Source organism: Budorcas taxicolor, chromosome 11 (assembly GCF_023091745.1).
Source record: "Budorcas taxicolor isolate Tak-1 chromosome 11, Takin1.1, whole genome shotgun sequence".
NCBI classification, from domain to species: Eukaryota; Metazoa; Chordata; class Mammalia; order Artiodactyla; family Bovidae; genus Budorcas; species Budorcas taxicolor.
Genome location: NC_068920.1, coordinates 84,192,268 through 84,263,194, shown reverse-complemented (window position 1 = coordinate 84,263,194; position 70,927 = coordinate 84,192,268). Strand labels below are relative to the sequence as shown.

Here is a 70,927-nt window from a genome sequence, read left to right as displayed (position 1 = left end):
GTACTTCTTTCCCTTCCCTGGCTGTCTCCATCTCCCACTTCTCCCACAGGGCATGTTAGCATGTCATCAATACACAATTATGGAGGATTTCGGTTTGCCAGAATTTGTGCTTGGCATGGGGATGCGGTGGTGAATAATGCTAGTGATTGAAATAAACGACTCCCCAGCCCCTACAAGGGCCTCAGGATCTCTCCATGGCCTCATAGAGTCTGAGACGCTGGAGTAGTCGGCTGGGAACAGGCGGAATTGTCCTTGCTAGTTATGATTTTGTGGCGCCACCTGCTGGCCATATATAAACACATGGACACGGTTATGTGTAAGAGTACACCCAAAGAAATTGACTACTGGTATTAAAACAGAGAGAGACACACAGAAGTACATACACACTGTGAAATATACACATGTTGGCAAACAGGCAGGCATACATGGAAACAGACACACAATCGTATATGGAAATTCAAGATCTTGCACAGTACTGTGTCCTTGGTAGGAGTCCAATAAGTATTTGCTGGTGTACAAAATAAAGGCCTGATTCTTTAGATCAGCTTTCTTTCAGGCTTATTTTTCACCACCTTTTCAAGCTTATTTGCTAAGAATGCTCCATTGTCACTTGTCCCCTGCCTACATTCCTTCCCTTCCTCCTATTCTTTCGTTTTTAAATTTTAAATTTTTATTGTAGTTGATTTACAATGTTTCAAGTGTACAGCAAAATGATTCAGTTATATACCGTCTATATTCTTATTCTTTTCCATTAGAGGTTATTATAAGACCCTGAAAATAGTTCCCTGTGCTATACAGTAGGTCCTTGTTTATAAAAAGAAATGATTTGTTTATTAATGTTTATGTACTTGGCCATGCTGGGCCTTAGTTGTGGCATGTGGAACATTTAATAGTGGCATGTGGGACTGAACCTGGGTCCCCTGCATTGGGAGTGCGAAGTTCTAGCCACTGGACCACCAGCGAAGTCTCCAGTAGGTCCTTTTTGTTTATCCATCTTACATATAATAGTATGTATCTGTTAACTCTGAATTCCAGGTTTATCCCTCTCCCCTTTCCACTTTGATAGCCATACATTTGTTTTCTGTGTCTGTGAGTCTATTTCTGTTTTGTAAATAGGTTTATTTGTCTCATTTTTAAAGTTCCACATATCAGTGATAGCATGTGCCATTTGTCTTTCTGTGTCCTACTTAGCTCACCCAGTGTGACAATCTCTAGGTCCATCCATGGTGCTGCAGACAGCATTATTTCATCCTTTTTAATGGCTGAGTAACATTCCGTTATACATGTGGGTATTTGTGGTATGCGTGTGCCACGTCTTTATCCATTCATCTGTCAATGGAGATTTAGGTAACTTCCACGCCTTGGATTGTGAACAGTGCTGCTATGAACACTGGGGTGTGTGTGTTGCTATGAACACTGGGGTGCGTGTGTCTTTTTGAGTTAGAGTTTTCTCTGGATATGTGCCCAGATTGTATGGTGATTCCATCATCCTGTCAATTCCTTAAAACCAAATTCAAATGCCATATTCTCCCTTATCTCTCCAGTGAAGGTAATGACTTCCTCTTCTGAATTTTCATAACTTTATGATATTTATCACTTTACTAATTTGCATTTTAGCTATTTGAGGAATGTGCTTGCTCTTTCCAGTCTGTGAGCTCCTCAAGGGTCAGATTTCTATTTGATTCGTGTTCATGTTCCCCCATAGTACCTGGCACATTGCTTTGCACAAAATAAGGGCTTAGCAAGTATTTGCTGAATGAATGAATAAATGATACAGTCACAGACACAGTGAAAAAGATAATACACAGAAATGCGCATCTACTTACAGACATTTCTCTCTCCTGGCAAAAATGACACACATCTACATGACAGCATAGAAACTCACATATCTGTGACTAAAGCTGTGAGTAGACACCTCCCCTAAGTTAAGCAGTTTATCTTTTCTGTTTTTATTCTAATTCAGACCTTCTTCTCACTGACTGACAGCAATAGCCTCTTAACTCATCTCTGTTCCTAGTTCTTCCCATTCTACCACTCCATTGCCCTCAGCCTGTACCTTAATTTACCATTTACCAAGGTCCTGTGGCAGAGCATTCATGGCCTGGCCAGACTTTACTCATCCAGCTTTTATTCCCAGTGTTCCCAATATTCTCTTCATGGCCACACCTTAGCCCAAGCCTCCATCATCTCTTGTCTGCTGCTGCTGCTGCTGCTGCTAAGTCACTTCAGTCGTGTCCGACTTTGTGCGACCCCAGAGACCGCAGCCTACTAGGCTCCCCCGTCCCTGGGATTCTCCAGGCAAGAGTACTGGAGTGGGTTGCCATTTCCTTCTCCAATGCATGAAAGTGAAAAGTGAAAGTGAAGTCACTCAGTCGTGTCCAACTCCTAGCGACCCCATGGACTGCAGCCTACCAGGCTCCTCCGTCCATGGGATTTGCCAGGCAAGAGTGCTGGAGTGGGTTTATCTCCTTGCTCCCCTTACTGACCTCCTCTAATTCAGTCTATTGTCCTCCTTGTCATTCTCTTGCAATTTCCTTGTTTCTTTCTTACTAATTTCTGCCATTTAAAATTTTTATGTATTTGTCTTTTAAAATCTTTGCCTCTCCCACTGGACTGTAGACTGCATTCACTTCCTATATTCAGAGCTGAGCACAGTGCCTAATACGTAACAGGTGTGTCAAGAAAAATGAAGGAGAGGGACTTCCCTGGTGGTCCAGTGGCTTGGCTAGGACTCCTCACTCCCAGTGCAGGGGGCCTGGGTTCCATCCCTGTTCAGGGAACTAGATCCCACATGCAGAAACAGAGTTTGCATACCACAACTAAAAGTCTTAATGAAGATCGAAGCTCCCATGTGCTGCAACCAAGACCTAGAGCGGGCAATTAAGTAAATAGACAAATGAAATGTGAAGGAGAACTTACCCTCCTTGCTAGTTAGCAAGTTAGCTTCGTGCTGTTTCACAGGTGCTGGCAGAAGACACAAGACTCCCAGGTCAGATACAAAGGATGTTATTACTTAAAGCAACAGCAGGAGCTAGCGTATCAGCATTTGCACTGGTTCCTCATCCCAGTTCCCATGGGGCAATGTGGAGAGGTCCCGCTGAAACTTGCACATGTCCTGGGTTGCATTACAGAAGAGGCACCCTGAGCTTAGGAAAACAGAATCATTTTCAATGAGGAGTAAGCCTCTTCACCTTTGCCTTGATAACGCTGTACAGGAACCTGCCCTTTGCTCTAAAGGGAGGCACTATCTCTGTCTTTCAAGGCTCTTCACTATGCCAGCATCCTTGAAAAGAAAGTAAGAAGCAAAGGGCATTAGTGTCTTATCTTGCAAGACCTGGAGAAACAGGAGAGACACAGGGAGAAGCCTTTCATCACCCAGGCTTTCTGCCTGGAGGCTCTTTACAGACAGGCCCAGAGAAAGGGCAACCCCAACAGAGCCTGAAGGTCTCATTTAGTTGAAATGGCAGAGGTTAGAGGTCAGGAAGACTCAGGCAACTGGAATTTGTGGCACAGAGTACTGGAGAGGAGGCAGCTACGCAGATAAGAGCCTCAGCAATTTGCATGCGTTCCCTTGAGTTTTGGCTAAATGCTAAGCTGTGTACATGTAGGCTAAGACTCCTAACAGGCTCTTCCTATAACTACCAGGAAGCTGTAAGCTGAACAATTTCCAGAGCTTACACTGGGCTACATGTTAGAACTCCAACTAGCCAAATTGGAGAAGAGAGAAGCATTCTTGAACATCTAGGCATTGAGCAGATATCCCAGTGGTAGGCTAACTGGCCCCACTGTCAAAGTACTCTAGAATGGGGTTTTCAACCTTGATACTAGTGACATTTGGGGAGAAGAATAATTCTTCTTTTGGGGGAGTTTTCCTGTGCATTGTAGGATACTGAACATCATTCCTGACCTCTAATCACTAGATGACCCTGGCACCCTCCTGGTTGTAGCAACTAAAAATGTTTTCAGACAATACTAATATCCTGGGGTTGGGAATTGGGGGAAAACTCTATCTGATATAGAACCACTGCTTTGTGGTTTAATCGCTAGGTTGTGTCCAACTCTTGCAACCCCATGAACTGTATGTATCTCACCAGGCTCCTCTGTTCATGGAATTCTCCAGGCAAGAATACTGGAGTGGGTTGCCATTTCCTTCTCTGGGGGATCTTCCCAACCCAGGGATTGAACTCAAGTCTCCTGCATTGCAGGCAGATTCTTTACCATCTGAGCTAGCAGGGAAGCTGACATAGAACCACTGCTTTAGACTCACCCTAAAAAAGGCACCAGAACAGGACTTGAAAACATTTACTGTATCTATAAGTAGCTCAACTACCTGACCTCCCCAGCTCCCATCTCAACGTTCTTCAAAGAAAGACGACAAAATTCAGACACTCAGCAATTTAACATTTACAATGTCCAGCAGGATCCAAATTATTAGGCATACTAAACAGTAGAGAAAGATGACCCATAACCAGGATAAAATCAATTCTGAAAACCAGAACCATAAATGACAGAGATTATTGAATTAACATACAAGGACTTCATAAGAGCTATTACAAAGATATTCAGGAAAGCAACTATACTCCAATAAAAAAAAAAAAAAAAGATGTTCAGGCATTTACAGGAAGCAAGAAAATAATGAGAAGAGAAATTTTTAAAAAAGAACCAAACTATTATTTTTTTCTAAAACTGAAAAATACAATATCTAGAGTGAGAAATGCACTGAATAGGCTCCACAGAACACTGATTAGGGATTGTAGAAGAAAATACCTATGAATGTGCGAACATTGCAACTGGAGCTCCTAGACTCAGTGACCTATGGGACAATATCATCTGTTCAATAAACATGTAATTAGAGTTCCAAAAAGAGAGAAAAGACTGAATATAGTAGAATTGGAAAAAAAAAAAGTGTCTGGAAGATTTCCAAATTGGATAAAGGTATACAGTCAAATACCAAAGACTCTCAACAAACCCCAAACTGGATAAATACAAAGAAAACTGCACCAAGTCTATCAAACTGTTAAACTTTAATAACGAAGACAAAAGTCGTAAAAGCATCAGAAGAAAACATACATACATTACATCAGAAGAAAACATAAATTACAAACAGAAAACAAAAGTGAGAATCAACACTGAATTTTCTCCTCAGAAACAACAAAACCCAGGAGATAGGAGAATGGTATTTTTAAAATTCTATAAGAAAAGTGTCAACCTAGGATTCTGTATCCTGCAGAAGATATCCTTCAAAATGAAAGTGAAATAAAGGTACTTAAAAACAAAGGATGAAGAAACTTAACAGTGGTAAAATGTACTATATGAAATGCTAAAGAAAATCCTTCAAAATGAAGGAAAATGATACCAGAGGGAAAAGTTAATTAACACAAAGCAGTGAATTACCAAAGCTGACACAAGAGGAAATTAAAAAACCTGAGCAGCTCTATAGCTATTACAGAAGTTGTATATATAATTAGAAACCATTCCCCAAAGGAAACTCCGCAACACCAGGCGTCTCTGTTGGACATTTAAAACACACACACACACACGCACACAATATGTCACGAAACTTTTGGAAAATAGAAGAGGAAACACTATCTCATTTATTAAAGGAGAGGTTTGCAAGTATTTTAGGCTGTTTTAGGTGGCTACTGCTGTTCTTCCTTTTCCTTCTCCTCCAACCCCATCTTCACAACCTTTCCAACTGGAAAAGCCATTCTTAGCTTGCAGGCCAGAAGACAACTGGCCGAAGGCCCCTGTTTGCCACCCACAGAGCTAACATTAGCCCTCCCAGGTGGCTCAGTGGTAGAGAATCTGCCGGGAATGCAGGAGATGAGGGTTTGATCGCTGGGTCGAGAAGGTCCCCTGGAGAAGGAAATGGCAACCTGTTCCAGTATTCTTGTCTGGGAAATCCCACGGACAGAGAAACCTGGCGGACTACAGTCCATGGGGTCGCAAAGTGTCACACATGACTGAGCACGTGCTCATGGGCTAACGAGTTAGCCAGCCACAAAGGTGAGAAGAGGGATGTATCGCATACCAAACAGCAACCACCTAGTCATACTCATATCAGACATCAAATTTTCAAATATTTGAGGGTTTTCCAGTTATCTTCTGTTGTTAATTTCCAATTTAATGCCATTTTGGTCAGAGAGCATCCAAATTGTTGAGCTTTGCTTCTGTGCTCCACAAATAGTCTGGCTTCTGTTTCATAAGTACCTGAAAAACATGTGGATTCTGCCCTTGCTGGGTGGGGTGTTCTATACGATAGGTCAAGTTCATTGATAGTGATGCTTAGGTCTTTTATATTGTTAATGATTTTCTACCTGCTTTTTAATAACTTTTTTATAGGCTCCAACTATAATTGTGAATTTACCTACTTCTTCCAGTTCTATCAGTTTTTTCGTCATGTATTTGTTAAGGGCTTAAAAATTTAGGATTATTATATTTTCTTGGTGAACTGATTCATTTATCATTAAATACATCTTTCTCTATATTGGTAATATTGATTGTATTGAAATTTACTTTGCCTGGTATTAATGTAACCACTCCCTATTTTGTTGATTAGTGTTTGCATGGTGTATCATTTACCATTCTTCTCCTTTTAACTGATGTACATCTTTTTATTTAAAATAAATTTCTTGTGGACAGCATATAATTAGATCTTGCTATGTTATCCAGTATGATCTGTCTTTTAATATTGTTTAGATCGTTAACATGGATCAAACTCTGACATTTAGCTAGATGTTTTCTATTTATGTTATTTGTTCAGTTTTTCCTCTTTTTCTGCTGGTTTTCGATTGAGAACTTCTTTTTTTTTCTTCTTGTATCCACTACGGCATCTTTATTTACATCTTAAAAATGGTTTAAATTGTACATATTTAATTAATCATAATTCTAGATTGCCCTAGCATTTAAAATATACATTGCAATTAATCACAAAATATCTCCATGTAATATTATCCTTCTTCATCTAGAATGAAAGAACCTTACACTGTTACCACGCCATTTTTTTCCCCTTCCAACTTTTAGGCTATTAGCAACTGTTTTATGTTATGCTAAAACCCCACAATGCTACTATTTTAGACTTAGTCAATTATCTTTTACAATGATTCACACACACACACAAAAACCTTTTATATTTACTTCAATTTTGACTTGTCCTGGAGATCTTAGTGTTCTGTGTGGATCCCAGTTTCAGTCTGGTGTCTCTTTCCTTGGAGAACTTACTTTCACATTTCTTATAAAAGAGACCTACTGATATTTGATTCTCTCAGCTTCTGTTTGTCTGAAAAGCTTTTATTTCTCCATTTTTGAACACTATTTCACTGTGTACAGATTTTGAGGAATGAGAGTTTGTTTTTGTTTTTGTTTTTTTCCTTTCAGCATTTGAAACAAACTTCCTGGCTCGCCTGGTCTCTGATGAGACTGCTGCTGTGGTTCTCACTTTCTTTTCTGTTTGTAAAGCTGCCTCTCCTCAGTGGCCTCTCCCGGCAGTGTCAGCCTCCTCTCGACTGCCCCGAGTGATCGCACACATCCCGCCACTTAACCCAGGGCCTGCCTCCTTGGAGCACAGCTGCACAGTTGGATCCCCATCCTTTGTTACTTGAGCATATGTTGTTGCCCTTGGTGGTCTGACTCCTGCTACCCCCATTCAGGCAGCTTCTAGAGTGTTCCATTCTGTCACACATGCACAGAATAATGTGCCCTTGGCCTCAGGTGGACCCCGTGATGGGATCTGAGGGGTGTTTGCCCACCGCACTCCAGCCAGGGTTGCTTGATGGGTTTCTTACCTTCTCTTTTAGTCCTTCATGTGTGTTCTCGCTCCATCCTAACTTTGTCACCTTCAAATAAACAGGACATTAACTTTGATGTTTTCCGTGTTGTTGTTGTTTTTTTTTTTTTTACCGGAGAAACGGCTGTATATGTTTCAACCTGGCAGAGCTGTTTTCTTTTACTCTGATTTATTTTATCTTTATTAATTTAAGATCCTTCCCATGTATCTAGCCTATCTATTTGGGCTTCCCTGTGGCTCAGAGGATAAAGCGTCTGCCTGCAACACAGGAGACCTGGGTTCAATCCCTGGATCAGGAAGATCCCCTGGAGAAGGAAATGGCACCCCACTCCAGTATTCTTGCCTGGAGAATCCCATGGACAGAGGAGCCTGGTGGGCTACAGTCCATGGGGTCACAAAGAGTCGGACACGACTGAGCGATTTCACACACACACACACACACACACACACACACACACACACACACACACACAGCCTATCTATTTACAGTGAGTATCTTCTGGAGAGGCTCCTGTGGTAAGAATTGTAGGTCATAAGGATGGAATATTATGGGCCTCCTTCGAGGAAGAGTGAAGGAAAATTGGGGACCAATGGTTAGGACCAAAACAGATGAAGAAGATGGAGGACGATGCTGAGGGCTTGGGGCTGACTGCTCTTGCGGTGGAGTGGGGACTCACCCTGAGGTAGGAAAGGCCTGAGGTGCAGGGTACTGTTTTGGGGTTGTGCCCCAAGGATGCTGTAAGGTAGCATCAGTGGGTAGTATTCTGTGTCCTTCAGCTTTGCCCTGGGGGACCATTTAAAAAGTTATGGAAGAGAGGAGACTGCAATGAAATGGAAAGAATCAGGCTACCTTTTGGAAAAGTGATGAAAAGCGCCATTCATACCGGGGAGACTTTTTCCCACCTCGGTGAGGACTGCAGCATTGGAAGCAAGGCTGACTTGGGTACCTGGGTCCCAGCAGAAAGTGGTACTGTGAGAACAGAAGGAAATCTTCCATTACTTGTGAGCTGCCTGGGATGCTGCCTGTTCACCGGAAAGCCGCATTTTGACGGAGGACATTCAGAGATGTTCCTGTATCCTTAGGGGGACTCTGCTGGCCAGGACAACTTCAGAATCCCCATACAGAAGGGATTAGGGGCCTGAGTGGAGAGTGGCAACTGGTGTGCTTTGTGAATGCACTGTGTGTGTTGAGCTGGTGTGTGTGTTTATATGGCATGTTTCTGGGGGCACTGCCGCTGTCCCTCATCCAATTGCAATAATGAAAATAAAACATGTTACGTGGAAATAAAAGAAAACAAGTACAAAACTCATACAGGTATCACTGGTAATTCAATGTACAGGGCAGCTGTGTTCCAGTGAACCAATTATTTCAGGGTTCAGTTCTCTCATTACTATTCCATAGGCCACTTTATAGCTGAGGACGAGGAGGTCGACAGTGAAAGCTGTATAATTAAAGATGCTCCACCTGTTCTCCCTAGGAGGGGGCTTTTTGCTTAGTGTTTTGTTCAGGACTTTGACCATCAATCCCTGGATTGGGAAGATCCCCTGGAGACGAGAATGGCAACCCACTCCAGTATTCTCGCCTGGAGAATCCCATGGACAGAGGAGCCTGGGAGGTCCCCCAATCCACGGAGTTGCAAAGAGTCAGACATGACTGAGAGACTTTCACTTACTTGGCCATACCGTGTACAGAAATGGGATGGAAGGGGTCGATTTTAATCAGAACTCACTCACCATTATGTAGAGCACAGCTACCACGTGCACGTGTCTGTGTGTGTGAAACTGGGTTGACCCACTCTGGACAGTGAAGCCTCAAATGATGAGAAATTTTCATATGGAAGTCCCTGAATCTAAGCTTTGTTTGTACCACACCCTCTCCCCTGGACTGGCTGGTTCCTAGGATGAGGGCTGAATTCAAAGTCAAGGAGAAGGAGGCTGAGCCCAGCCAGAGGCAGGAGGGGCTGGTGGCCCTAATGCAGATGGAGAAAAGGGCGGTTCAGCGCAAGGCTCACATGGTCTCCGTTTTCTTACGTCTTCTTGCTCCACTCCTGAAACAGCAAGGAAAGCTGGGGGCTGATTTCTTTGAGGCTGGGGGCTGGGCTGAAAGCTAGGGGTGGGGGCTGAGGGGGTGGAAGGTGGGTAGCTGCTGGCCTCCCAAGGGAGTGGAGGCTTTACAGCCTGCAGGCTAAGTGCTTCTTCTCAATGCATTTCTTCCCTTTCAGCACCAGATGGCACCATGTCCCTTCAAACAGAACCAGAGCCCCCCCTCATCGTGACAGAAAATTACTTATTTTGAAGACATCCAGCTGCTGGCATTATTTAGGGGAGGGTCTTGGCGCCCTGGCTACCAGGGAGCTATCTGTTCAATCAGACTTCACTGAGCGCTTTCTATGTGCCCAGCCCTGTTGAGTGGGGTGGAAAGAGCGGGTGCAGCAGTGAGCAGGACCCTGCAAGACCCACTAAGGCTGCTCTTCGCACAGCTCTTACAGCCTAATACGGGAGACAGAAATTAGACAAAGCATTATAAAATAATGAACTCATTTCAGTTGTCCAATGAACTAATTTCAAAAATATTAGCAGTGATAGATATCAAATGTTATTGAGACCCTATTAAAAGGAAGAATTGATTTCCTCTGGGCTGTCAGGAAAGGCAGCTCCATTAATGAACCATCATGGGTCCCAACAGTTCTTACCCCTTCACATACCCTGTTACACCCCATTATATTCCCATTTTATAGCTAATGAATTTCACCCTGCCCCCACAAAATCCATCCCATCCTCTGGACCATTCACCACAGACTCCACTGCAGACCTTAATAACGGACCCTATCACAGCCCCCTATACCTTCCTCACATAACCATTAACGAATCCCTTTGCAATTCTTTTCCCATCTCCTCCCACATCCTCGTGTAACTCCCATCGCTCGCCCCTTTGGGATAGCCCATCACGAACTCTTAAAGAACCCTGGTCTTATTCATCGTCACTTTCCCAAAGCCTCCCACAGTACCAGACAGGCAATATGTTCTTGAAAATACTTGGCAAATCAATGACGAGATGGCTCAATGCCCCACGCCACATACTCTATCACAGGCTTGGCATGGCCCCCATCACAGAGACGGGGAGACAGCCCCCAGACTGGAAAGACTCAGGCCCCTGCTGCCTTCTTCCTTCAGAAAAGGACTGAGAAGAGTTGCTTATCTCTGGTTGCTGCCCAGCCCCAGCCAAACCTCCTCAGCCCAGATGAGCTTCCTTCCTCCCTTCCTTCACAAGCTTCGACCTGCCTGGGCCCAGGGCCGTCTTGCAGTCTGACTTGCTTTACGTCACCCCCAGCCTTCAGTGGCTACCCTTTTCCCTCCTCCTTGGAGCGCATCCGACTCCCGGTTCTGTGTCTGCCGACCACACCCTTAGTCCTCGGCTGTCTCTTCTCTCCTCTGAAGGGTCAGAGAGCCCTGGAGGGCGTGCCCCAGGGTTGAAAGGGACCTCAGGGAATTATCAGCACCCTTCTCTCTCCTGCTCCTCTCGTCCTGTTTATCTAGTCTTTCTCTGGGGAATGTAAACATTTGGCAGCCTTTCTTGGCAGGCAAGAGATGGAGGAAAATGTAAAGACCAAGTCTAAGTCCCTCACATAACAAGTGAGGAAACCGAGGCCCAGAGAGCAGAGCTCACTTGCCCTCACCACGTAAGCTCCGCGCACGTGTCCTTCCAGAGACCACCCTCTTTGTGCACATTAGCCCAGAAATGCTACTTCCATTAGGAAGGCACGTCCAGTGCAAACCACTCTAGAGATTGCATTTCAAAGATTGATAGACACGGCTTTTGCATTATCTGCTGTTTCAGATTAGCTATGCTCTGGCTTCATACTTTAGTGCTGATATTGGGGGGTGGGAGGGATGAGGAGTCGGGGGTCGGGAGCCAATTTTGAGACCCTCCTCACAGGCCTCAGGCTCCAGCCTGCACGACTAGGCCCAAGAAGGACAGAGTGATCCATCCTATATTTTCAGTCCGTCACCAGATTTCACTGTTTAAACAAACATTTCAGCGAAGCCATCCAGCTGGGCAGTGATTTATGGCTCTGGCTGCAGTTTTTCCCCAACAAAGATAAACAATCCTACAACTCTTGGGACTGGGGCTGGGACTCCTGGTTCTAATAACTTGGAGCCGGCTGGACCACGCCAACCATTGCCTGGTCTGGGGTTTGGTTAGGATCTGTTCGCACTGGTCCTGCGGCTCAGCCACAAACCTTGGGGGACTGTGTTGTGTTTGGAAGCTAGAACCGTTGCCTCCAGGGCCAGGGAGAGTGGTAGGCAGGAGAGAAACAGCACTGACCCACCCCTGTCTTCTAGGAGGGCAGCCGTGTTCCCGTATTCTGTGTGGTCACTATTTGGTTGGTTTGGTCAGCAGCATCTATTCTTCCTTCTTTTGGTCACAGTATGTCAGTTTCCTTCTGGGGAAGTATTTTAAGCTGTATGCTGCGTCCTGATACTCATAGAATCCACCTAATCCGTATCTGAGGGTAGATATGTGCTCAGTTCAGTTCAGTTCAGTTGCTCAGTCGTGTCCGACTCTTTGCGACCCCGTGAATCGCAGCATGCCAGGCCTCCCTGTTCATCACCATCTCCCGGAGTTCACTCAGACTCACGTCCATGGAGTCAGTGATGCCATCCAGCCATCTCATCCTCTGTCGTCCCCTTCTCCTCCTGCCCCCATCCCTCCCAGCATCAGAGTCTTTTCCAGTGAGTCAATTCTTCGCATGAGGTGGCCAAAGTACTGGAGCTTCAGCTTTAGCATCATTCCTTCCAAAGAAATCCCAGGGTTGATCTCCTTTAGAATGGACTGGTTGGATCTTCTTGCAGTCCAAGGGACTCTCAAGAGTCTTCTCCAACACCACAGTTCAAAAGCATCAATTCTTCGGTGCTCAGCCTTCTTCACAGTTCAACTCTCCTGTCCATACATGACCACAGGAAAAACCATAGCCTTGTCTAGATGGACCTTAGTCGGCAAAGTAATGTCTCTGCTTTTGAATATGCTATCTAGGTTGGTCATAACTTTTCTTCCAAGGAGTAAGCGTCTTTTTAATTTCATGGCTGCAGTCACCATCTGCAGTGATTTTGGAGCCCAAAAAATATAAAGTCTGAGTCCTATTAAAGCAAGGCTTTCCTGTGGTTACAGTGAGAGCTCAAAGGTGGACATCTAACCCATTCAGAGACAGAGAAAGGTAGTGGGAGCTTTGCTGGGGCTGCTAGAAGGGAGGCAGGTGCCCTTTTCCTCTGGACTTGAATTTGAGATGATTTGGGAGTACAGCTGACCACTAAGTTGTTGCTGCCATCTTGCCTCCATGGGGGTCACATGAACCCTGTCTGACAATGGAGCCAGGAGGCAGGCAGTGAGGCTGAAGGCTGCCTCTCCACCCAACAGGTTCATTCTTTTTTGTTTAAGGGTTGCTATTCTTCCATTTACAACTGAAAGAAGGTTAACTAGCACCCACCCTCTCACACAGCAGGGGAGGCTGACTGGCGAAGGCAGCTCCTGTAGCCTCCAGCCCAGCTGTTTCGATGCGTTGGTTTCCCCGGGAGAGAACAGTAACTCCCTCATAATCTGCCCTCCTGCCCCCATCAATCTGATTACTTGTGTCTACAATTTATTTCAACTAAAGGTTAAGGAACTGTGGCAGATGCAGAGATGAATGAGAATAGTTCACATTTTTCCTAGGACTCTTGGTTTGTTTAAGGCAGCTTGAGAGGCACATCTCAGGCAAAGAACAAACAAGGTGCTTTGAGTGTGCAAGGGAAGAAGAGTTCACATCTGACTGTTGGGGACCAGCTGAGACTGTGGAGAAGAGGTGCTTGGGATGGGTCTTGAAAGATGAGGTGAATTTGCGTAGGCAGGGATTGGCAGAAGAATTTACAAGTAGATGCAGCATAGAAATCAGGGAGGAGGAATAGATTATTTAGGGCAACACTGAAAAGTCAAGAGTCCTCCTTTAGGGAGGACAAGAGACGTTTAGGGGTTTCACTAGCTGGCTAAGTAAGCTGATGTCATTGAGACAGATGCCTCTAGTGAGAAGCTTATCCTTGCTTCAGTTGGTGATGGGTAGTTACTGAACACTCTAGAGCAGGGAAGTGCCCCGATGGGAGCTACTCTTCAAGGACCTCAGATGGGAGCAGGGAGAATCTGAATGTGGAAAACCCACTAAAGCTATACCAGGCAATAACCGTGACTCATTCATAGGAGAGGAAGCCAGTCAGGGGAGGAAGGGCAGGGAGGGACGAGCAGAAAGTAGTTCTCGTTTCGGTTCATTCATATTGAATACTTTAAGAGTGTGAGGTTTCTGGAGCAGAGCTTAAAGCCCAACAGTCATAAAAGGAAAGGTTGATATATTTAACTACATAAAAATTTAAAATTCTCGACCTGGCAAAAATGCCATCAATAAAGTCAACAAACAAGGACAAACTGGGGAAATGTTTGCTACGCAAGTGACAGAGGGTCTATTTCCTAAAAATATATAAAGAGCTTTTACATTTTAGAAAGAGAAAGACAACAAGCAATGGAAAAATGGGCCAAGGACATGAATAGACAGTTCACGGGAAAAAATTACAATGGTCATTAAACACAGGAAAACGTAATTGTGACAATTAACACTTATATGAGTTTTGCTTTTATTTATGCTTCTGATTTTCACAATAACGCTGTGAAGAATGCATGATCATGATGATATTTATTTTACTGATGAGGAACCAAAAACAGAGAGAGGTTGAATAAATTACCCAAGGCACTCAAGCAACCAAAGATCAGAGTTTTTCCTCTCAAGCACTCTGCTACACTGCTTGCTCTGTGTCACCTGTTCTGGAAGAAATCCATATTAAACCCACACCGAAACATCATTCTTTATATGATAACATTGACAAAGAGTAAAAGTTTGGTGGATGGTTGGAGGAGACCAATACTGTAACATATTGTTGGTAAAAACAGAAATAGAAACAACTATTTTGGAAGTTTGACAATATCTATCACAATGTTAAATACACATTCGCTTTAACCTAAAAACGACATTCCTAGCTTTTAAAACAGACATACGAAAGGAAACACAGAGAGATATTTACTGCAGCATGTTTACAACAGCAAAAGTCCATCCATAGGGGATTTGGCGGATGGGTTACATATATCCATAAAGCTGATCAGAGGAATAAAGCCTAGCTGTGTGTATGTTACGGAACAATTTCTAAAGTATATTATTGAAAAAGGCACAGAGAAGAACAGGGCTTAGGCTGTATACTGCCTGTTCATCTCCACATACGCTGGCCGGGGAAGACTGTGTCTGCCTCTGGGGAAAGGAGCTGGGTGCCTGGCTTAGGGATGAGAGGAAGCAAGTTATTTCACTGTAAATATTTTAGCATTGTTGAAAAATATTTTTAACTTGTTCAGGAATTACTTTTTCAAAAATAAAGGTTTGCAGTAAAATATGGTACTACTTGGAACAATCACAGAGAAAGGTGTGATTTCCATTATGCATCCCAGGTCAAGGTTGTTGATACACTCATTCCAAAGGCAAAGAGAAGGGGGCTGTGTGGTGGGGATTGCACACAGAACTGAAGGACAGGAAGCCAGGGTTTCGGAGTTCAGAGAGCTTTACTAAGGAAGAGATATCCTGCCAGGTGGTTATTATTTTAAGATAGGAAACATACAAACTCATTTTTAAAATGCTTAATATATCAGAATTTACCTCCCTTCCCTTTAAAAAAAAGAACTAAAGTCCCTTTTGAAAAATTCTAATCTATTTCAGATGGACTCGGGAGAAAAGGATTTTGCTCAGGCCTATGCTGAGTGGCGTAGCCAGGGTGAGAGTCAGAGAGACTCAGAGGCCAGGAGTTAAAAGCCGACAACAAGCTGCTCTTTGCTCTGGAGGGTCTTTCATGTGCCCTGTTTTGCATGCCCTTCACAAAGATGCTCTTTCTTCAAGGTGGCCAGTTTGATAGTCTCTAGGTGGTTCATGAAGGGTCTGAGCTAGACTGAAGAAATTAGTGGATGTGAGACATGGAGGAAATTTTAGGGTGGGCTTTTGAGATAATAGACCAAGGGAGAAGAAAGAGAAATCCAAAGAAGAGTAGCTGAATCCCAGATAGCAAGTTGGAAGATGGTGCACAAACAACTTCAGGAGGGTGCATTTACTTTTTTATAAACAGCACTGCAAAGAACATCTTTATGGATTTCTTGGTGCACGTATCTAATTCTTTCTTTAGAATAAAATTTTGGAAGTTCAACAACTAGGTCAAAGCTTATGCACATTTAACATTTCTCACCAAACAGCACTCCAATACAATTTTGTCAGTCTTCTCCAGGCAACGTATGGGTTCCCACTACCCCCACATCTTTTGCCAGTCATTTCAGAAAGGGTGATGAGATTTTTGAGGGAGTCCATATCAGACATTCTTCTTCTCAGTAAGATAAGAGGTGATGATCCTGGCCTGAGTTCAGAATAAGGGGCTCAGGGGTAGGACTGGGGCCTGAGAAGAATGGTGAAGGTGAGAAGAATCAAGGTGGAAAGTCCCAGAACAACCGCTCTAGCAAGAAATAAGCAGCAGTTAGGAACAGGTGAAATCTGATGATTTAAATATTGTGTTTTCCTTAATTGCTTGCTCTTTAGGACTGTCTACTCTGGAGCTGTTTTAATAACAAATCCTGTTTTTGACTTTAAAAAGGGAATTGGGTGGGCAATTCAAGTTAACTATATAAACATTTGTTTGACACCGATGATATGTCAATTACAGGGCATGGAAAAATGAGTAAGACTTGGGCCCTGGTCCCAACACATTCCAGTCGAATAACAGAGATAGACCTGGTTGTAAATAGTTACATTGCAATGCAAGAGTGGAATCATGGAGAGAAGAAAAAGTTACAGATGTATAACTAACTGTGCCATGCAGATGAACAGTGCCCTGAGGGAAAGCTTGGAGGGAGGCTAGATCTGAGTCTTGGTTTTAAGGGCAGGTGGAGAAAGTTCTGTCACTAAGATTAGACATGAACAACCTTGGTTAGATGCCTGCCACCCAGCTAGCTCTCGACATGCTCAGTCTGTGTTGCAGCCAGTGTAGGTTTAATCCTCATGGGAGGTGAGGGAGGTTTTGAGCTGCTTCCCTATAGGTGTGTGTGGGTAGTGAAGGCAGGTGATGGTAGGGGCAGTTGAGGGTCCCACTTTCTTTTCTTGAGATTCCAGGTGTTCTGGGACACTGTGGGACTAGGGGGCAGTAGCTTGGATGGGGAGAGAGCTGAGTATGGCTCCCGTGCTGGCTGATGTGGAAAGATGAGCCACTGGAGGTGGGGACATTGGGAAATGCAGCCTAGAGTTCCTGGGTGCTGGTCCCTGGGTGCAGAGTTCTGGACGTAGCAGTATCCCTCACAGAGGCCCTTTACTGACATGTTCTCCATCCTGTCTGTCTGGGCCTCACAGGTCAGGGACCCCCCAGCCTCTCTGTTCCCGTCACCTTCCCGCCTCTCCATCTCCCTTCACTATTGCAGAGGAATCTTTACTGTTTATCTTTGGGGAGTGTAGAGGAAGGGTGGAGAGAAACCCTGTTCTCACTCAAGATGTTTCTCCTAAATATTTTAATCTTGCCCAGACATCAAAGCTTGTATTTTCCCTTTTCCTCCCTATCACATCCTCCCCTTGAGGCAGACAGTATAGAGGAGACTGGCTGCTTGGATATGAGCGGGGGTGGGATGGTCGTGGAGGAGCTCCTGGGAGCACAGAAATTGGTCATTATCTCTGAAATGTCTTCTGCCGCATTCGAGTTTTTGGTCTTGAGACCAGCAGCCACCTGTAGCCGAGTGTACTCCTTGCAAGTAATGCAGTAAGTGAAAATTGCTAGAGGCCCTAGTTGGCAACTGAGTTGGTGATTTCCGTTCACAGAACAAAAATGAGAATCAGAGTCCAGATGCAGACGAAGGATTGCCTGGGTTCCTCTGCGTTTTCCCGAGGGATGGGAGTCAGTGGGAGCCTGGGGCTTGGGAACCACTCTGTGGTTTTGCATCCCAGCCTCAGCGCCTTGAGTCTCTGGTTTCTTGGTTTTGCCTGCACTGTCTGCCCATTTCAGGAAAGGGTGAAATTTGGAAGAGTTAGTGTTATAAAAAGCAGGGAGAGGGGACTTCCCTGGTGGCTCAGTGGTAAAAAAAAGTCCGTCTGCCAATGGAGGAGACATGGGTTTGACCCGTGGTCTGGGAAGGTCCATAAGATCCGTAGGGAAGGTCCAAAGAGTTGGACACGATTGAAGTGACTTAGCACACACACCCACACTGGGAAGATCTCATACGCCATGGGGCAGCTAAGCTGGTGCGCCACAACTGCTGAGCCTGTGCTCTTGAGTCCTGGGGCTGCAACTACTGCAGCCCGTGTGTTGCAGCTACTGAAGGCAATGCACCCTAGAACCTGTGCTCTGCACTGCAATGAGAAGCCCGTGCACCGCAACCAGAGTTCCACTCGTTGCAACTAGAGAAAATCCAAGCAGCAACAAAAACCCAGCAGAACCATAAATAAATAAAATTATTATTTTTTTTTAAAAAAAGCAGAGACATGTATGATCATGAGCATTACAGGGAGGGAGTGTCACATTAGCCTGGATCTGAGATAACTCTGTGTTCAGTTGATGTAGAGGGAATCCCACCCCCAGCCAGACAACACCTTCTGTTGGCCTCAGGCTGCGTGCTTACTTGATATCGTCCTCTACCTGCTGCCAGTGTCGGGGGCTTCAGGGGAGAGGACAGTGTGATCAGCAACTGGGAGAGGAATTCACAGGCAAAGAGGACTTGTGGGAGGCCGGGGGTGAGGAGGAAGAGAGTAAATGTTGTAAAAAGCCGCTGAGCAGAGAGGAGGGCTGATGAAAGTTACAAAGTCTGATAATCTTCCATCTTCAGAACTTTTCATCTGAAGCATGAAATTTAATCAGATGTTTAAAGATCCGGAGAAACAAATGAACAAACACAAGAGCAGAAAAAGGAATCCAGGGGGCAGGTGAGGCATCTGCATTATTATTGCAGTGAAGACAGATATTGGAACTGGCTGTGAGACTGCTTTTGGAAACCCTGTTACGTTGCTAGGGGTAAACAGACTCTGGGGGGGAAAATTGCTTTTCATTTCCTGAGATAGGAAGGGTCGAGACAGGCTGGGGGGAAGTGGTCGTGAGTCTCTGGAGACAGCAGTATGTTCATCCCCATCAGCCAGTGAGAAACCAGATGGCAAACAGTTCATCACAAAGGACAGCCACCAGGGGGAGGGCTTGACTTGAGTCAGGGGTGGGGGGCACATGTCTGGTGCCAAGACACTGCTCTGGTCAGTGAATGGTGGTTGGCCTTTCTTGGGCCCCTACTGTGTGCTGGCTAGCACTGATGTGACAAGCAACCCAGGCCGCTCACATTGCTTTCCAAGGGAACGCCCACCACTCCTTGGAGCACATCTCAGTTATCTATTCTAGCACCACAGCTTAGCAGGTTTTTATTTTTTTTGGCTGCACTCTGCAGCTTGTGAAATCTTAGTTCCCCTACCAGGGATTGAACCCAAGCACCAGCAGCAAATGCGCTTGAGTCCTAACCACTAGACTATCAGAGAATCCCCCAAACTGAGCAGTTCAAAGCAACAATTTATGACTGTTTTTCACAGTTCTGTGGATTGACCAGGCTCAGTTGGATGGTTCTTGCTGCAAGTTTCCCTTGTGCTTTCCGTCTGCTGTCTCAGTGACTGTGGTCATATGGAGGCTGGTTCACTCACATGACTGGGGTTGACCCTGGCTGACTGCTTGGGGTGCAGCTGGGGGCTGTTGACTCACACATGGTTTCTCCATGTGACTTGGATTTCTCACAGCATGACGGCTAGGTTCTGAGTACCTAAAGAGCAAGTGTCCAAGAGGGTCAGGAAGAGCTCAAAGGGTTCTTATGACCTAGTCGTGGAGGTACAAGGATGCCATTTCCATTGCATTCTGTTGGTCAAGTACATTCAAGGGAAAGGACTTTGTCCCATGAAGTGGGGGTGGGGTGCAGGCAGAGGGAGGTGAGGAATTGAAAGCAGCATCTCTGGAGGCAAGCTACCACTCACACCACGTGGGCCAGAGCAGGCTCCATGGGTGTGTGACCAGGGCTGTGGTACCGGGCCCCACGTTTAGGAGGGCTCTGTACCTGGCTCAGTGCTCTGCTGCCCTCATCTTGACAATTTTAATAATTTTTTAAAAATTATTCAAGTTTTTAACAAGGAGTGCCATATTTTCATTTTGCACCGAAGCTTTTCCAATCAGGTATCTGGTCCCCAGTGGGACCCGTTGTGAATGATATGAGCAGCATGGTGAGGGGTGGGACCTTGGCCAGACTCTGTGCTCTGAAGTTGGACCTTCTGCCTATGGAGAACTTGCAGACCATCTGAGGACCCGAGAGACACAGATGCACTGGAACTAGCCGGTGGCAATGTCTGAGCAGAAGTTAGGCTCTGCCTATTATACCGAGTGAACTGAGTCAGAAAGAGAAAGATAAATATCATATACTAAGGCATATATACAGAATCTAGAAAGATGGTACCGAGAATTTCTCCATTGCAGGGCAGCAATGGAGAAACAGACATGGAGAACAGACTTATGGACACGGGGAGAGGGGAGGAGAGGGTGAGATGTATGGAGAGAGTAACATGGAAACTTACATTACCATGTGAAAAATAGATAGCCAACGGGAATTTGCTATATGCCTCTGGAAACTCAAACAGGAGCTCTGTATCAACCTAGAGGGGTGGGATGGGAGGGAGATGGGAGGGAGGATCAAGAGGGAGGGGATATATGTATACCTATGGCTGATTCATGTTGAGGTTTGACAGAAAACAACAAAATTCTCTAAAGCAATTATCCTTCAATTAAAAAATAAAGTAAAAGAAAAAAGAAGTTAGGCTCTGGTCGCCAGAGGAGTTCCAGGTGGGGTGGGGAAGAGCCTCACATTTTGCATGTTGCCTTGGACTCATATTCAGACTCAAAACCTATGCTGGGCAAAATCTTCCTTCTCTCGGACCAGAAAAGCGTCTGAGAATCTGAGAAATGTTCTCCTCCTCTCCCCACTCTACCGCTTCCCTCAGCCTTATTCCCAGGACCCCGGGGTGGGGTTGAAGACTTTGTTGAAGGATTCTAGGGAGGGGCCTCTGTATCCTGCTCTGGGGAGGGGGTGGGACCCAGAGCAGGATGTAGACGGGAATGTAAAGGCATTCAATGCCCAGCTCAGGCGGAAGATCTTAGTGATTGACCAGAAGAGGCCTGAAGGAAGCTGGGCCAAAGTGGTCTGGGGTGTTTTGAAGGAGGGGATGAGGGACGGGAGGAGGGAGCTCTCAGTCTCCTCTAAGGAGTGCTGAGTGCCCAGGTACCCTGGGCAGTGCCTCCTTCCTAGCCCCCAGTTGGATCCCTCACCATGCCCCAAGACACAGGCCATGCGCTTTTCCATGTAGGAAATGACCCAAAGGACCCTGGACCCAGCCCAGCCCCTAACTAGGGCACAAAGCCAGATAGACTTTGAGAGGGCCACCCTTTTTTGGGGGTGGGCTTCTCAGGTGGTGCTAGTGGTAAAGAACCTGCCTGCCAGTGCAGGCGACATAAGAGATGTTGGTATGATTCCTGGGTCAGGAAGATCCTGTGGAGGAGGACATGGCAACCCACTCCAGGATCCTTGCCTGGGAAATTCCATGGACAGAGGAATCTGGCTGGCTACAGTCCATGGGCTTGCAGAGAGTCAGATGTGACTGAAGCAGTAGTGTTCAAGAAGCTTCCCTGGTGGCTCAGTGGTAAAGAATCCACCTGCCAGTGCAGGGGACACTGGTTCAATCCCTGGTCCCAGAAGATCCCACATGCCATGGGACAGCTAAGCCTGTGTGCCACAACTCCTGAAGCTGTGTGCCTAGAACCCATGCTTGTCAATAAGAGAAACCACTGTGGTGAGAAGCCCACACACCAGCTAGAGAGCAGCCCCCGCTCCCCTCAACTAGGGAAAGCGCACATAGCGAAGAAGACCCAGCACAGCCACAAGCAAACGAATCAATCTTTTTTAAAAATTGGAAAAATAAACAAACGTGTTCAGTTTTCTTCAGGGGTCTCTCCTGCTATGATGAATGTGCAGAATTACCTTCTAACTGTTGCACACTGACAGGGCATCTAGGCAGTTAATCCATTTCCATCTTTGGGAAGCAAGAGGACTGAGAAGGATGCTGCTTCCTCTAGAATTTCTCTAAAACTCTCACCACTGGCCCATCCAAGGCCTGGTGGGTTATCATTCCTGTCCTGGTCCATAGCCTGTTTGCTCTCAGTCTGGTCCCTTGACCTTGGGGGCGGCTTTGTATGGACTGTAGGTCTCAGGCTCTTTGCCCTCGGCTTTCAGGTAAATTCATCCAGTGGGGGGCCTGGCAGCAGGTTAGAAGGTGGAAGGTGCAGGGAACTTGGGGTATCTCTTTCTCTCTGCTTCCTAAGGTGTCTTTAGCAGAAGCTGGATCTCTTTATGGCTCCAGCTCACATCAAACAACCCGTCTCTCTGTGGTTGCGATTCCCACTGGACAGCCCTGTCTTCAGACCCTGGTGACCTCACTTTCTCTCTTTCCTGTCTTTCTCCAGCTCTGGGGCAGAAATGGCTCCCTGCTGTTGCTCACATCTGGATTGGCTTAGCATGCCTATGTGGCTTCTTACCTCTTCCATCACCTGTGTAGCCTCTTGTCTCTATCAAATTTCCTCTGACTGACATCACTGGTCATCTGCCTTTTATGAATTCAGGAAGCCCTAGAGGTGGGAAGGGTCCCGTGACCCTAGCTCCAGATGGTGTCTGCAGAGCTCAGCTCTCAGTGCCTCCGAATGTCATGCACACCAGTAACCATACTCTACAGCTGGGGGCAAAGTGAGCAGGCAGTCGGTCTGCTCCCATCAAGTCCAGATCACTAGATCTCAGACCACTTGCTGAGCAGGAAGAGGGGGCCCAGCCAGGGCAGGTGAATGGACAGTGTGGCTGATGTACCCAGAGGCTGGGGCATGGGGATCTAGTGATTGTCCTTTACGTCCTTCCCTGATGTGGGGCCCACTCTTGTTGCTTGTGCCCTTACACACTGGAGGCCAGTGATTAAGAATAGGCGTGTGGGTTGAGAAACAATATAAACGTGTGTGTGTACATGAAGCTTAGGAGTTAATATAGACACTCAAGTGTGAGGCTTAACGGCCTATATAGATGAGTGTGGGTTAAGTTTTCATGTCTGTCAGGATGTGGGTCTTAGCAGAGATGAACCTTGCACCTGGCTCCCAAGGTTACTTACCCTCCCTGAAAAAGTCTTCAGGATCATTGGCAAGACATGAGTCTGGAGCAGAATTTATGGAGTTTTTAGCTGATCCTAAAAAAGAGACAAGCAAGAGCCGGACCGGAGTCAGGGGCTATGGGAAGCCTCACTGTCCTTCCTTAATTGGGTCCAGCTCCCTGCTCACTGTGGCTCACATTCCTTCCATTGCGGTGCAGAGCAGAGCCTGGCGACAAGTCACTTGCCAGGTGACTGCCGGGGGAGCTGTTAGGTCCTGAGGGACTGGACTTTTCATTAAAAAAAACGTTGACCCTACCTATTTTGGTTCTTTGGTTCTTTATCAGCAAGGAGGATCTGGGGGAGAAAAAAAAAGGCGAAAAGGCAAGAAGCAGGAATACTGGAGTAGTAGCTAGAGAGAGAGAGAATATGTGTGTGTGTGTGTGTGAGAGAGAGAGAGAGTTCACAGTTAGCCCTCAATGACCTCTAGCTTCCCTCTCCTGCACCCATATAGTGGGGACATCTCTGTGTCAGGCCTGAGCCTATTGCCCTGGTTATTTGCCCGGCTCTGGCCGGGGATCAGGATCAGGCTGACGCTCATCAGCCCTGCCCCGCTCTCAGAAGCCTGTGCTGGTCTTCTCCCATCCTCCGGGCTGGGTTTGAGGCCAAGCTCCAGGAATGCCACTCCTCCTTGTGTCCTAGGCCGACAGCTTCAATTTGGCTACTTTGTTCTCTCTGGCCTCTCCCCATCACATCTAACCTTCAGTGGGTGCTGGAATCTGTTGACAAGACTTTCCTGAGGCTGCCCGCCTGCTTGGCTTTCAGAGCCCCCCTCTGGAGTTGCTCGTTGCTGTGGCCCACCTGCTGGTCAGGACCCCCTCTTCGCAAATGCTAGAAGGTCCTCCGCTCATCTCCCCCGTGGCTGACTGCTGCCGAGCTGCCACCTGCTGTCTGTTCCCACACCCCTGCGCACTGCGTTCTGCCTGTCACCCTGGATGGCTGCCCAGCAGCTGCAGCTGAGGCCATCCTGTCAGCACCTTCCCCAGCCTGCTGGGTGGTCCCGTCTGGTCCTGGCCCTCCCAGCCTGCCTCACCTGCCGTGTACAGAGCCACATCTGAGTGAATACAGGGCTGGGGGAGGCTGGACCCTGCCACACTGACCCACAGAGAGATGGTCAGCTTTCCTTAGGACCTCTTGGTGTGAGTCAGGTCTGGAACCCAGAGTAAAAGACAGTAATAATAATAGTACATGAAGTGATAAACTCAGTGACTCACCAACATTACTGTCGGTGTGTATACCTCACAACTACCCTAGAAGGTAAGTACTATTTTAGCCCCTTTCACAGATGAAGAAACCAACACTAAGTGATATGATGAATCCTTATAGAGGTCCACAGGGCATCATTTATGGAGCTAGGATTCAGAACCAGGGTGCTTGACTTCAGAGCTCAAGTTCATATCCACTAGACCACAGTGACTCCTTGGTGACCCAGGAACTCTATCCAAAGGTCCCAGCTACATCTTCTCTTGTCTCCAATGACCTCTTCCTGGTCTGGGACCTCTCCCTGCTCTCCCATGACCTCTACCCACAGAGGATGGGTTGAGGTTAAGGCCATAGTCTCAGTCAAGCCTTTGGGTACTTCCTGGTCCTTTTTGAGAACCTTGAAATAACCTTATTCATGGCCACTTTCAGGAGTGAGCCACCAGAGTCACACATCCCTAACCCTCCCCATGTGTTCTCAGGTCCTTCATTCCCTGTGTCTCCTCCCTTGGGCTTCCTAAAGTTTCCAGGGAGAGTTACACGGTGGTAATGTTGTGCAACAAAGCTGGAGAGTGGAATATATGTGCACAGTTCACTGATGACTCTGCCTTCTCAGAAGGGTCAGAGACTATGAAAACAAGAAGGAAAGGAAAGGAAAGGAAACAGGCCCTGGGGGTGGGAGTGGCAGGAATACATGAGGAAAAAGACAGAGGGACTTTCTGGAGGAGGCCGCCTTCCTCTTGGCCTTAGTCCTGTGCAGGAGTGGCTATGGGTGAGGGAAAAGAAAGATGAGCACTGGATTGAAAGTGGATTCAGTTTCCAGCTGAATAATTATATACTGTGGGCTTTTGCCAAGGATGGAGCTGGTGAAGGGTGGGAGTGGAGAGGGCTGGTTACAGGTAAGAACCGGGTAAGTTCACATTTCACACTGAGATAACACTTTGTGATTTCTGCCTCCCATTTAGTCTTGGAAACACGAGATCTAGAGAAAGTTATCAGGGCAGTTCTTTGCTTTGCCTACGAGCTCTCAGTCATTGCTGAGTTTGGGATGAATGGCTCAGACATGGGAGGGGTATAGTTCCTAGGAATTCTAAGAAAATCCAGTAAGTAGGTCTCCTTAGTCATGCTCTGCCTAGTCTGACATCACATCATAAGTTCTCAAAAAAATATGTGCAACTCTATCCATGGGCCTCTTCTCTGAAAGGCTACTGCAGCCTGTCTGGGATGGTCTGAGTGCTGCCGCTTACTCCTCCCTCCTCCCAGGTCCGCTTCTGTTTGGAAGTACAGGCTGGTTGTGAGTTTCTGTCATTTCATCCTGCTTTCCGGGTATACCAGGAAGAAAAGAGAAAAAGATTATATTTTTAGCTTTTAGGTTGTTAGAGCCCAAGAAAGCAGAAGGGAGAAGGAGAATAAATTGGAACAATGAAAAGGCTTTCCCTCCTTGTCCAGCAGTGGAGATGAAGGTGGCAAAGTGATGTAGGATCAGGACCTTTCCTTCAAGGGGCAGGGATTGTAGGTAATTGCTTGCTGTGTCTCTGGGAGGTTTTGGACCCTGGTGGGAAGATACTGATGCTTTTGGCCTCTGCCATCAGCCTCAGCTTCCCTTAGGAACTTGAGATCCCACAATCCTACTGGGCTCTACAAGTGGTGATGGGAGCAGGCAACAGGGTTGTAGCTGCAAAATGGATCAGGCTTTCTGGGGTTCTCAGGGTAGTCTTGGTGTTCTACCTCGGCCGTAACTTCCCAAAGCATCATCTACAGGTGGTCCAAATCATTCCACAGGGAAGTCTGCCTTTTGGTCTAGACGAGGAAGAGGCTGCTTCAAAGACCAAGGTGAGAAGGGGACTCTGCGGCGAGGAGAGCACTGTGAGGGCTGGTGGAGCCCAGGCGTGACCTCAGAGTTACACACATGTGCCCCACATGCTGAGCCACGTGTGGCTCTGCTTGTGCTTTGGAGCCTGCAGGGTCCTCCATGCTTGGAATAGTCTGGGTCTGCTGACTTGGCGAAATGGGGTGGGGGCTGGGCCACATCTGGAGGGGAGAGGGAAGGAGCCCTCAGCGACTGGGCTGTGGAGGGGCTTGCCCACTCCCCCCGCATCCCCAGCTCCCCCTTTCTTCAACCACAAGGGCAGTGTAATTCTCCTCACGTTAAAAGTAAACATCTGGCAGCATCTGCAGTTCCCAAATAAACCAAGAACTAATAGGAGGCGTTTGTAACCACAATAGGTCCCGGATGGTGAAGGAGGGAGCCGGTCTGTATGTCAAAGCCAAGCTGGCTGGCTACTTGGGGAGTCTCAGCTCATTTGTATATTGATGAGTGGTTAATTGATTGATCAATGCACCAACTCCTAGATCTTTCAGGTGTCATTTGCTGTGGCCCCAGGGCCCCAGGACATCACACTGACCTTGTGGAGCCAGATAGTTTAGTCCATGGTGTAGCATGACTGGGAATGATGGTCAGTCCTGGAGCATCAGCTGCCCTTTGTTGCAAGTCCAGGTTCAAATATTCCAGAGAATAGTGAGACGATCTTTGTGGCAAAGCCAGTGGGGTCACTGCAGGGAAAAGGGTTATTTTCTACAAGTGAAGGTTGCCTGGGCCCATTCCTCATTATTATTTTTTAATCTTCTGACTGCACTGTGTGTGGGATCTTATTTCCCTAACCAGGGATTGAACCCACAACCCTTGCTTTGGAAGCATGGAGTCTTTACCACTGGGCCACCAGGGAAGTTCTGCCTGGGCCCCTTCCTAAGATGGCAGAAGCAGATGCTAGCATAAAAGCAGGAATGATCCCTCTGTGTTTGGTCACGGCACCAAAGGAGCATCCAGGGATGAGAGAGAGAGGGAGACAGAGTGAAGAAACAGCAGAAGAGGGGGCTACATCTTGAGGGCAGCTCTCTGAAACCAATAACTGGTGTCAGGGCAGTGATATTGGAAGAAAACAGGGATTAACACATTGACTGCTCAAATCTGATTGACAACAAGCTGGAAACACAGCCTGAACCTGGCTGGTACCTCTGACAACACTGAAGGGGTCAAGGTGAAACCAGTCATATTCGAACAGCTTCAAATCCATTCCTCACAGTCACACTAAATGTAAGCGACAGATGGCAATACAAATTAATATTAAAGATGTTGCCAGCTTTCACATTCTGGTAGGAGAAATGCTTCCAACTAGGGAAAGATTCACAAGCCTTTTATATTTTGGGGACTAACATCTTCCATCAGCCTCATCAAAGAGCCAGAAGTGACGCACGGCTCACTGAGGAAGAGTCAACGGAAGAGCACGGTGGGAGGTGGGCTTTGGTGGCTGAGTGCTCAGAGATCAGGCTGTAACTTCAGAAACGGGTTTCACGCTAGGGGTCTCAAACTGGCTGCCAGCTGGCTGAATCCAGCTTGTAGATATGTTCTGTTTGGCCCACAAATGCTTCTACTTTATTTTCGAATTTGGATTAGTAGCCCAAACGCACAAATCTGGGGAATCACGAAAAAAATCCCCATTTCCTTGAAATACCTATGCACTCAGGCCCAACGTCCCCAGATGGCATCAGCCGCCAGACTTGCTTGCCTGCTAGACTTACATTCATTCGTGATATCAATTCCTATATTAGCCTTCAAACACCTTTCATGAATCAGCGTTAGTGGAGCTGACTTTTCAAAAGTCTAATTTAAATGAAGGTTATGTAACAAAATGGGAGCGAGATTTTTGTCCCACTTCAGGTAAAAAGGTTGAGCTACTCCATCAATCCACTGAAGCAGCGAGCTACTTGAAATCATTTTTTAAAATTAATCGAGCAAGATGACAAAATAAAAAAGAGTTTAGAAAACTTTAAAAGAGCTAGTCTGTCATCTTGGCAAAATTGGGTATATTCACAACTATTTACGATAGCTGTGTGCGTTCCTTCCAGTCTTTCTTCACATGCATTTTAAACTTATTTATTAACTTATTTTAACTTATTTATTTAACTTATTTATCATTTATTTGGGGTCCTAGTTGCAGCGTGTGGACTCTCTAATTGAGGCGTATGGGCTTAGTTGCTCCATGATATGTGGGATCTTAGCTCGCCAATGGGGGATAGAACCTGAGTCCTCTGCACTGCAAGGCAGATTCTTAACCACTGAACCACTGGGGAAATCACCTCATGTGCATTTTTACATAGTTATATGCCTAGGTTTGGGGCTTCCCTGGTAGCTCAGCTGCTAAAGAATCTGTCTGCAATGCAGAGACCCTAGTTTGATTCCTGGGTTGGGAAGATCCCCTGGAGAAGGGTTAGGCTACCTGCTCCAGTATTCTTGGACTTCTTTGGTGGCTCAGATGGTAAAGAATCCACCTGCAATGCAGGAGACCTGGATTCGATCCCTGGGTTGGGAAGATCCCCTGGAAAAGGGAGTGGCAACCCACTCCAGTATTCTTGCCAGGAGAATGCAATGGACAGAGGAGCCTGGTGGGGTACAGACCCTGGGGATGCAAAGAGTCAGACATGACTGAGCAACTAAGCGCAACACAGGCCTAGGTTTACATCTTCCTTTTTTCATTTAACACTGTAATTTACATGTTTTATCATATTGCCATATAACCAACCCTCACTTTTTCTTATTCTAAATAATGTTGCAAGGCACATTTGTGTGCATTTAAACCTTTCCCTATTTTGAATTGTTTGCTGGGAATATATGTTCAGAAATGGTATGAACTTGCACATGAAAGAGTTAACCTGTAAAGTCCTAAACCAGAAGGACTCTCTATAAATCTCTGCATCTCAGCAAATTGTTGGAGAAGCTATAGGAAAAAAAAAAAAAAAGGTCACTTCAGCATATGTGATAGGAGTGTGGGTAATTAAAACAGAAAAATTCAGCATGTGAAGTCCACTCCAGGAATAGCACTATCTAGAGACCCAAGTCAAATGGTACTAAATGTGCTAAGCAGAGGCCTATGTTTAAAGAAGAAACTCGTTTGCTCTTAAGAACTGCAGAGCACTGCATAGTTCAATGATGGAGTCAGAAAACTCCGCAGAGCATCAAAGCCTGGTTCAAAAAGATACGGGAGGCCAAGATACAAGACAAGCTGTCTTTCCCCATTAAAGCATCTTGGTGCCCCAAGTACAATAGTCATTTCTTAGAACAATGGCTGCTTTTAAAATTTTTTATTGTTGGGAGAAAAAAAAAATGACTAAACAAAACCAGAGCATTTAAAGGTAACCTATATCCTATAAACAACTGAACGGGGTGGTGTAAACAAGGTGATATGTCATAAAATGAAATGTGATACAGATAACCTCACGACCATCTCCAGCACAAGTTCAGATGAATAACAGTGCCTTAAACCTCCAAGCAGTAGGAAGCAAAGCATACTGTGCTTTTTTTTTTTTCATTCTATTTTTTAAAATTTTTGGCTGCACTGCCTGACATGTGGGATCTTAGTTCCTGGATCAGGGATCAAACCTGCGCCTTCTGCATTAAAAGTGCAGAGTCTTAACCACTAGACAACCAGGGAAGTCCCCATACTATGTATTTTATTATTATTGTTATTTTTGGCGGCAGTATCTTTCCTCATATGGATAAGAAAGTTGATTTTATGGAAGGATGGGGCAAAATGAGAGACCTTTCTTGAGACTGACCTCTGTGCTGAAGACCTGAAGGGCACCAGAAGGGCTTCTGGGAAACAGCCCACAAGTTTTGTTTCCATGCCAGGCCAGTCAGCAGAACCTCTCAGGGCTGGATTATGGAGCACTTGAGAAACTCCACCTCCTGTGGAAAGGCAGCCTGTCTTTGGTAAGGAGACATGGGGCCTCTCTAATCTACTAGAGCTCTTTGAAGGGCCAAAGAAGTGTATGGATAAGGGGGGAAACAGTAGACACACTCTATTTACACTTTCAAGAAGCCTCTGACAGGCTCCATACCAAAGCCTATTGAGTCGCCATGGAACTGGGGGGAATGTCTGGTGCCAAAAGGGAACTGACTTACAGATAAGACACACAGAGTAAGGATAAGGTTTTCTCTGGGTGGGAAAGTGTTACCAGTGGGGCTCTTGGTAGGGAACTGATGCTCCTGGGGGACCAGGTTAACTTGCCCTTAGTAGTATGACATGTGACCATCAAGCCCTTTGCTTTCACAAGCCACATGTGGAAACTGGTCTCTTTGCTCTAGAGTCCCAGCTCATATATTGTCTTGTTGAATTTGTCCATCTTTGTGACATCTCTAGTGACAATGTGAGCTCCTAAAAGGTAGGGGGTATGTTTGATATTTTAATATTCATTACAGTGACTAGCACTCAAGAAATATTTTGTGGCCTGATCCCTTGAGAGAAGAGTGAGTGTGCATTGAAATCCCCTGTCTTGCCTGAGACCTGAGCTCTTCCGTGTAGGCAAGTATCAGCTAAAGGCTGTAAGCTGTGCGCAGATCAGGAGACTCTGCATGGTCCAAGATGTTCATCTTGGGCAAGCATACCTTGAATAAAATGTTAAGTGAAAAATAACTCAAATTGCACTTTGTTTTTATTAGGAATGGCACAGAGAGTACACATAAACATATATTTCAGTTTAGAGAAAAGAATATAAAGTGTACTTTTGAGGGTGACAGATTCAAAGCTTTCAGTGACAGCCTAAGTAAGGGTTTTGGGTCAACTCTGATTCCGTGCTTCTTGACCTATGTTTCATTATTGCACCCCCAGGTATCTCCCCCCAACAATACTCTTGTGGGTACTTTTTGCTAAATGCTACCACCCCATGGAATTTTAACAGCACAGTTATATCTCATATCTGTTTGTGTACTGTGGCCCTTTAGAGGGCCACAAACTATTGTGATATCTCAGATTTTGTTGTTGTTGTTGGCTAAATGTAGTGTTGGAGGAGACTCTTGAGAGTCTTGGACTGCAAGGAGATCCAACCAGTCCATCCTAAAGGCAATCAGTCCTGAATATTCATTGGAAGGACTGATGCTGAAGCTGAAACTCCAATGCTTTGGCCACCTGATGTGAAGAACTGACTCATTTGAAAAGACTCTGATGCTGGGAAAGATTGAAGGCAGGAGGAGAAGGGGACGACAGAGGATGAGATGGTTGGATGGCATCACCGACTCAATGGACACGAGTCTGAGTAAACTGCGGGAGTTGGTGATGGACAGGGAGGCCTGGCATGCTGCCGTCCATGGGACTGCAAAGAGTCGGACATGATTGAGTGACTGAGCTGAAGTATAACATTTTTTTTTCACTTTTTTAAAAAATTGGGGTGTAATTGCTTTACAATGTTGTGTTAGTTTCTGCTGCACAGCAAAATGAATCAGTTATGCTTATACATAAATCCACTCTTTTTCAGATTTCCTTCCCAATTAGGTCACCACAGTTAGTAGAGTCCCCTGTACTATACAGTAGGTTCTCATTAGTTATCTATTTTTTATACAGTAGTGAATATATGTCAATCCCAATCTCCCAGTTCATCCCACTCCCCTTCCCCACCTTGGTAACCCAAGTTTGTTTTCTACATCTGTGACTCTATTTCGGCTTTGCGAATAAGTTCATCTGTACCATTTTTCTAGATTCTACATATAAGCAATAGTATATGTTATCCATCTCTCTCTTTCTGACTTACTTAATTCTGCATGTCAGTCTCTAGGTCCATTCAGGTCTCTTTAAATTTCATTATTTTGTTCCTTTTTATGGCTGAGTAGTATTCCATTGGATATATTAACATGTACAATATCTACGATTTTTTTCATCTCCCAAGAACCAAGTTTTGTCTTCTTGGGGATGATGGTACCCCTGATGAGAATGTATGCTAAAGAGGACTCTTGGAAGGTTTGGGCCTGTTATTCAAAGAGAACAATAAAGAGCTGGATATCTGAGGATGGATTGGGGAACAAAAAAGAAAAGTCTTCTCTTGCCCTCCCCCTCAAGCCAAACAGAAGCTCAAATAGGAAGTAGGACACTGCGCTGGGTGTATTACTCTGGCCCTCCCAATCAGCTCTCTCCCCTTCTCCCCCATGCTGCGTGATGATTACAGACCTCACATCAGGCTCCCTCTGGCTTCAAGGTGGGTTTGGTGATGGAGAGTTGGGAGGGAGATGGAGGAGTAGGGGAGAGGGTGGAGAATGAGGGGAGACTGGGGCCCTCTTTGTGAGGTCATCCTGTCTGGTGGTGTTCTGTGGTTACTTGAGTCCTCCTGGGTTCCCCGGGGCTCTGATAGCAGATACTCCTCTTTCCCTTGGGTAGAGTCTATAACAGCTCTATTGCTACTAGTTCCAGGTTATTGCACCATCCCCATGGGGTTCCCTTGTACCCACACATTTGTAAAAATATCCAGGGTTCTTGGGGCTCTCTGTTTCCTGTTGGGACCCTGAATGATTGACATGGGGTGGAAGAGGGGAGGTCTTGTCACTGCAACTCAGGAGAGACTCCTGGAGCTGGAATGAGGCTGTGGGGGGCTGGGTAGGATGGGGCAGGTGGACGAGGGGTCATTGTCCTGAAAAGCAAAGCTGAAAGGGGCCTTGATCTGGTTTCTGGAATGAGGTGGAAAATGAGCTTCTCCCTACATGGTCATCAAAGATCCACTAGGGCTTGAGAGGTGATTTTGAGAAGTATCCTGGTCCATCTCCTTCACATAGTTGGGACTGACAGAGCTCTTTCTCCACGCAAGCAGGTAGCACTGGCTTAGATTCTCAGAGAGGTGAACAAGGGAAATTAAAATAGTGCATGACAGGCCTCGAGTACTTTAAAAATGCCCAGTCCTGGGACTTCCCTGGTGGTCCAGTGGTTAAGAATCTGTGTTCCAATGCAGGGGAAATGGGTTCCATTGCTTGTTGGGGATCTAGGACCCCACATCCCTTAGATGGGCAATTAAGCCCATGTGCTACGAAGGGATGAGGCCAGAGAGGAGGACCAGGTCTCCTTAAATTACTCTTTGGGTTTCTCATCAAAGGCAGAGTGTAAGTCTGGAAATTCCCAAGGGAAGAGGCAGATCATTGATCTCTTGGGTTCAAGGTGGCACTGCGCTCCTGGGTGAGACTGGTAGAGGGGAAGGATCATACAGTTTCAGGAGTGACCACCTAGGCTTGAATTCCAGCTCCTCATCTCTCTGGGCCATCACTGGTCTCACAGGTGCCATGAGGATTAGACCAGAAAGTGCATGTAAAGGCAGCGGGGTCCCTCTTCCAGGCCAACTGAGTAGTCCCACATTAAAAGCCCACCAAGCTTCTTCCCAGCTCTTCACTGGCACCAAGGGGCAACCAAGCCTCCCAAACTCTGGCTTCCAGAAGCCACAGAGTGAAAGAAGCTGTTGTCATGGACAGGGGTGGGTGGGCACATTATCCTGAAGCCTCCTAATCCCATTTTCTGCTTTAATGTTAATCCTCTGCCCCCTCCTGTCTGCCACACACTCAGCACCCAGGGCACTGACCCGGGGAGCCTGGCTCCACCTCCTCCAGCGCTCCCTGGTGGAGGTGCTGGAGGTGGAGGGTAGGGAGAGAGTCCAGGTATGCCTGGGTCCACCCCAACTGACCTGGATCCTCTTGCAGGCCAGGCCATGGAAGAACATGGAGGGTTCAACACACTCCTAACAGTAACAATGACAATAGCAGTCAGTGTTTCTTAAGCACTGTGAGCTGACACTGGTTAAGAGTTTTCTGTGTGTAATTTCATTCAGTGCCCGTAACACGGCTATGAAGTGGGCATCATAAATCTGAAATTTTCAGATAAGGAGATGGAGGCTTGGAGAGTCGTCACAGCCCAGACCACACAGTGAGCATAGCGAAAGACTGCCCAGAGTTCCTCCTCGTGGGGGCCTAGCGGCACCATGGGCCCACTCATGTTTCTCCTACTCCTTCAGCCCTGGGAAAGACCCACCTCCTTCCTCTGGTACCAACACCTGAGGCTTCGTTGAACAAATGCACTTCTTCCATGTGCTGGATCTTGGTGTCACTGGCTGTGCAGAGAAGAGGAAAGAACATAGACTTCGGGGCGGAAAGCTATGGATCTGGCTTCTGCAGGAAAGGGACGAGATGTTCTCAGGAACTGAACTTCTTCCAGGCTCACAGGTGGCTACATGGAAAAGGCCGTGGGGGGAGGGACGATTTGGCTATCGGCTTTCACTCACTACCCTCTTCAACCCTAGCTGCAAATGCTGCTTTCTATTCTGCAGGACTGAGTCTGACCATTTTTGCCCCCCAGATACGGGTTTGGAGTTAAGGCTCACTTACTGAGGAAAAAGCTGTTTACTAAGCCTTTAGCCACCTGCAGGCAAGTCTTTTGGAAAAGGGTTTATGCCCTTTGGACCGCCATTCGAGTCTGGCATCACTCAGAGTATGGGTTCCCTGACTCTAACTTCATTCTCCTCCCGGGACAGGCTTGGAAGGTTGGCCTAGGTTTGAATGCTCCCTAAATCCCTTTGCAGCTGTGACCTGGGCTTTGGTTTTCAGGTCTGTAAAACTGGAATGATAATCGTGGCTTGTTGAGGCCAAAGCCTGCCCCTCCCCATGAGCCAGTGAACCCCTCATCTGGAAACTTCTAGAAGCCCAGGAGGCAGTGGTGGGTTAATCTTCAGCCTTCTCTTTCCTCGGTTCCTGAGCCCTGTGGGCCTCTCTGCTGACTGTCACCAGGGTCTTTGCTTCCCTGTGCGTGGCACAGACCCTGCAGACTTTGCTGCCCCAGCCCTGTGGTACCTCCTTGGGCCCAGCATGGTGGTGCGGTTCTCCCACCCTCAGAGCTCCACAGATTGGTGGGCAGTTGGAGAACAGACAGCAGTGTAACCTCTAACACTGGCCGGCACAGGGCAGGCTACACATGTGGCACCGCATGAATTCAGCCGAGGAAAGGGGTATGGAGGCTGGTGGAAGTCGAACTCCTCCTTGGAGGGTTGGGGACTGAGAGAGATGAGTATGGGCAGGACCCAGCTTGGCTGAGTCATGGTGTGAGGTTCTGCGGAGCCTCTGATGCCCCCTGCTCTTCAGTTACCAAGCCTAAGAAACCAGAGGCCGGATGTAGGGTGTGTGGGCTGGGAATGGTGGTGCTGAGGTACAACCTTGAGGGTCTGAGCAGCTCCATAATGAGGACTCCAGGACTAATATCAGCTCCTCAATTACTTAAAACTAAGGGGACAACCTGTGCATAAGAAATTATGCCACGCACATCTGGTGAGAAGAAATCAGGTTCTGAGGTAAACTTCGGCTATTCTTTTTAAAGCCCTCAAAGGCTTGTGGACTTTGAGAATATTCTAGAAGTAGAATGGTGTATAGGAGAGAAGATGTGGGATCTCAAGTTAGAAGACTTGCATCCAGAGAATTCGTTGGTGGTCCAGTGGTTCACACTCCATGTTTCCACAGCAAGAGGCACAGGTTCAGTTCCTGGTCAGGGAGTTAAGACCCCAGGGGCTGCATGGTACAGCCAAAAAATAAAGAAAAATTAAATCAAACAAAACAGAATCACACAACTTTAAAAAATAATTACTATTTAAAAAAAAAAAAGATGACTTGTATCCATGCTGGGGCTCTCTCTGGCCTCAGACCCTTTTCTCTCTGGGCCTCCATGTACTTGGGCCTTGCCCTGTTAAACCCTCCCTCTCAAAACCCATGAAGAAGGGGCTGGGCTTTCCACGGACTCTGCTGTCTCCCCACCTTCCATATATTTATCTCTTGCTCAAAAAAAAAGAGAAAAGAAAGGCTCTGAAAAAGAAAGTGTGCATTACCATGTGGTGATAATGGCCGGGACCAACCCCTCCACCAAGGCAAAGCCAACCAGCCTGGAGACTGCTCGGGATCCCCTGGCATGGCTGACATCCCACCATTAGGGCATGAGTCCTTTGGGTAACGGCTTTCTATATTAGAAGCCAATAGAAGCAATAAAATTTCAACTTTGTTAGGGGAAGGGGTTCCTTATGTCTTTGGTTAGGACAAGGATGTGGACGACCAAGGAGGGAGATGGAAGCCATGGGACTAGGGCTTGAAAACACATTTTGCACACTTCAGTGTCTGCCATGGAGATTTCACTTCTTTGTCACACACCGCTCCTCCCCCAACTCCCCAGACATACACCAGGGACATAAATGAGCACGAGTAAGTCAGGCCAAGAAACTGTGACTGGGGAGGTCAGTCCTTGCCGTGAAATATCATTTTATTAATTGATTTTACTTTTTTTTACAAAAATAAACATTTTAATGAACAAGAAGTACAAAAGCTTCTGGATATACAAACTCCAGGAGGGGGGAGAGGCTGGTTTTGGCTGCTTTTCGGCTTTCACTGAAAGCAAATGAGGCAGAAAGGCCCCGGCCCCACCCCCGCCCCAGGTCCTGGCTCAAACTGCTACCTGCTCCTCAACCCATGACTTGGCTCATACCTGTGTGCGCCTCTGTCTGTGCCCCTGGGCTGGCTGGCAGGCGCCCCCTGTTGGGTTCCCAGAGGCAGCCGCCCTGGAGTACAGAATCGCCCACATCTTGGAGCATCTCTTCAAGTCTCCGCTCAGGAGCTTGGCTAAGAGACCATGCTCCATGACCGATTGTCCCCTCGCGGCCCCTGCTGGCCCATGGCACGCACAGCAGCACCGGCAGCAGGGGCTCTGGCTACATTCTCACACTACACACAGTGATGGGGCTGCCCACAGAACTGTCCCCACTAAGGGGCAGAGCCCTCAATGGGGAGATCAGCCTGGGCCCTACTGGCAGCCGAGACAGTGGAAGGGGCAGTCAGCTCCCTCCCCCTGATTCTTGGCTCTGGAGCCAGCAGTCCCAGACCTAGACTGGTAAACTCACATTTTTAACATTTGGCATTATTGCACGTTGTCCTGGTCACCTCGGTCTGTCTGGGCTGTCAGCTTGCTCTGCAGGGGTACCCATGTGACATGCAGTGCTGCTAGGGCAAGTCACAGGCAAGCCCAGCTGGCGGGGATGGTCAGCGGAGCCTGCAGATGGCTCAGCCAGAGGCCCTCACATATGTGGTCTTGCTGGGATCAGGGACCACGTGGCTCCATCCTGTCTTGAAAAAGACCAGTTGCCGACCTGGAGGCAGAAGTGAGAGGTAACAGGACTGGATGTTTCTCTCCCTGGAGGGAGGGCCACTCTCCCTAACACAAGGACACTTGTCTCATCCCCTCCGCCTCCTTGTCTTCTCATTGTTTCTGGCTTCTGATGGGGGGCCACCACTACCCGTCAGTCTCTTCTGGGGAGTCTGGTCACCTCCCTCAGGATGTCCTTTCCCCCTAGCTCACCTGTCCAGGTGGTCTGGTTGGTGACCACAAAGGCCTGGCACTGCGCATGGTTCTCACAGATGTCCACAGCCTCGGCCAAGCTGAACACGGAAAGGAGGCAGCCTCCGTGGTGGTAGGATGGCCAGCATCGGTAGTCCTCCTGGGGGATAGTACTGTCGGGGAGGCGTTGGTACTCTGTGGGTGGGAGACGGACATTTAAAGCTGGGCTTCCCAAACTTCAGTGTGCATGTGAATCTTCAGGAATATTGTTAAAATGCAGATTCTGATTCTGAAGGTCTGGGGTGGGACCAGGGAACTGGCATTTCCAACCAGCTTCCGGAACTGCCGGTTTGCAGACCACACTTTGAGGAGCAAGAGCTTCCTGCTGCCCTTGGTCCCATTTCCTTCTGGCCTTGGGGAGAGAGGTTAGGCCAGCTTCTTGGGTAGGGGATGGTCAGTCATGAGTTTCTGAAGTTCAGAGGCATGCAGATGAATGTGAAACACAAAAAATTACCATTTGGGAATCCACAACTTGAGTGTTTGGGGCAGAGGCTGGTGGAAGAATATGAAATCTTCCCATTTCACAGAAAGAGCCCCCAGAGGCTCTGAAAACTCAATCCGGAAGCTGCTTCACTGCAGGCCTCCTGTTCATCCGAGTTTTTCCTGCTGCCTGGGGAGCCCCAGCTCCGGACTGATAATGCAGTGGGCCTTGGCCACCCCGCCTTCCTGCCTCCTTCTTCTACAGGGACTAGACCAAAGTCCAGAGCAGGCTGTGATTTATAGCCCCATAAACGGAGTCCTCGGGGACAGAGCCAGCCATTGTTCACCTCGTTAAACTTTATTTACAGGGCTAACGAGGGCTCCCCCACCCCTAAGACTGGCCAGAGCTCCTTGAATACGGATGCTGCCCATCCCTCGCCCCCTGCCAACCATGCTAAACCCCAGGGCCTCAGCAGAGGGACCGCGCAGCCTGCAAGTCATGACTGGAATTCTCTCCCTGCTCGGGGGCTTCTTAACTGGTATCAGGTGGAGCCCTCTCCACCTCCAGCCGTCCTCCTAGCCCCAGAAGGGTGAGGAAGGAAAGAGAAGTAAACACAAACTGTGTTCCAGCTGTGTAAGAGGAAATGAGTTAACTGCTTTCACACATTTCACCTATCATTTACTCTCCGGAAGAATTTCGTGAGGCAGGTAATACTGAACCCAATTCACAGATGAGGAAAGTGAGGCTCAAGGCGTAAATAACTTGCTGAAAGTACAGCAATTCTGTACACAATACAGAACGAGCTTTGCAGCCACCCAGAGAAGGGGTGTCAGAGCCCAACCTCCAGTTCAAGGCAGAATTATAGTTATTCCTGGGCCTCCCTGGTGGTTCAGATGGTAAAGAATCTGCCTGCAATGCCGAAGACCAAGTTTGATCCCTGGGTTGGGAAGATCCCCCGGAGAAGGAAATGGCAACTCACTCCAGGATTCATGTCTGGAGAATCATATGGACAGAGGAGCCTGGTGAGCTACAGTCCACAGGGTTGCAAAGAGTCGGATACGAGTGAGCGAATAGCGCACACGTACATAGTTGTTCTAGCTCAGTCAGAGGGAAGATCTCTGAGTGAAGCCCAAGCAGTCTCTCTGCATCACTCCAAGTGAGTCTCAAAGGGAGGTTGAGCCACTTTCCCAACTTGGGGGATCACTCTCCTGGAACCGCTCCCCACCTTCCCTGCCCCTGAATCCCTACAGGGGCCACTCACCGGCTTGGCTGCCTGCAGTGGAGTTCTGCAGATACTGCCCGCTCCGGTACAGGTGCAGCACCTTCTCCAGCTGGGCCAGGGTCTCGTCCGCCCCCCAGGCAAGCTCTCCTGCAGAGCGCAGTGGGGCTCTAAGAGGGCACCTGGGCGCCTACATCTCCCTCCCCACCCCCATCCACCCCAACTCTGGAGCCTGGGCCCTGATGACCGGAGGACTTGGGCGGGGGTTTGCCACAGAATCTATTTTGGGAAGTGATGTTTCTGGACTGTGTGCCATCCTGGGCCATTCTTGTTCCCACGCTTGCTGGAGGCATGGGGGACAAGGTGATGGGAGGCAGTGCTCACCTGTGGCATTGACAATGCTGTCCAGCAGGGGCCGGAGTGAAGGCGGGGCACTATGGGGCAGGAGGTATGTGAAGAAAAACCTGGGGCCGAGAGAAATCAGGGGCTCAAGGTCCAGCCTGTGGGGACATAGCCTTCCTCTACCCCAACTTGGGACAGAACCCCAATCTTGCTAGGGAGCCTGATCCCTTGGGCTAACCATCTCACCCATATAGCCCCAGAGGGTGCCTAGGAGTCGATTCAGCATAAGGAGTCAATTAAGCATGTGCCCTGTTGGGGTCTGAGCAGATGCTAAGGCCACAAGTAACTTCACACCAAATTGAAGTCTGAGGTGTGTTTTCCCCATCCACTCTGGGGACTTGTCCACCCCTCAGCCCCACATTATCCCCCAGGTTGACCTGTGTCAGAACCAGCTTCCATGGCTTGGCTCTCTGAGGAGCTTCCACAAGTGAAGGGCCTGGGGAGGAAGGGCAGGGCCCTCCCACCAGCCCTAGGCTGAGTCTGGCACTATTTTAAGAAGCCTCCAGCTGCCACCCCCCAACCCGGATTCTCCCTGGAGCTGACTATTTTTAGCTTCATGCCAGGAGCCTGCCTGTTCCCTTCTGGACATGGGGCAGCCTTTCTCCGCCCCTGCCACTCCACTGGTCATGGCAGAGTTTCCTGCCCTGGCTGGCCTCTTGGACCCCGTGTGAGCTCCCCTCCCTGCCGTGCCCCCTGGGGCCTCTCTCGGGTCCTCCTGAGTGGGGGTGGAGGTCACCTGTAGGCATTGTAGAGGTTGCGTTTCTCATTCATGGCCTCGCACCAGCCCTGGGCAGAGCAAGGCAGGGTGAAGTTCCTGGCCGGGAACTCGAGTATGCAGTCGGCGTTGCCTGTACACGGCGTCTCCTCCACACGGGCGTCATCCAGATCTGTCACCTTCAGCTCCCCGTCCACCAGCACAAACTGTCGGGGGCGGAAGTCCAGCAGAGTGACCGAGCCCAGCGGGGAGTGGGCCAGGTGGTGGAGGAGGCGGCCCAGGCTCAGGCAGATCTGAGGGGCAGACACCGGACTGCTCACAGCTTTCCTCCAGGGAGGGGAGCCTGGGGGCCCCAGGGTGCCCTCCTCTGAGGCTCTGGACTGAGCTGGGGGGGTTGCCTTTCTCTTAAAGGCTCGAGTGTTCACTAAGGGCTGAGGCCTGGGACCTTGCGGAGCAAACCAGTGATTTTCTACGACCCCATGGCTGGCCTGACCCTGAGGGTAACATGGAGAAAGCGGGGAAATCGGCAAGGGAAATCTGGGGACTCCTCCCTGAAGTTGCATCTCAGTGTGGGTTCTGTCCAGTGCATGCAAATAGAGGGCAGGTCAAGATGACCTTAAGATCTTTCTAGACATAGGACACTGGCCCTCCTGCAGCCAGGCTGAGCGGGTGTGTGTGTGAAACAGGAGTACAAAACCAGGATCCTCTCTGCCTTTTTTTTTTTTTTTTTTAACCCTTTGGCTGATGGCTGAGTCAACTTCTCGGCATCCCTCCCACCCTCCCTCCCTCAACTAAGGAGGAGTCCAAGCTGCTCTGGAGGGCTGACCTTCTAAGGGAGAACCATCCCAGCCAGAAGCCCAAGGCCAACTGGCCCTCCTCCCTGCTCACTCGGAAGCGATCCTCCCAGGAAGTCTGCAGCAGCTGGATCATCTCCACAGGGGCGCCCAGCTCCGTGATGGTGGTCAGGGTGTCTGGGATGTCCTCACTGTCCTGGTAGCAGTAGCCATAGAGCTGAAAGAGGCCCAGGCGGGTCATGAGGTCACAGGGTGGGGATAGGGATGAGGAAGGGCTGGGTTGTCGGATGCCCCCACCCTCTCAGCCCTAGGTCTCTGCTTCAGCTCAGGCCAGAAGAGAATAGCAACTCTGCCTGGGAAGCCTGCGCTCTAGCCCACTGTTCTAGCAGCCCCTTACCTCTGGCCACTCAGGTAAATGGGCAGGTCTGAGCACCATGTGCCAGGCACTGTGCTAAATGTTTTACACGCATAACTCAATTCTTAGAATAACCTAAAAGGGCATAGTTGGTACTATTAGTATCTCCAATTCCCATGTGAGGAAACCAACTCAGAGAGGTTAAATTACCTCCACAAGGTCACACAGTTAAGAAATGCAGGAGCTAGGATTTAAATATATGTCACTCTGATTCCACAACCTTGTTCTTTCCAAGAGTACCATTTGCTAACTGGCAAACCAACAAATGGTTATTGTACCTCCTCCCCTGTTCTAATCCTTGTCTTTGCTTCGTCATTTCCACTTATAGGCACCTTCATTTTTCCTTTGCTCTGGTTTTTCTGTAGGGAAAGCAATCTCCCTGAAGATTTGTAACAAGTGTTGATCAGTACAAAAAGAATCCAGGGTTCATACCCTTGGGTGTTCTTTGCATAGTTGGTGGGGGCGGGGATGACCCACATCAGCTGGGGTAGTCGTGAGTTCCTCGGGAAGGTCACTGTTCGAGGGCATGGTCACAAGGGCCTTTCCACTCCATAGGATCTGGGGGAGGGGCTTTGTACAGTTCAGCTGGCCAGGGGCTTCTGGGAAACACAGCCTGACTTTGTCACCGACACCTAAACCAGGATCCATGGAGAGCCCTGCTTGTTCCCGCCTTTCCCACCTCGCTGCACATCAGCTAAGGGATCAGCTGGTGCTCAAAACACCCAGCACCCTGTGGGGCAGGAACACAAAGGCCAAGTTGTCGGGGGAGAGTAGGAAGAGAGAGCTGAACGGTGGGGGTGGGGGTGGGGTGGATACCAGCAGAGCCAAGCCCCTGGGCTAGCTGTCCCTGCAGCTTTCACCCTTCACGGTTCCACTCCTGGGCCCCTACACTCTCCCTTCCATCCCAGTAGGGGCCTTTTAGCACCCCCATCCCTGGAGCCAGCTACCTCAGTCCCGCCGGCATGAGGGAAGGCACATCTCAGATCACTAGGGTGGCGACTTGAGGGATGGGGGAAATCCCAGGTGCCCTCTTCTCCCCTCTTCTTTCCTCCCCACCCCACATCAGCCCGGGGAGGCCCCAGATCCCAAAGGGGGCAGCGGTAGGGGGAGGTAAAAGGAGCAGCCCTGGAGCCTGGTTCTCATTTTCTTGCCCAGAGTCTGAGCCTTTGTGGGAAACTTCTGAAGGTTATTAAACACCCGGAGGTCGTTAAATGCGCTGTTAACGAGGTATTAATCAACACCCCTCAGGAAAAAATAAAAAGACACCATTAACCCCCCCAGGAAGCTTGAGGCTGAGCATTTCAGTCGCATCTTTTGTTCCTCTGGGAGAAGAAATACATTCTGGCAGGGCCAGAATCAGGGCCCAGGCAGGCCTGGGGCCCCAGCTGAGGCCGGTGGCCCCAGAACGACAGAGGTGCAGGGGAGGGGGGACCCTTGTGCCCTTTGACCCTGGGCTATAGAGGCATCTATCACGTGAGGGAGTGTGTGTGTGTGCGTGTGTTGTGTGTGTGTCAGAGGTGGGCTGGGGAGGGGTCACAGAAGATGGATGGAGACATCCCGCCCGGGCAGTCCCGGAGACCAGAGCAAGCTCTGGGAAGTGCCCAGTGGAACAAACTGTCCTGGGCCTTTGCTGTTTGAACACCCACAGCGCCAACTCTGGGGCTGCCAGAGAGGGGGAGGGAGCCTCGGGGAGCGGGAAGCACTCTCTGGCTCCTCCCTGGTTCAGCAAACAGTTGAACAATTTTGAAATTTTAAATGATTAAAAGGTATTAAAACAACATTATTTCTAGTTCCCTGCACACCCGAATGGAAGCCTCCTGGGCAAGAAGACCCCCAGGTAGAAGACCCTCTTTGGAGGCAGAGGTGACACTGCTGAAGAAGCCAGAGGGATACTGGCCTGGGGGTCTGGGAATGAGACACCCACCAAAGCCATCCCTAAATTCACCCCAAGGCTCCTCTATCTTCCTGTAAGTAAGGGTAGCTTTCCACCTCTCCCCTGACAGAAAGGACCTGGGACCCTCCCCATCTTGTAACACTTGTGTCTTAGAGCAACTCACCCCACTCTCCCACCCTCTAAGAGCCACACAGCCAACCAGTCTTGGTCTAGAGAGGGACTGAGTGAAAACCAGTTATAATTTTTTTTTGGACACCTCCAGCATTGTGGTGGGGGCCTGACATTAAAGTGGAGGACCATTCTGTGATATACGAGGGGGTGGTTAGCTGATGCTCCTGTTGAAGTCTGCGTGGGGTAAGAGAGGGCGGGAGGAGTTCCTTAAGAGACAGGAGAGCACAGCAAACCTCCAATCTGTCGTAAGGGAGAGGGGTCTTGAGTCAATTAACTAACACTCAATATCCTGCTCACACACTCAAGACCTTCCCCACTGCCTCGGAATCTGACCAACACCCCAGTTTCCAAAAAGTTCCCAGGAGCCCCCGGGAAGGGAAGAGAACTAGATCCTCCCAGTTAGAGTGGCCACGTATCCAGCTGCTCACTCCCTGCAGCTCCAGAGTCAGCTATGCCACCAGGCAAGCCACCCACAGCTGCTGGCTCTGCCTGACCTGCCACCAGTTCAGAACTCAGGACCCAGTCAACACGTGTCTGATCAGGGCTGGGATAGCCTGGGAGCCAGCAGTGGTGTCAGTAGCTCTCTGACTTCTCTCTCCTATTCTGTGATGCCCAGACCTGGGGTCCATCTCACTCCTGAGGAAAGGAGGGAGGGACTCCTGGGTTTTTGCTCAATTCTCCTGGGTGCAGAAAGGTTCATGTGAGTGGGCTGGGAGGTGGAAGGCGTGGGCATGGTTCCTCAGCTGGGGAGCCTGCACATACCCCGTGTTCACTGGGCCAGGAGCAGTCAGGGATTCCCCTCTGCTCAGACATGTGCAAAGGGAAGGGTTTGTCTAATCCCAGGACTGACTCAAGGACAGAGGAGAGCTGGGCGAGAGGAGGAAGTGGGTGTGTTAGGGCAGTGCTGGGACTGTGAGAGGCCCACTCTCTCAGTCTAGCCTGGAGGGGACAAGGTGGGGTCTCATCTTTCCTCTCTGCTCCCCGGTGAATGGGAGAGACAGTGTCCCATTTAGTAGGAACCTGGGCATCTGGCCTTCTCAATCCTCCAGTCTCTTGGCCACATTTGCTCAGGTAATGTGACTCTCAGACCCTCAGCCTGTCCCCCAAGCATTGAGCTAGGACCCAAAGGCTTCCCCAAAGCCTACTTTGAGACCCAGGGTCTCCTCAAGGAAGGGCTATGCATTTTGTGGCCTACTATCCAATTCCCTCCAGTTCTTCCAGTGGCTTCTGGGTGGGATAGCAGATATTCTTGGGAATCAAACCTGGTCTTTTTCTAGCTCTTCCCACCCCCATTTGCTGTGCCATCCCACCTTCAAATTCAGACAAGTCACTATTTGGAAGTTGAGAGAAGTGGGGTTCAGATTCCATCAAGAAAGTGAACAGATCACTGCAGCTGTGCCCCTAACTCAGGGGTGAGCTCTCTTCAGCGTCTCGGTGTGGGGTCATTTCCCTGGTGCTCAACACCCCAGCTCCAGCCAGAAGCAGGGTCCTAAGTCCAAACGGACCCCAATTCCCATCCAGAGTTTGGGAACCCTCTATCCTGATCTGTCTTGGTGTGGAAGCTGAGGAACCCGGGAGTCTCTCCGGACAGCCACCCAGGAGTGAGAAGCAGGGTGGCGTAGAGGGGAGCTGTCATGGACCGGGTTCTGTCCCCCAGTTTAACCTGGCACAGTCACCGGGGCTCCGCTTCTTTATGTGTAAAAACAAGGGTTCTCTTCTAGCCAGAGAGACCGGACCTGGGCACGTCCAGCCAGCACCCTCAGCCCCGCACCCGCACCCTCGTACCTGCAGCACGTTGGGATGCCGCAGCCGCTCCAGCAGCACCATCTCTTTGAGCAGCTTATGGGCCGCCAGTCGATAGCAGCCCCTCCGCGCCCCGAACTCGCGCACGCAGCTGCCCAGATCGTGGCCGCTGAAGTCCACCGCCTTGAGCGCCACCGCCGCGCCGCCAGGCAGGCGGACCCGGTACACGGCCTTGGTGTAGCCGGAGCCCAAGTACTGAGCGCCGGACACGTTGCGGAGCGCGGCGCAGCCCAGGCGCGGGCCCGGACCAGGGGAGCCCGGGCCGGGAGCCGGGGGCCAGCCCGGAGCGCCGTCGGGCAGGGGCCGGGCCCGCGGGGGCCGGGGACGCTGCAGGCCGGGACCGCCCGGAGCCAGGTCCATAAGGCGCCGCCGCTCCGGCCGGCCGGCCCCGGGCCCGGGGCCCCCGCGGGAATAGCGCTGCACCTCCTCGTAGCGCGCTCGAATCTGCCGGGCCAGCTCCCCGCGGCCCCCGCGACGGCCCGGGCCCGGGGCTGGCGAGGGCCCGGGGGACTGGCCGGGCCGTGGAGGCTCCGAGCCCGGTGCGAAGAGCACGTTGAGGACCGAGCCCAGCAGGAAGGAGGCGCAGAAACCCGCGGCCACCGCCGCCCGCCGGCGCCGCATCGCTCCCCTCCCCCCGGCCGGCCGGCCCCGCGCGGCTCCCCGGCCGCGGCCCCGGGAGGCTCAGGCTCCGAGGCGGCTCCGCTCCGCGCTCCGCCGGCCCCCTGCCCAGCCCACGCGCATGGCCCCGGCGGCCCCGGCCCCGGCCCCGGCCCCTCGCGGGCGGCACATCGGCCTGACACTTGCCTCCCTCTCGCCCTGCCCCCGCCGCTTATAAGGCCCGGGGCCGCCCCCCGCCCCCGCCCCCTCCGCCTCCGCCTCCCAGCTCCCGGCCCCAGCGCGTCCTCGGCGCCGCCCCCTCCGGCCGGCCCGGCCTTCCCCGCTGACTGACAGCGGGACCTCCTCCCGCGGCCGTCCGGGCCTGAGAAGCGGCTCCGGCCCTGCCCAGCCCGGGATCGCGGGCCGGGGGAGAAAGGGAGGCGGCGGCGGCGGCCCCGGAACGAGCCAGGGGGATCGGACCCAGAGCGAGGGCGGATAACGGGGCTGGGGCGGCCAGATAACGGGCCCGGGAGGCGGTCAACTGAGCCGGCGGGGCAGGGTGGGGGAGCAGACGGAGGGGCGAGGCCGGCGGGTAACCGGTTCCGGAAGGGACGAGCAGCTGGGTCCGGGGTGCGCCCTCCCTGGGACCCGGGGCCGTGAGGCTGGCTGGGCGCGGGGAAGGGGCGTGGGGCCCGCCTCACGCGGGGGACGCTGCTCATCGCTTAGTCGCGGATTCGGGGGCCGGGAATGGGGAGGCGGGCGCTCAGGGGCTGGCACCTGCGAGCGCCCGTAGGACGGGAACTCTGGGATCCGAAGAAAAATCAGGAGCTGCCCTATTCCATCGCCCCTACAAAATTTCTCTGATTTTCCTTGTCCCTAAAGCCCCACATCGCACCCCTGCCCCGGGGATTCCCGCAGACAGACGTTAGCCGCGGATCACGAACTTTATTCGTGCTAGTAATTCGTACAAACAGCACTTGTATCCACGGACATGCGTGGTCCTGATTGTCTCTGGAGCGTGTTGCATTAGTGTGTCTGAAGGGGCCACTGTGTCCGAGGAAGGGAGTATGTACCATGTGTGTAAGTAGGTGCTGACTCCAGCAGAACTTCTGGTCCCTCCTTCTCCCTCCCTGATTGCATCATTAGCGCTAATTGAGGAGCTTTCACACGCCAGTGCATTAGTTGTTTGGAGTGAGCTCCCCCCTCCTGGGAGAGATAAGCCGCCGCCCCTCCCCCTCGCGGTCCTCCGCTTCCTCAGCGCCCTGAAACTGTCCACCTAGATCCCCCCATCCCTCTTGGGCACCATCCTGCCCCCCTGGGTCCTTTCCTGGTTAATCGCTTTCTTCCTCGCAGTGTCAGATTAGCTCGAGAGGAGGCAGGAGGAGGTGGAGGGCCTAGAAAATCTTTCCTCCAGGAAGCTGAAGAGTTTTGAATGCAATCTCTGTGATGAGAAAGACGGAAATCTCTGGCCGGTTCTTTTGGACCTGGAAGGGCAGAGGACAGCTCTGAATCCTTGATCACCAGCCTGTGATCCCACTGATGTAGGGGTATCCAGCCCTGACTCCTAGGGCCCCCTAAGACTGGGAGATTTGGGGTCCAGTCTAATTTAGCAAGCATGGAAAGGGCAGAGTGAGAGAAGCCTCCATTCTCCTGAGGACCTTGGGTTTGGTAGAGGCTGGTCTGGTCCTGTTTAGCTGCTCTGCCCTGCCCTGTCCCTTGGCTGCTGGGTGTGGGGGAAGGCTCTGAGCAGATGCCCTCCCCAGTCCTCACACCAGATGTCTTTGGTCTAATTAACTGTGCTGGGAAAACCAACCTGGGTTTGTAAACAGAGCTACTGGCTAAAGTCAACAGGGAGCAGCAGCAAACAGCAAACATTCCCCTCACACTCAGCCACAGTCCAATCCCGCTCCCTAGGGAAGAGGGGAGCCTTGCAGATCCTGAGGCCTCCTGGCCCACATCTGAGTCAGGGAAAACCGCTCTTCCTCTGTGACCCCAGTATGGACATTTCTTTACTCCAGTGGCTCAGACAGTAAAGAATCCACCTACAATGCAGGAGACTGGGGTTTGAACCCTGGGTCGGGAAGATCCCCTGGAGAAGGGAATGGCAACCCATTCCAGTATTCTTGCCTGGAGAATCCCCATGGACAGAGGAGCCTGGTGGGCTACAGTCCATGGGGTCCCAAAGAGTCGGACACAACTGAGCCACTAACACATTACTAGTCTCAGGGGCTCCTCTGCTGGGGAGGACTGGGGATTCTGAGAGGACAGAGTTGCCATCCCCAAGGCTCTGCCTCCCTTCCAGAGAACTCTTGGGATCTATTAGCCCAACCTCCTGATCCATGGGGAAGCCATTATAGGGGGAATGTTCTTTAAAGAGCTTTCTTTGGGGCCTGCTGTGCTCTAGGATCTTGGAGAAACCTCCTAGGTAGGGCTTGGCATTGCTGAATCTCTAACTCAGAGTTGGTGAATATAACATGAACATTGTTAAGTTCGTTACACATCATGTAGGTATTATAATAACATGGTCTGAAATTAGATAATTATTCCTGTGATATCTTTGCCAAGCTTCAGTGTTTCTGTTATGGTTTGAAAGTTCAGTGCACACAGGGCTTGAGAAAAGGCCCGAATGTACATACATACAATGCACACGCATGAGCCCACGGACAGTGACCTCACACACAGGAACAAAGGCATTTCAGTTCTCGTTCTCACACTCACTCGGTCTCCCTCGCTGGCTCGCAGACATACAGACATATACAATCTTTGATGGAAATAGGTTTTTGGCCTCTGAAAAAAAGAGGTTGAACGGTTTAAACAGATTAGTTTCTGAATTGGCAGTTTCTTGACTTCTTAACCAAAATGTGCTTGTTTGCTTTCTTTTTTTCTTTGCCACCCAAGCAGTAGAATCATCATTTCAAAGAACTGAAAAAGACCTAAAACTCTTGTTCAGGATCCAGATTTACACTATCTTCCCTGCCCCGAAGACCTAGCAAGGCCGGTAGCCTGAGCCTCCCCAACTAGTCCTCAGGCCCGCAGGCAGCTCAGAGCACTGGGGCTCTCCTCCACCTCTTACTCAGGGCCACGGTGGTGGTGCTGTGTCTGCCTGTTCAAGAGCTCAGTGCTTCAGACACACCATGTTTTCCAGCCGCTCCCTCTACTTATCATACCCTCACCCCATCCAAACACTAACTTGGATAGCAATCCTTAGGGAGGAGGCAGATGGTCCAAACTCCAAAATACTACATTTCTTTGGAAATGTCTTCAAAATACATGTCTTTCTGCATGCTTTGTCAGATTTTCTTAGGCTGCCAGGATAGGAACATCATCCTCTCCTCCGTCCTCTTGATTGTCTGCCTTCTCCCTCCAGCCCAGGTCTCAAATACTTCTTTTGGAATGTCACTCTCCAGCTCAGAAACCTGGAGGAGAAACTGAACTGGATCTTCAGGTCTTTGGGAGCTGGCTCCAGCCCTCCGCCTGGCCCAGTTCTCCTCTTTTCATTTCCCCGCACAGAACCAGATTGCCTTGACCTGTTGCCTGCACTGGCTCCTGACTTGGAGCCGTCATTAGTGTTTTCCCCTGTGGCCCTCCCAGTTCCTTTTCCTGAAATGCCCATTTGTAGCCTTACCCACTGGCTTCCTCAGTGGTTCAGCAGTTAAGCATCTGCCTGCGATGCAAGAGACTCAGGAGACACGGGTTCAGTCCCTGGGTCAGGAAGATCCCCTGCAGGAAGGCAAGGCAACCCACTCCAGTATTCTTGCATGGAGAATCCCATGGATGGAAGAGCCTGGAGGGCTACAGTCCTTAGGGTCACAGAGATCTGGACACGACTGAAGCAACTTTAATACTCAGTACTCAGCGTTTCCACATCATCTTTGCTAGCTGCTAGCTGGTTCATTAAGGCCTCCCGGAAAATAGTGAGTCACAGACACTGCTTCTTCACATGGGATACTTGGGTCCCTGAGACCTTGAAGGCCTATTTTTAGAGTTCTGTGGATTTATTTTCTTTAAAAGGAAATGTACAAAACACATTTCTCAGGTCTTGAAAACCTTGATGTAGACCAAAGAGCTTGGGGCTACAAGAAACCAAGAAACCTGGGTTCAAATTTCATTAACTGAGTTACTTTGGGTGAATTAGTTAATCTCTCTGTGTATTAATTTTTTCATGAAGAAAATGGGAGACAATACTAGTACCTACCATGTAAAGTTGTCGAGTGATGAAATGCAGAGACATTTGAAGTGCCTGGCACAGGCTAAGTCCTTGATATGAATAATCTATAGCTAGTATTGGAGAAGGCAATGCACCCCACTCCAGTACTCTTGCCTGGAAAATCCCATGCGGAGAAGAGCCTGGTGGGCTGCGGTCTATGGGGTTGCTATAAGTCGGGCATGACTGAACGACTTCACTTTCATTTTTCAGTTTCATGCATTGGAGAAGGAAATGGCACCCCACTCCAGTGTTCTTGCCTGGAGAATCCCAGGGATGGGGGAGTCTGGTGGGCTGTCGTCTATGGGGTTGCACAGAGTCGGACACGACTGAAGCGACTTAGCAGCAGCATAGCTAGTATTAATGATAATATTGAACAAATAAACATCTGGGACAACATGTTAGACAACTAACCATAACTCTGCCTAGAGGGAAAAATGACTTTAGATACTTTCCATCCTGGTTTCCACTGGTGAAATCTCTCAGCCTCCTGGGGCTCTCTCTGTGTCTGGAATTTTCACTTTTTCCCAAATCAGCAAAGCAGCGGTCGATCAGAAGAGGCCTCGTTGCCCCCACTGCCAACCTGCGGTGAGCTGCAGAGGGAGGAACATGAATCAAGGCTTGATTCTTGGTGCCACAGTGACCGAGCACAGGGAAAGCCGGGTCTGTCCTCCCTGGGGCAGGAGCGGGGGGAGGGGACGGCCCAGAAAATGAGGAGGGGGGAAGAAAGGGGTGGAGGCAGGCAGCCTGCGCCCCCACCCCCACTTCCCTCAGGTAGGAAGTGAAGCTGACGTTTCCAAAATATAAAAAACAGATGATGAGGGTCAGGTTTCCTACACACTGGAGAGCGGGAGCCCCAAGGCAGAGTCCCCAAGAAATGACGTGAGACAGAGATGCGGGCAGAGAGAGAAAGAGATTGGAGAGGAGAGAAGATAGATAAGGATGCAGAAAGACAGAGACAAAGGCAAAACCCCTCCTGAATCCTGAGGGTAGTCAGACAAAGACAGAGGCAAGAGACAGAAAGCCATGGTTCAGGAGAGATCTTTCCACCCGTTTCTGGAAAAGAGCTTAGGTCCTCTCTGTGGGTCTCAAGATGGGAACATGAGCCGTTTTGGCTCCATGACCCTGTCGGAGGATGAGGCCCTCCAGAACTCCAGAAATGAAAAGGCCCTCTGGGTTCAGAGCTCTCGTTGCCCGGGCCGGTCTCTGTCTGGACCTGTAGCTCTCTGGTCCCTGAGCCAGCCTCTCCCCTCCAACCTCCTCCCTCCTCCCTCCTGCTTAGCCTCACCTATCAGCCCAGAGAGGTGCTCTATGACAGCTTCTCTTTCTTTTTCCTGGATGTCTGGACCATGTGTTCTCTTCCTTCGCTGGTTCCATTGATTGGAGGATCTGAGGCTCGGTGGAGCTGAGGACAGACAAGATCGAGAGGTACCTGTTTAGAGCCTTAGCCTTGGAGCCAGGACGGAATCAAGATTGTGTCTTATGTAGAGAATGGACTTACGGACACAGTGAGGGGAAGAGAGGGTGGGGTGAACTGAGAGAGTAGCACTGATGTGTATACATGACTCCGTAAAACAGACAGCTAGTGGGAAGCTGCTATAGGGAGCTGCTATAGGGAGCTCAGCCTAGTGCTCTGTGACAACGTAGAGGGGTGGGATGGGGCTGGGAGGCAGGCTCAAGAGGAAAGGGATGTATGTATGCTGATTTTCACATTGTTGTACGGCAGAAACCAACGCAACGTTGTAAACTAATCATCCTCCAATTAAAAAAATTTTGTGTGACACAGAAAATTATGGGAGCTTCAAATAGCAATGCTGCCACTGCTGCTAAGTCACTTCAGTCATGTCCGACTCTGTGCAACCCCATAGACGGCAGCTCACCAGGCTCCCCCATCCCTGGGATTCTCCAGGCAAGAACACTGGAGTGGGGTGCCATTTCTTTCTCCAATGCATGAAAGTGAAAAGTGAAAATGAAGTCACTCAGTCGCTTCCGTCTCCTAGCGACCCCATAGACTATAGCCTACCAGGCTCCTCCATTCATGGGATTTTCCAGGCAAGAGTACTGGAGTGGGGTGCCATTGCCTTCTCCATCAAATTGCAATGTGTATAAATAAATAAAATTTTATTGATATACAGTAAAAAAAAAAAAAAGGATTGTGTGGTAGACTTATTGAGGGAGGGAGAACATTGAGGGCTGACCCTAGGGTCTCTGTTCCCTGGGCAGATACAGAGGGAGGGAGAGGAACGAAGAGCTGGCCACTGGATCAATGGGTCATGAGTGGACTCTGGTGGGAGGGGTGGTAGATGGGAGGCCTTTGTCTTTGTCCAGAGGCCTTTGCAGGGGAGAGGGATGGGAATGGGAGCATAGGGGCCAGGTGATCCAATCTAACAAATAACACCTTCTCTGACTAAGCCGAATGCACGCTGAGCCAATGGGGCAGCTCTTCTCCCAGGCCATGTCAAATAGAAAGAGCCAGTTCTTTTCAAGCAGCCTCAGGGCTGTGGTTTGGAGAGTAGAGAGAAAAAGGAGAAAGAGGGGCTGTTGAGTTTGTGCTTCTGGTTCTGGACCTCCAGAAGACTGACAACTCTCTCCGTCTTTCCCAGCTGCCCCAGAGGCTGGCCTGGACCCAGGCCTAGGAAGAAGACTGTTCCTCACAGTTAAAGAGGCCTTGGCCCTGCCTCTGCCCTGAGGACTTTACCATGTAATTGCAAAGATTCACATCAGGCCATCAGGGACACAGGGGGCTGTGGAGGGTTTGGGCAGAGAAGAGCTGGCCCCCTGCTGGAGCCCTGATGGAGAGTTATCATGTTCTGAATGCCTGTTGTGTGCCAGGAACCATCTAACTTCTTAACACATACTGTGAAGTCTGTGTTACCACACCCGTTTTATAGATGGGGGAATTGAGGCTCATGAGGCGAAGGAATCTGTCAAATGTCACACAAATCGCAAAGCGGAGAGTGGACCACTGTGGACCACTGTGAAATCAGGAAGCAGCAACTGGGACCCTGCTTCAGATCTTCTCTCTGTTCTTTGCTAGTTGGGGAAGAAAAAAAAGTTTCCTGTCAAAGGAGGCAGCGGAGAGGCAAGCAAATGCCACCAGTGGGAACCAAGATGGAAATGCATTAAGGTGATTTCTGCCTGCAAGCAACAATGTTTGGTCATAAAGATTTATTATTTTATTGTTCTTATTAATTCTAATGATAGAGTGCACTCATTAAATGCCTTTCATCATCATTTAATCCACTTAATACCTCTTGGAGATAAATACTATTATTATCTCCAATTTTCGAGATGAGAAAATTGATGTATAGAGCAGTTAGGTAACTTGTGGCAGAGCGAGGATTTGGACACAGATGCCTCTCACAGCAGAGCTGTTCACTTCCATCTTCTGTCCTGTGTCCGTTGTTAACTTTATGGTCTGGGCTGGGCTCATTTCAGCTTTAAAAATCCCAGGGTCAGCCTTTCCAAGCTCAGTGCTGCAAATTGCTTCAAAGATGGTCAACTGATGATGTTTGAGGCTTTAAAGGACAGAAGCAGAGGGCAGAGAGGAGGGAAGGAGGGGGATCCTCTATCCACCCATAGGAAAAACCACAGACTCGGGAGCCAAGAGGAAACCCCTATGAACTGTTTTTCAGAGACCCCAGCAGACTCTGTAAATCAGGGGTCCCCACCCTCCAGGATCTAATGACTAATGATCTGAAGTGGAACTCATGTAATCATAGTAGAAATAAAGTGCACAATGAATGTAATGCGCTTGAATCATCCCGAAAGCATCACCCTACTCCACCCCAGTACCTGGAAAAATTGTCTTCCATGAGACTTGTCCCTGGTGCCAAAGGGATTGGGGATTGCTGCTGTAAATCACTCTCTCCTCCTTGCTTCTGGGGTAGATGGTTTATAAAGGGTTAACGAGACTCTTGGAGTCTGCACGGAATTAAAATAATTAGTTGAAAAATTCCAAAAAGCACAAAAAGGAAATAAAAATTACACAAAATCCCTCCATTAAAAGAGATTATCTATCTTAAGATGTGAAAGCCACCTTGCCCGCCCCTCCAACCCCACCTGCAGAAGTAACCCTTCTGAAAGATGCTATGTGCAGACTCCCTAAGACCCCATGAGTTCATCATCTCCTTCCTCCCACACACTTCCCTTGGTGGCTGTCTCATTTCTGCACCGGCAGGCTCCAAGACATCTCAGTCTCTTCCATGCTTCCAAACTCAAACTTAATCCTGTGCTTAAAAAAAAAAATCTCTTAGATTTGCCCTTTTATTTCTTCACCGACATCCTCCCCAGTCCAGGCTCTTCCTCACACATCTGGTCTGTTTTCGGGGTCCCCTCGATGCTCTCCTCCCACCTCAAAGCATGTACAGGCACCAGATGCATCTGCCAAGAACACTGCTTCCAGCCCATCATTTTCCTGCTCTAAAATCGTTGATGATTCCCCAGCATTTGAAGGATAATTCAGCTTGGCATTTAGAGTCAGTCACAACCGACATCTTCTAGTCTTGTTTCCGCAGGTACTTCCCGACGCTGTGCTGCAGCCTGGCTGGTTGCTTCACTCATCTTAGAGCTTTCTCTGCTTTTCCTGCCTCATGAGATCCTTTCCCCACCTATCTAAGGCTTGCCCATCCTTCAAGGCTCATTTCAAGAGTTTCTTTTTCCAGAAAGCTTTCCCTGACTGCTTTAGTTCACATCTACTGCTCATTTCTCCCATGCCTGACCACAAGGAGGCTGTGCATCACGGTTCAGAGAGCCCTGCTTGGAAGAGACCTTGGGGATGATCATCAAATAGTAGTTCTCAGCCTGGACTCCACGGATCTTCAGGAGTCTGCAAACATATTGGGGAGGGGGAAACTATTGTCAGTGTCTATGATAAGTTTGTCCAGTCAAGGGGAACATGGGCTTTCTTTGCTTGTGCCTAGAATTATATTATGCCTTGAGTCTCTTGTGCTGATGAGTGATACTGGTTGTTTATTAAGAAAAGTGGGAGTAAAATTAGGTTATGTAAACAGACCCTGATCACACCATCGTGGTTATCTGGGTTATGAAGACCTTTTCTGTATAGTTCTTCTGTGTGTTCTTGCCACCTCTTAATATCTTCTGCTTTCGTTAGGTCCATATCATTTCTGTCCTTTATTGCACCCATCTTTGTATGAAATGTTCTCTTGCTATCTCTGATTTTCTTGAAGAGACTTAAAAAAAAATATCTGGGGTTTGTGAGGATGAATAAAAGGATCCTTGATGGTGAAAAGTTGGTTACTGATCCTGCCCATCTCCTGACCAAGGTAGGTCTCCCAGGTGATACTGGAATAGCCTAGGCAACCCCTCATGATGGACAAGCTCACTTTCTTATAGGGAGCCAAGACATTATTTGATCGTAGTAAATCTAAGCCATTTCTCTCAGGACAACCCTTCAAATTTTGAAGATAGCTTAAAACCTTCATTGGCTTGCAGTTTTTTATAGGCCAAAGACGAACTTTCTTTTGTGTTTTCGGAGGCCCCACCTGCTATAGCCTTGCCCACCTCTCCCACTTCCCCGTCACTGCCCTGCCTCCCTGTCTCTGCTGAGATCCATTTACCCTCCTCTGCTCCTCTCTCCTATTTACTATGCCTTCCGCTTGAAACGCTTTTATCTCCCCTGTCTGCCTAGTTACTCTACTCATCCATAGAGCTCAGCTCTGAAAACACCTCCTCAAAAAAGCTTTCCCTGACCACTCCAGTATGGATTCTTGTATCCCTGTGTACTTATCCATTGCAACCCTCATCACAGCTGTAGTTTTTCTCATTTGTGTCATTCGATTGAAAATCAGTCTACTCTGAACTATATGCACTGTGAAAGCAGGACCTTGTTTGATTTCTTCTTCTGGTACATGCCCATCACCTAGTACAGTGCCTTGTTCCATAGGCAATTAGTTAAATATTGATTAATATTATTATTATTTATTTCACAAGGCTGTTAGAAACAGTAAATGTATGCAAAGTGTTTTGTAAGCTCCAAAGCAGGGCCTATCCCAGATCATGCTCCTCTGATTCCCTTGTTGTTTGATGGTGCTCCTCTTAAAATGGGGTCCTTTGCACCTGCTGTTCCCTCTGCCTGGAAGGGTCTTCTATCAGACCCTCCTGTGGCTGCTTCTGTGTATATTCAAATCTTGGCTTGAATGTCATTTCATCGGAAAGAGCTCCCCTGACCACTCTCTACATATTATACTGTTCTGTTGGCAGAACATTTGTCATCTAAAATTATCTTGATATGTCTATCATATTTTTCCTTTTTTGTTGTCAGTCTCTCCCCTCTTTAGACTGTAAGCACCATGAGATCAGGGTCTATGTTTTGTGCACTGCTGTTTGCTCGAATTGCCTAGCAGTGATAGCATCTTGCAGGTACCCAGGACTAAATAATTGTGGGTAGATTGAATTTGACATTCCAGTGAGCGTCTGCCAACTCAAGCTGAGCCCTTCTCCGCCTATGGTTTGGACATCATACCTCTTGTAATGTGCTTGTCCTCTGATGTTTTATTTTCAGGGATATCAGCCTCGTGCCAGAAGCTAAATAACGAATGTCTCATCAGCAGAAAGAAATTCTCTCCTGTCTTTACCAAACTCAGTCTCTTTATCAGAAGCCTGGCTTCCTGCTTCCAACCAACTGTGACCTGAACTACTTCCCAGAAATTTACCTGCCTTGTGTCTCTCCCTCAAGGCTCTACATTGTGACTTTTAAGGTGACAATCAGCTAATCCAATAACAGAATCCTGCTAATGTGCTAACGGGAGAGGGTGGAAAAAAAAAAGGCTCCCCGCTCCCTCCCTTCTGACTCAGGTAACATCTGTGCATTTAACAGGACCCTTCTGGAGACAATTAAATAAATGCTTTATTGAAACAATAAAATTAATAGGGGTCTCATGGAACTCAATGAAAGGTTTTTAAAAATTAGCTTCATTGTTTTTTAAGCTTCAAATTAAACTTTGCTAGGCAAGGGGGTGGGGCAGGGCCAAATTTTCATTAAAGCCGGTCTGTGCCCACAGGGCCACCCATTTGGGAGGGAGGGAGTCAAGATCCCAAGCCTGAGCATTGCTATGGAAGGGCCGCTGCTACTGTTTTGAGGGCCTGGCTCCAAAGGGTTCCCCACTGTAAGAGGCGAGGTTATTCTAAAACATAGTTCTGGTTCCAGTCTTGGGACTCTGTGACCTCATTGATTGACTAGCCCTATGCTTCATGATATTTAAGTGCCCTAGGTCAGGTGTTCCATCAAAGGGAATGTCATGATGACATTTGTCGTGCCGAATGAATGGAACAATGAAACTGGAGACACACATTCTGCCAGGAAGTGGGTGGGACATTTGTCTGGATCCAGGCCCATCCACCTCACCACGTTGCTTCACAACCCTTGCCCCGGCTGTGTAACCCTTGGTCTCCTGTTTCTCCCTAAAGGACCATTTTCAGCCCCCAGAAAAGCCTGGGAACTGCAGAACCTGAGGCCAGAGAGTTTTGGAAATCAGTGGGAAGTGCTGGTGGGGGCTGGGAAGCAGGTGTGATGTGGGACCAGGGGACTTTTAGATGAGGGATTTACTTAGCTTGGAGGGCACTGGGATCCTTGATCCCAGCATGATTCTTGTGGAAGATGAAGTTCTCTGTCCAGACGGATGGAGCTGGCATAAGACTGTCTTTAGGACTCCTCATTATTCCTATCAAGGTAGCACATTGATTCAAACCATCTGTGGGCTTGTGAGGTCTGATTAGACTTGGCATTTCCCACCCTGGGCTCCCGACTTACGCCCTGTGTGAGTGTGAGGAGCAGGTTGGAGGTGTGGTTGAAGTCTGGGGTGGACCCTCTCCCTAAGCCTCAGCTTCCTTGCCCCCAGTGATGCAGGCACATTTGGCTCCAGCTCCCTGACTCCGTGGGCTGCCAGTAGGCATTGGGAGAGGTTCTGAACTGAAAGGCAGAAGGCTTCTGCTCCCAGCCCTGCCTTTAACTAGTTGTGTAACTTAGAGCAGGTTATTCAGTCTTTCTGGGACTCAGTTTTTTCATCTGCAAGATGGGATAATGATACCTGCTGTGGTTGTTTTGAGGACCAAATGGGGCACAGATGTGAATGGCTTTGAAGTGCATGAAAAAAAGATGGTATAAATGATGTTGGTTTCCTTAACGGCATTCCCTGTCTCAGGACACAAAGCTTTCCTGTCTTGGAGTTGCCATCCTCTGAGTACTGAGTTCAGGGCATCTTTGGTGTCTGGGAGAAGAAAGCTTTGGGGGCCTTGTTTATCAACTCATCTGGTCCCTCACTTCACCTAAGGGCTTCTACCCTGTTCCTTTCTCCAGCACCCTCTAGTCTCCCAGACTGGAGGTCTTGGAGATACCTTTGACTTTTCATACCCTTTTATCCCCTTGTATCTATTACATCAGCACATCTTATTTCTTCCTTTGAAATCCATCCCTGACTCACCTTTTCTTTCGTGGTCCCATTGCCATCACCGTAGTCTAAGCCGTCATTGCCTGGGTTTCCTCAGGAGCTCCTCAATGGGTCTTGCCTCCATGCTTTCCTGCACAGGGCTACCAGCTTCATCTCCTCATGGGCCACTGTTTTTAGGTGACTCCCCTGCTGAAGAAACCCAGTGACTCCCCAGCTATCTCATCAAGGCCATTGCCCTCTGTGTGCTCTCAAAGGCTTCCCCTCCACTGCTCCATTGGCTCTATGCAGCTTGATTACCTGAAGTTCCTCTGCACGTGCCCTTCCCTATAATCAGGTCCATTTGCTTATAGTCCTGCAAAGACGAGGTAGCCTTCCCACTTCTGTGCCTTTGCACAGACCATTTACCTTGCCTGGAGTACGAATACCCTCTCCTAGCCTCTTTGTCAGTTCTCTCCAATCTTCAGTATTCAGCTGAAGTCTCTAGTTCTCTCCCCAGCCCCCACCCCAAATTTTTCTAAGGAGGTTGTCTTATGGGACCATCTCCTTGCTCTCTATCCTAAACTCTCCTTGCTTATATTGGCAGTACTGACTTCATGTCAACCATCTTTCATTCTTGTCCCCTTGCTCTTTGAGGGCTGGAACCCTGTCCCCTATCTTTACTATAACATCTAATCAAAGTCTGGATGCCCTGTGAAATCTTGGTTGATTGGATGAACGAAGAGATCTGGTTTGGTGAGTGGAGATGGTATGGAGAATTTCTATTTTAAATAGAGATTTCCAGTCCCCTTCACTCCTCCCCAACCCCACTCAAGCTTTTCAGAATCGACCCCCTCCTATGTCTTCATCCATCAGTAATAAAGCAGGAACAATAGGGGGTTTCTTTCTAATTAAAGGGAGCAGTTAGTGTTTCCACTTCAAAGCCCTGAGAGAGAAGACTTTTGTTCATGGGCCTGGGAGCTCCGGAGCCTGGGTTGGGTGGGGAAGTGGATCTCCCCAGGCCCAGCCAAGCATTAAGCTCCTGAACCTGAGATCCCCCCGTTTGCAGGCAGAGAAGCTCAAATTTAAAACAACAATGTAATTTGGTAACTTGGGCTCTGATAAAACAGTTGGGGGAATTTCTTCTCTCCTAGCGTCTAAAGCCAATGTTATTACAGGTGTGTGCTTGTCTCTCCCACAGCCTCCCCAGTCCTGTTGCCCCACCACACACACAGCACACACACACATATCACACCACACACTCACACGCATGTAGGACTTGCAACATGGCGCTTCCTGAGTGGATGCCTCCTCTTACCCCCATTTGCAGGGCACTCTGGCCTGGACGCTCCCACACACCCAGCTCCTCTCATACATATCATCTCTCCAATGCTCAGAGACAAGACACTCTGGTTGAGACTGTTGAGTCTCTATTCAGCTGCAAGTCACTTTGGCAGAGAGGTGTTCTCTTCCTCTGACATCCAGCGGCCACAGTCTGGTCCTCTATGCTGGTCCCAGGCTGATTCCCATCCCCTGATTATAAGCTGGTTCCTTCCTCTGATCACAGACCCAAAGTGGCTGCAAACTGCCATGGACATGGTCAGAGGCTGAAGCTCCAGAGTGGCCACAGAGTGTGTCCTAACAGCAGACCCAGTCAAGGGCATAGAGTGGGGCTTTGGTCTAGCAAGTCGTCTCACAAATATCACATCTCCCTGATAAGGAAGATGGGAAGGGAGCTTTTGACTCAGTTCTACTGCTGAAACTCTGTAAAGCTCACAGTATCCCTCCATCCCTCCATCCTACATGGAGCACCTAGTCTTGGCCATTTAGTGATGAACACGGCTAAATACATAGATCCTATGCTCAAATGTCTCAGTGTTAGATAAATAGCATGGGTCTGGGCATTTTACGATCCTGTATTCAAGTCTCCCCTTCTTGATTTATTAGCTGGGTCACTTTGGACAAGTTACTTAACCTTTCTAAGTCTCAACTTCCTAACGGGTAATTAGGGATAATAATAATAATGACCTCCAGGGACAGTAAAAGGATTAAATGACGTGATCTATCAAGTGCAAACACAGTGCGCGGCACATAGAACATGCTCAATGAATAATAATGACCATTCATTGTTATTCATTCTAGTGGGAAGGTAGACAAACACACCTAAAATTGTAGAAGAGCAGAAGATCTGTCTTAGTTCCATGAACCAGGTGAAGGAGGAACCAGGAGGAGACCCTGGGTCTGCTGGGGATATCAGGGAGGCTTTTGTAGGGGTGGGACTTGGGAGTGGGGGTGGAGGTAGCCTTTGGATAGAGACTCGTGGGAGTGGAAGTTTGCTTGGCTGACCAAGCCTGTTGGGTCCAAGTGGAGGAAAAGTCTGGGGTCAAGAATGGCATCCCCCTGTAGACTACGGGCAGAATGTTTTAAAGATTATGGGAAGGTACTATTCTCATGACTCATCAATAACTGATGAAGGCAAGAACACTCTGAGCATCCAGGAATGTCTCAAAGGGGATCTGATGCTGATGGTGGATGGTGATGGTGGCACAGTGCTGTGATAGTGGTGAAACAAGGCCACAGTTAAGAAATAGATGGCTAAGCTCTTCTGGCTGTACTCACCTTTCTTCTCTGACCTGGCCTTCTGTCTCCTGTCCTTTCCTTTCCTGTTTTCACGCCCCCCACCCCTTCCTTCAGCCTCCCCACCTGGGGACACAGAAAGACACCCTTGTCCTTATCACTTGCCTTGTCCTCACCCCGCAAAGACCCCTGGGTCCCTGCACCAGTTTGGGTTGATCGGGGGGCGGGGGGGCTGTTTCCACACCCGTGAGGACCAGTATGGGGCATGGCTGCCCTGCTTCGGCCTTGCTTGCTCCCCTGATTATTTCTCTTTAATTGAGCGTAAAGAATGTGAGGAATGCAGAGGAGACTGCTTGAGGAGGGCTGCGGCCCCCTCAGGATCCGGATCTGGGATTCTGAGCTCTGGATGGGAGCTCTGCAGATGGCCGCTGAGCCCCACGAAGTGTCTGTCCTTCCTGGTGCCCGCCCCCCAAATCCTCCGCCGCCCTCCCCACCGTGGTGAGTCCAGTTCTTCAAACCTGGATCCATCCCTTCACTCTTCTGGGTTTCTTCTTCCTCCTGTTTTTGCATGGAGAATCTCACTTTTTTGTCAACAGGCCACAATCTCCCCTCTACCTGGCAGTCTGCCTTAATTTAACTTGTCTGACATTGAGAATCCTTATCAGTCTATAATTCCAGGTGGAATTCTAAAAGCTATTTAGCCTCCTCTGGTGGAGGAGGGGAAAGCAGCGATTCTGGCCTTGCTGGGCTGTGGGAAGATGTGTGTCCAGGTGCGAAGTCGGATGCTTGCCTATCAGGAAGGCATCCTGGTGAGTCACAGCTGGATCGTGGCTGTGAGGGAAGTACTGGGTGAGTCTCCTCTGTCACTTTTCAGCTTCTCAGGGGGAGCGTGAAGTGGAGGAGGAAGCTCAGGTCGAGGACTCAGACCTGGGTTGGAGTCCTGGCCCTGCCCCGTCGTCTAGTGGCTATGTGATTTCGGGTGAATTATCTTATCCTCTCTGAGGCTGTTCCCTCGTGTTTAAGAGGATGGTGGTATGTCTATATGTGTGGCATTGTAAAAATGAAATTGGATGTGTTCAAGCATGCGAAGCACATAGTAGGTGCTCAGGAAGTATTAGTTTGGCTCTTCTGAGGAGACTCGGAAAGGGGGGTGGATTTTTCTAAAAAAGATTTCTCTTCCTTTGGCAAGTGTGCTAGGGTGTCCTGAGAGATCATTGAAGGGACAGGGTGCTGAGGGGCCCAGTCCCAAAATTTCCACTCAGAAGCCAATGGATCCTGTAACTGCAGATGAACGGGAAGCCAAAGAGAAATGCAGCGTTGGGACGACTTGGGAATCCCCGTGCGGTGGCTCTGGCTCCTTAAGAATGGAGAGTGACAGCTGTCTTCCTCCACCTACCCTCCCCTGAGGCCTGACCCAAGTAATGGCTCATCCTGCAGCCAGAGGGTCTATTTAAAGAAAACTTCCTGCCTAGGAGAGATGTTCTGTGTTGAGATAGCTAATCTTCCCAGAATAGCTGAGCGTGGGCTGATCTCTTAATTTTCACAAACAGGACACGGATGGGGTTTGGCGGGGGGTGGAGGGGCGTTGAAGGGGGTGCAGGCCAAGCTCACCCAGAGGTGGGGGCTGGGCAAGGTGGTTTTCTGTGGTTTCTTCCCACCCCGACTCCACCAGCTGCCTTCGCCTCCCGAATCTTCTGTTCACTGGTTGGTGGCTTCCTGGAGGTGCTCTGTCAGTGTGGCAAGGCCTAGGAGCCACTGATTATATTCTGCAACTTCTGGAAAATTCCTGCCACTAGTGATTTTCAAACTTCTATTGAGATGAACGTTCATAACAAAGTGGGAAGTAAATGGACCTCGTGAGTGATGGTGTAGGGAGCTTTATCGTTGGGGGTGTTTATGTGCAGGGACCCCTGAGCAGGGCTGTGGGCCCCTTCATCTTTATGGCGCCTGGAATGCTGGGTATTAGCGGGGCTTAGGACAGAGGCTGACCTGCTGGGCTGACACTGACATTGCCCTTCACTTCCCAGAGGCAGCGTTGCTGCCCTCTGTTCTGTGGCAGGAGGTGCCTAAGGAGAACCTCAGGGCCACCAGTGGAGAAGGGTCCCCATGAAGCTAACGCTGTGGCTTGATGCTGAGGGGGGGAAGGGCAGCAAGAGTCGGAGCAGAGTGTAGAATGAGGGGAATGAGACTTCGGGTGATGAGGGTGGAGCATTCATTTGCAGAATATATTTTCCTTGGGACCGGGCTGCTTCTTTTTGTGACGTCAGCCACTAGACCCCTCTCGCTCTGAGCTGCAGCCCTCCTGGAGCTGCTCTGTGCGTCGCCGTCCCCCAGCCTCCCAGCCCCCATCCCCATCTGGGTCTACATTCCTGTTCACAGTCACAGCAGTCCTGGCGGCGGCCGTGGCTGAGCCGCATCTGGGGCTCTGATGACCACGTCTGTATCTGCCTGTCACAGAGCCAGTTATTTCTCTTCTGACTTTTATCTGCATCTGCGCAGTCTGGAGGGGATCTGTGCACGATGGGCTCCCAGCCCCAGGAGCTGTCAGTTTCGAGGGGGAGAGGGTGGTTGGGGAGGACTCCCCTGTCACCAGGTCCAGAGGGGTTGCTCTGATGCGCTTCGATCAGAGGCAGTGGCTCCCACCTCTCGGCAGTCATGGATTCCAGGCAGAGACAGTTGGGGAGCAATCGCACCAGGGCCTCCCACCTCCCTCCTGGGCCCCCTCCCTCTCCTGGTCTGACTTGACCTATGCCACCGGCTCCTCCTCCTCCAGGAGCTAATTATGCTTAGTATTGGTACCGAGTCCAGGTTATGATTCCCAAGTGACACTGGAGACAGCAGCAGGAGAAAGAGACTGCGCTTGCTGCATTTGAGAGGGAGAGGAATGTAGGGGAGGGAGGGAGAACAAGATCAGACTGGGCAAACATGACTTCAGGGGTTTCCTGGCTATCTCCGGGGTCCCTGGACTTGTTTGGAAAGGCTCTAAGTAATGCCAACAGGCAACACTAGGGGCAAGGGTTGTGTGATCAAGATGTTCCATGCTGACAGGCCAGGAGTGTCCAGGAAGGACATCTGGCTTTTAAGCCAGAGTACCTTGGGCCATAGACTGGGTGTCCCAACTAGCCTTTGATCCAGCTATTTTGTGGCCAGAATTCCCATTAGTTCACAAGACTAATGGAGAGTGGTGGGGGGCTGGAAGCACACGGAGCATTTCTCGCTGTGGTCCTTCATGGTTAGACAGACACCCTGGCTGTAAAAACCCGGACACTGGGATTTCCCTAGCAGTCCAGTGGTTAGGATGCCATGCTTCTGCCTCAGGGGACATGGGGTTTGATCCTGGTTGGGGAACAAAGATTCTGCATGCTGCTTGGTGTGGCAAAAACAATAACAGCAACAAAACCCTGGACACAAAGCCTAACCCAGGAAGAAACAGAGGACTCCAGAGAGCCGGTCCCTACCCTCTGGTCTGGCCCAGACCTGCTGATGTCCTGGGCACTTTGCAGGCCAGTATCTACCTGAGCAAAGTCCTGTAGGATGAGGGAGGTGGACCCCCTATTGGCTTCCCTCACTGGACTAGAGAAAAACATAGGTTTGGGGCAGAGAAAAGACATCAGAGAGGTCCTGAATGGGAGAGTGTGTGAGAGTATGAATGAGCCCATCCGTGAGTGTCTGTCAGGGATCAAACTCTTTGCTTAGAAGTCCATCACCCCTGTCCTGATCCGGGATTTTGCTCATTGTATTCTGGAAGAACTTTATGATTTAGAGCAGGGTTTTGCTTGGCACGCTTCACAGGATGAATCAGGATATTAGCCAAGCCCGAATTAGAGCTGGTTGATTGGGAAGAGCACCCTGAAGTGGTGGGGTGGTGGTGGGGTCTCAGTGGTTCTGTGGAGCTGGGATTAACCAGGGCTGGAGTTGCTTTCCTAGATCAGACCTTCCCACCCTTGCTGTGATCCTTGCGTCACTCTGCAGTGAGTTTCCAGGCTCTGTGACCTCAGAACCAACTCTCACGCCATAGCTGAGCAGAAATCCCATCTGGATCTCATCTGACGGAAGTTGGTTAGCTTCTGAAACAGCCATCACCTTCCTTGTGCAGAAAGAAGATATCCCAGTTGAGGCCCCACACTTGCCCTGTGAGATATTCTTGATGGGAGCAGTGATTCCAGTCACATCCAGGGCTGTTGGCACTCTACCTGAGTAACTAGCCTAATCCTTCTGAGCCTTGGTTTTCTCATCTGTTAAAAAAAAAAAAAATCGGTAGTCATAGTAATGCCTAAGGCATAGGGTTGGTATTAATTAAACTCAACAAGAACTAGAAGAAGTCTGTTCTAGTGCCTAACACCTCGTAAATGCTCCATGCATGTTAACTCTTACTGTTTGCTAATTCCCACCCCACAGCAGACACCTCTGGGCCAGGCTTATGATTTACAAAGATCAGGACGAGAGTTTGGAGTTGGGGCTGCAATGAGGTTTTGGGTGAAGATTAAGAGATGGGGTTAAATTCCGCAGTTTTGAATAGTGTTTGAATTGAGACTGGCTTGGGGTTCCTGAGGGCTGGGTGTTAGCATTGAGTTTAGAGTTCCGATGACATTTGGGAGGGGAGTTTAAGAGAATTACAGTCTGGGGTGGAGTTGCCCTTGAGGATGCCTTTCTGTTAGGAGCAGAATGACTGCCTCTGTCTACATCACAGCATATACTCTGGAGTCACACTGGGGCTCTGCAAGTCTGGCTGCTGGGCAGGGAGGTACCCTAGCCTGCTGAAGCCTGGAGATTTTCCCAGGATGAACCCCACCTCTCAGGCTTTGGTGGAAAGAGCATCACACACAGTCAGGCCTTTTGTAGAGAGCCCTAGGAGGTCCAGGCGGGAGAGAATTTAGGGCCAGAGGATCTGGGTTGTGCTTTTGGGCCAGTCCCATCCCTCCTACACAGCAACGCCCTGTCCTCCTCCTTCCAGCCCTCTCACTCCTCACCGTAGCCCACACTCTCACCTGGCTGGCCTCTGATCCCAGGTCTCTGTGGCCCCAGCTCCCTTGCACATCTCACAAGGGAGCAGGCAGGGAGAAACCTTGGCCTGGCCTGGGTGCCCTCCATTCCCCCCCTCTCCCCCGAGCCTCCAGCTTCTGGGGGAGGATAAGACACAAAGATGGATCTTTCCACCAGCCCCATCCTCCTCCCTCTGGCCCTTCTCCCTCTCCCGCTCGGGGCTGGCAGAAGCCAAAGAAAACAGAGCTTCTCCAGCTCACTCTCACTCTCTCTTTCCCTCACTTCCTGCTCCAAGAAGATGGTTTACTCCCTCCCCCACCCTGGCTCAGGACCTGGCCTTGGTGTCAAGTTTCTCCAGAGCTTCCAGAAGCAGAGGCCCTGCCTGGGCTCCGGCTGGACCCCTCACCTTTCCCCATTTCACCTCTTCTGTGTTTTTCCCTCCCTCAACCCAGGGTCCTGTGTACCAGTCTCCCCATAGTTAAATCTTCTTCTGTAGCTAGTGGAAAAGTCTTGTGGAAGGCAGGTTTCTTGGGGGTTTGGGGGGTATGTGGCATAAGAGTGGGGTCAAGGAGGACAGAGCTGCTGGGGACACTGTGGATCGGGTGAGAGAATCCTCTGGACACAGGAATTGAATACATTTCCTTTTAGTATATTGACCAAGTGGAGAAAAGCTCCTCCTGTAGCCCAGTATGAATAATGCCCCTGAAACTGTGTGGTGAGGGGGCCTTGGCCAGTGGGCAGCCATGATATCCTTGCCCAGAGGGTCAACACCCCCAGGTCCATTTGTGGACAACTGAGGAGACATGTCTTCCTCAGCATCTCCTGAATTTCAGATCCCTGCTCAATCCAGTTTTAAGTCCAACTGTGGTGGTTTAGTTGCTAAGTTGTGTCCAACTCTTGCAATCCCACAGACTGCGGCCCGCCAGGCTCCTCTGTCCATGGGATTTCCCAGGCAAGAATATTGGAGTGGGTTGCCATTTTCTTTTCCAGGGGATCTTTCTGACCCAGGGATAGAACCCAGGGATAGAATCTGCATTGCAGGCAGATTCTTTACCGACTGAGCTATGAGGGAATCCCTTCGTAGTCCAGCTACCCTTCCCAAATTCCCTCGGAGGCATCTCAGTGTCTTTTCCTCAGCTCTGGATAGAGCTTTGTTGAAGAGCCTCTCAGTTCCTAAGGGGGCTCTGGGGGTTCTGACGCCCTGGACTTCTCCCTGCCCCACTGACTGACCGTCTTTCTCCATAAGGAGGATTCTCTTCTGGCCCAGACCATTTTTCCTCTTCTCTTTTTCACCTGCTCTCCCCAGCTTCCCGACCCAAAGCTTGGGTCCCCTTGAAATTATTGTGCAATTGATTCAGAAACAGAAATTCAACAGATGGGCTCTGGGGTTGCACTCCTTAGATTCGAATATTCGCTCCGTTACTCACCTTGGGCAAGACACTGGCCACCTTCCTTGTGAAGTAGGGATGGTAACCATCTACCTCCTAGAGCTGTCATGAGGAGTAAATAGGGTCAAGCAGTAATGCATGTAAAGGACTTGATGTAGAGCCTGGCGCATGGCATACATCTGGTAGGTGACAGCTGTTACCATTATCCCTTGGCTTTTGATCACTCACCTGCACCTGAAGGCAATTCCAGAGACATGACTTGAAGGCTGGTAGAAGAATGAGGGTGTTACTCTCCGTCGGACTGGTTGGTAGGGGTCCTGGTTTGCTGACCACTATGTAATACCTGCCCTGGCATTTCCATCTCCTTCCCTTCCTCCTTCCCTCTCTCTTTTCTGATCTCAACACTGACCGAGAATCTCTTCTGGACCAATACTTTGCTATGTACTAGAAAGTGAAAGTGAAGTCGCTCAGTCGTGTCCGACTCTTTGCGACCCCATGGACTGTAGCCTATCAGGCTCCTCCGTCCATGGGATTTTCCAGGCAAGAGTGCTAGAGTGGATTGCCATTTCCTTCTCCAGGGGATCTTCCCGACCCAGGAATCGAACCCGGGTCTCCCACGTTGCAGGCAGACGCTTTACCGTCTGAGCCACCAGTGAAGACACTGCTGTGTACCAAGACTATCATAATAGATAAAGACAAACAGCCTGGAGTGTGGTCGTAGAAGGTGGGGGAGATAAGCATATAGACCAGAAAAAACAACACTGTATCTTCATTGCTGTGGTAGAAGCATGTCCAGATGTGGTAGAGCGTAAAAGGCTGAGTCAGTGAAGCTTCAAGGCGGAGGCCTGAGCCCCTGCGGTTTTCAGGCAGAGGGAACAATTCAGCAGTGAGTGACACGGAGGTGAGAAGGACAGTATTTTATTTGGGAATGCTTTCTCCAGGCTGGAGTTGAGGACTGGGAGCATGAACACAGGGTCTGCAGAGAATATCTTTCTTCTGGAGAATGCTAGAAGAACAGTTTGGTTGCTCCTTCTAGAGTTCATCTAGGAAAGCACTTGCTGCAGCAATCTGGATGTCTCATTCTCCTTTCCTTCAAGTCTCTATTCAACCGCCAGTTTTCCAGGGAGGCCATCCTATTCTGAATGGTGACTTGGCCCTCCCTGCCTTTACAGTTCTATCCCCCCAGCCTTCAACTTGCTTTATTTTTCCATAGCACTGTTGCCATCTAACATTCCATATATTTTATTACTTTAACTTTTAACTTATTTTATTGAAGTTGGTTTACAATATTGTGTTAATTTCTGCTTTGTAGCAAAGTGACTCAGTTATACATACATACATATATATATATATATATATACACATTCTTTTTCATATTCTTTTCCACTATGGTTTACCCCAGGATATTGACTATAGTTCCCTGTGCTATACAGTAGGATCCTGTTGTTTATCTTAATTTTTGTTTTACTTTTCTCCCACTACAAGAATGCAAGCTCCTTGAAGACAGGGATTGTTTTTAAAAAATTTGAAGCATAGATGATTTTTACAGTGTTGGTGTACAAAGTGTTCAGTTATACATACATATATATATGATTTTTCATATTCTTTTCCGTTGTGGCTTATAAGATAGTGAATATAGTCCCCTGTGCTATACAGCAGGACCTTGTTGTTTATCCATTCTATATATAATAGTTTGCACCTGCTAGTCCCAAACTCCCAATCTGACCCTTCCCCCTCACCTCTTCCTCTGGGCAACCACAGAGGAAGAGGTTTTCTTTTTCTGTTTTCTTTTTCGAAGACAGGGATTTTTGTCCTTTTTATTCACTCCTGTATCCCTAGTGCCTGAACAGCTTGGGGAGGGTTCTCCTTCCTTGATTCATGCATGAGACATATTTGACTCTCTCTAAATGTGCCCAGTATGGTGCTGGTGAGCCGCAGCAAATGACCCCCAGAAGGGTGAGCTGAAGTCTGCTGCTGCTGCTGCTAAGTTGCTTCAGTCATGTCCACCTCTGTGCGACCCCATAGATGGCAGCCCACCGGGCTCCCCCATCCCTGGGATTCTCCAGGCAAGAATACTGGAGTGGGTTGCCATTTCCTTCTCCAATGCATGAAAGTGAAAAGTGAAAGTGAAGTCGCTCAGTCGTGTCCGACTCCTAGAGACCCCATGGACTGCAGCCTACCAGGTTCCTCCATCCATGGGATTTTCCAGGCAAGAGTACTGGAGTGGGGTGCCATTGCCTTCTCCGGAGCTGAAGTCTAATCATCATCATTTTCAGGTACTTGCTGCAGATTTTGGACTCCCATTCAAAACCTAATGCATTAGAATTTCCACAGATGGATGCTGCATTTTAGCAAGGATATTTGGTGATTTGATGAGCTCTATAGTTAGAAACCACATCTAGGCAATCTGGAATACACAGAACACGCCTCCTTCATCAATAGAAGACTGAAGTACCAGGAATCAATGCAGAGAGACCAGTCAGGAGGCTGTAGTTATAGTCTAGCTCAGAGACAAAAGCACTTTTGAATAGGGTTGAAAGCATTATTAGAGATAGGGAGAAGTGGATGGATTCAGGGGATGTTCAGGAGCTGAAATCTTGAGATGAATTGCATATGGCAGATGAAGGAGAGGACGTATCAAGAATGGGCTCTATGGTCCAAGTGCATAGATGAAGGTGCCATCATTCAGATGAGGGACCCTGGAATAAGACTTAATTTAGGGATAAGATTATAAGTTTAGTCTTACATGTATTGAATGTAAGGTGCTTTCGGCAATTGGGGAGGAAATGTCAAGTCAGCAGTTATTTGCCTAGGCCAGGGGATTTCCAAAGCCAGTCATCTGAAAACATGATGTTCAGAATGGGAGTAGTCAGCTTTCAGCTAAGCAAGAAAACTGAGATCAAAGGAGTTTATGTGCACTACCTCAGCATGTTTACCTGCCAAGTTAAAAAAATATGCAAACATATATATAGTTTCCACTGTGAGAGACAAATAAAGTAATGGAACCAAAAATAAAATTACATGTGCCCTGAACTTAATTATGCTAGGTTAAAAAAAAGAGTCAGGAACTATACAACTGTGAAATGCATGTGTAGCTCTCAGTGAAAGATTTAAATCTTGCTGACACCAATATGAAATGATGGGTTGTGATTCATAGGGAAGGTAATGTGATTTCTGCAGATGGGCTCTGACCTTGGGCGCCCCAGCTGGAGCTCAGAGAGTGGTTCTAATTGAATCAACACTGGGCTGGGTGGGGGTGGGGCAGAGAAACAACGTCTACTAGGACTGTGGGAAGAACAATCTCAATGGAGTTAAACAGAAGGAAAAAACGGGTCAACAGACAAAAAGTGGTTCACACAGGAAAAAGGAGTTTAGAAAAGCAAGATGTGGCCGGCTTCTCCAGCATGGGCCCAAGGGAGGGA

General features: G+C 49.0%; 1 protein-coding gene across 2 annotated transcripts; it reads right to left on the bottom strand.

Annotated features, from left to right (window-relative positions):
* Positions 1-36,379: 36,379 nt before the first annotated feature.
* Positions 36,380-46,009, bottom strand: PKDCC (protein kinase domain containing, cytoplasmic). 2 transcript variants are annotated; one of them, XM_052648107.1, is made up of 8 exons: positions 45,355-46,009; positions 41,937-42,062; positions 41,184-41,306; positions 40,317-40,588; positions 39,563-39,642; positions 39,221-39,328; positions 37,500-37,673; positions 36,380-37,290 (listed from the first exon to the last, which is right to left on the bottom strand). In XM_052648107.1, the coding sequence occupies exons 1-8, from the start codon at positions 45,991-45,993 to the stop codon at positions 37,205-37,207; spliced, it is 1,608 nt and encodes a 535-aa protein (XP_052504067.1). In that variant the 5' UTR covers positions 45,994-46,009; the 3' UTR covers positions 36,380-37,204. The 2 variants fall into 2 exon arrangements, with proteins under 2 accessions (XP_052504067.1, XP_052504068.1); XM_052648108.1 differs by lacking the exon at positions 41,937-42,062.
* Between the last annotated feature and the right edge of the window lie 24,918 nt (positions 46,010-70,927).

Bases quoted from the DNA above. Each gene is read 5' to 3' on its own strand.
- PKDCC (XM_052648107.1), bottom strand. From the start codon at position 45,993: ATGCGGCGCCGGCGGGCGGCGGTGGCCGCGGGTTTCTGCGCCTCCTTC. The intron at 39,329-39,562 runs GTGAGCACTGCC...TGCGCTCTGCAG, and splicing joins CAGCATTGTCAATGCCACAG to GAGAGCTTGCCTGGGGGGCG. The intron at 37,674-39,220 runs GTGAGTGGCCCC...TCCCACCCACAG, and splicing joins CACTGCAGGCAGCCAAGCCG to AGTACCAACGCCTCCCCGAC.